The 72,089-nt window shown below is 33.0% G+C and overlaps 2 protein-coding genes across 8 annotated transcripts; one reads left to right on the forward strand and one right to left on the reverse strand.

Moving 5' to 3' along the window:
* Positions 1–298: 298 nt before the first annotated feature.
* On the forward strand, positions 299–11,844 carry LOC127735191 (amiloride-sensitive sodium channel subunit alpha-like). Its single transcript, XM_052245314.1, has 9 exons — positions 299–1,528; positions 5,273–5,337; positions 6,237–6,403; positions 7,674–7,730; positions 8,659–8,761; positions 9,080–9,152; positions 9,687–9,873; positions 10,358–10,482; positions 10,865–11,844. Exons 1-9 carry the CDS (start codon positions 738–740, stop codon positions 11,412–11,414), a joined length of 2,118 nt encoding a protein of 705 aa, XP_052101274.1. The 5' UTR covers positions 299–737; the 3' UTR covers positions 11,415–11,844.
* Positions 11,845–16,051: 4,207 nt separating this feature from the next.
* LOC127735184 (ubiquitin-associated protein 2-like) lies at positions 16,052–54,992 on the reverse strand. 7 transcript variants are annotated; one of them, XM_052245290.1, is made up of 26 exons: positions 54,940–54,992; positions 51,123–51,278; positions 50,223–50,309; positions 49,580–49,693; positions 48,718–49,060; positions 47,584–47,608; positions 46,934–47,049; positions 46,581–46,633; positions 44,072–44,098; positions 42,503–42,588; positions 41,666–41,771; positions 39,665–40,090; positions 38,673–38,827; positions 37,758–37,968; positions 35,943–36,048; positions 33,998–35,436; positions 31,122–31,287; positions 29,083–29,168; positions 26,699–26,764; positions 24,217–24,331; positions 23,793–23,971; positions 21,857–21,959; positions 21,206–21,301; positions 20,705–20,784; positions 17,972–18,154; positions 16,052–17,464 (listed from the first exon to the last, which is right to left on the reverse strand). In XM_052245290.1, exons 2-26 carry the CDS (start codon positions 51,234–51,236, stop codon positions 17,357–17,359), a joined length of 4,590 nt encoding a protein of 1,529 aa, XP_052101250.1. In that variant the 5' UTR covers positions 51,237–51,278; positions 54,940–54,992; the 3' UTR covers positions 16,052–17,356. The 7 variants fall into 7 exon arrangements, with proteins under 7 accessions (XP_052101250.1, XP_052101252.1, XP_052101249.1 ...); XM_052245292.1 differs by lacking the exon at positions 54,940–54,992 and adding an exon at positions 54,719–54,806 and having other exon boundaries at positions 21,218–21,301; XM_052245289.1 differs by lacking the exon at positions 54,940–54,992 and adding an exon at positions 54,719–54,806.
* Positions 54,993–72,089: the final 17,097 nt, after the last annotated feature.

Consider the following 72,089-nt stretch of genomic DNA (forward strand, 5'->3'; position numbering starts at 1 on the left):
ACGAACCCCACCAAAACCCGAATATTCGTAATCATTTCTTATACGTCTTTTTTTAGGGGGAGGGTTGTTAAATTGTGTTTCATTTCCAACAGAATTGCAGCAGGTGTTTGTATTTGAACCCTCGAGAAAAGAAATACTTTAAAATATGTATCGTTTCTTATTATGGCTAGTATATCAATAACATTTTGTTTTGTTTTTAACTATTCTGTTAACCATTCACAAATTATCAATAAAAATCTTCATGCATATCAACCCATTTAAATTTATGAAATGGTGTGTTGAGAAATGTAAAAATCCGTTAATGAATACTACATCCTCTTTTGTATTGATTTTAAGGTGGTGGTCCTACGTTTTAAAAGTCTAAACTTCAAATGATCTATATTAATTTGAATTCGATTTAATCGGTATGATTGCATAAAAGGATAATGTTTTAACGCACACCTTTAGGATAAAAGTCATATTAATTCCTGCGGCCATGTCCAGTTATCTTTTTTAAATATTATATCATATGATTTATTAAATACATTTAAAATCAACAATCCGTGGAGTAGTAACCAGATTTATTTTTTGATATACAATGCTTCATAATTTCAAAAGCTAACAATTAATTGTGAAGTAATTCCGAGTTCAGTTGAAGTTAAAGTCTTAGACGGATTAGTGAAATCCAATATTCTTTCAGTTACAGCATATAATCCGTAATATGAGATTTCATAAAAATATACATAACTTCATAAAATATGGATGACGAAGGTAGCAATTGGCAAGAGAGATGTGAAAGATACTTTACTTCTCTAACGGATAGTGATAAACAGCGACAACGGGACAAGAAAATGAAAGAAAAAATGGATAAAGACTGTTGGAAATCTTTAGCTGAAAAGTCGGATCAAAGTAAAAGAAAAAACTCAGTTCAGTATTGGTTCCGTGCTTTAGATATTCATGGAATACATTTTGCTGGTTCTGTTCGGAACAGTTTAGAATGTGTTGTGTGGGTTTTGTTAACAGTAATTGCATGTGGCGCGCTTTCATTTCTTCTTTATTTGACCGTTAACAGTTATTTGGACCAGAATAATCATTTGGAGCTTAAAATGTCATCAACATCTTATAAAAAGCATCCGGCTTCAATTGTGTCTGTATGTAATTTGAATTTATTTAGAAAATCCAGTCTATCAGCAAATCGAGGCAGATTTTCAAAACTTCTAAATGTTAGTTCAGGGGTTTTTAACCCTCAGCCCGTATCGTCCACGGAGCAGCTTATGAAAAACTCCGATATTTGGTCTATAATGAAAAACTCGTTAGGGTCTGGAGTCCTTGCATATACATCACAGTTGGACCAAGATTTTCTTCCATTCTCAGGAATGATGACATCCGATGACTGGGGAAGTTTATATGGAGCTAGTATGAAATATGGTTTTGGAGTATGGGCAGAAGCTGTAAGACCCACGTTGTCGGAATTTAAACTTATAGGACACAAACCATCTGATATGATAGTAGAATGTTTTACAGGCACCGGTGGACTTTGTCAACTGAGGTAATTACATCTAAAAAATTATGTACACTAATTTCTGCAACACTTAATTTAATCATCGGGACATTTACAGAAAATAAGCCATGGATACATTTTCCTACTCGAACTAGACCCATCGTTTACCTAACATAAGTCCCTAAACTAACCATTAATATAGAAATAACAAGATGTGGTATGATTGCCAATGAGCCAACTTCCCACCAGAGACCAAATGATGTAGAAGTTAAAGCAACTATAGATCAACGTACGGCATTCAACAGTGAGCAAAACCCGGCCTTACTGCACAACGAGCTGTAAAAGACTAGCATAATTCATGTACTTCACAATCAACCAAGGCACATGTGTTCCGAAGTTTTAGAAATTTAAAGTCGTAATGAAACTTGGTAAATTTGGTCACTTGGCGAGTATGGGTGAAGTCGTGGACATATCTCATTGCTGAGTTAGCAAACATCTTCTTAGTCCATGTCTTGGTAATCATTACATGTATTTTAAATTTACGAGCATTGGTTAAATTTTATAATATGTCATTGCTTTATTTGTCTATCAAGACAATAAAATCCGAGAAACAGTTGTTCTGTATGTAACTATTCATTATTTCTTTTCCCGTATGTTTTAAGTTTCCCGTATGTTATTATTGAAATGAATAAATACGCAATTTGTTAAAAGTTGTTTTTAATTTGTGACAGGAATAATCGAATAATATTTTTCTAGACATGTTTACTGAACATCAATCACCTTTCTTACCGGTGTCAAAGCAACAGCTATTAAGAGATGCTTCGGATATTGATTTCCTACTGAAAATCCAATTACTTTTTTATTTCGTAATTAAATTTTAAGTCATATTTTATGAAGTTTTCATTGAAAAACATTAAATTTTATCGTCTTTTGTTTTACGAGAGCGTTACCTCCAGCTGCGATTATAGTACCTTTAACAAATTTCTTGTGTGCTTACAAATGATTCATTATAAAGTTCATCCATATTCTATTTGAAATGTCTACGTCTCCTGGAATCAGCTCAGATCAAGACTTCCGATCGCTGTTGGGCAATAAATTATAATACATTGTTAGGTAATATTTTAACATCTGAAAATTACCTTGGGGATCAAAGGATTAACATTTTAAAAAAATGTAATATTCATTACAGATATATTACATTTATCATATCTTGATCATGACTTGTTTGTTTTTGCCGATGGGTATTCATTGTTCTTAAAGAAAAACTAATTTAAAAACAAGAATTATACTCTCCTTTTGTAAACAAAATTGGCATTTCAACGAAGAATATATATGTCAACCGCAATTGTTTTAAAGCAACCATTAAGTTTGATATGGATGATCAAAATTGGTATAGTCTGTGTTTTGACCTACATTACTCGGTTCACTATCTTCACTTCCAGCTCATTGTTGAAATGGGTACTTTCAAAATTGGTATGGAGAAATGAACTGAGTATATTTTGTAAATGTTTCATCATTTTTCACTCATGTTAGTATAATAGTCCCAGATTTTCTGGCACAATAATAATATTACAATCATATCAAAACTCGCTGATATACATACCTAATAATTAAAGCAAAAAAGGGCGTGTTGAATGGATACCCTTTTTCAATTACTACGCATGCAAGAGAACGTTTAGATTTTAAAGTTCCCACGAATTCTTCAAAGTTTATACGGATAAATAGCATACAATTTAAGAAAGACACGAGCAACAGCATTAAGTGATTTCTTTGTATGCAAATACAATAAAGTTAATTCTATTTAATGTTTACTTAAGAGCAGCTCTTTTATTGAAGAATTTGCATTTCTAGTCTAAAGTTTTAATGTAGATAAAGTCTGGAATCGTAATTTGATTACTATTGCAAACTATGTTTAATTCAACCATCTATATTTTTTAATGGCAGTACTTCCATGATTTGATTTTAAAAACGTAATAAATCTATCGAATTGTGGCCACTACTGTGAATTTTGGCGCTTCGATGGTCGCTAATAAATTATTGAGTTTACTGGCGACAGAATCTTACTGAACACCTCAAAACAGGCATTCAAATGAGTTAAAAGGGTATTTAATCACATACATACTCATCCAAACAATGTAGAAGTAGATGAAAAAAATTATGACAATATAAGAGGAGCATTAAGTCCTCTTGCGCTTAAAATCCCCCATGGAGATTTTGAAAAGTTGGCAGGTATGTTAAACTCGAATAATTCAGTGGTTATAATCCGCTAATCTAATCTACGATTGTTGCATTAACGAGTAGGAGAGAAGATCACGGGGAGGGGCTGGATTATTCGGGTTACGCTGAATCATCATAAATTGTGAAACAGTGAGACAGTCTGCGCTTGCAAGCACAAACGAATTTAATGGTATACGATTTCCTAATTATTCTAACGCCTTCCCATATACCCTTGTAATACATTACAAAGCAGAATGTTCAAGACAAGTGTCCATTGTACTGTTGATTGAAAGGGTGAAATAAAAATCACGATTGTGTTCAAAATAATAAAATATTAAATTTAAAGTACAACATGCACTTTTGTATTCAGTAATTTAAGATATGTAATATTTTTAATTGCCAACCGTTTATATATGATTATTATAAAACGGTTTAAAGTTATTCTGGTATCGCCTTGACGAATTTCTATTCAAAACGTACAGTTATTAGGACCTGAGATTTCACAACCATTCAATGAAATATTAAATTATCTGCATATTGCATTTTTTTATCAAAAAGGTTGAGTTACATCAATTTAACAATAATGGTTTGTTCTGCGAATTTATCTATTAAAATCAATCAATGTTAACATTAATTTTCAATTATGCACAATCATTGTTCAAAGTGCATTTACTTTTTTTTTTAAATATATTGTCATTTAAATATGAAATCTAGCGAACAATCTTCAGTTCAGTGCTTTTCTTGTCTTCAGAAAGTTATTCCATAATCAGAATGGTGAAAAAGTGAACACAAAATCTCATCGCACGCACTTTACATGTTTGTTAAACAATCACCTAAAAGGATTTAATTACACCAAGTAATTAATATTCGAATACTTTCGTGAAAATATCAATGAGATCAATGTTTTATCATATTTTTTTTTTGAAACATTAAGCACTTCGTTTAATTTTTATTTGATATTATCGAATTGCGATCTGACTGAAACAGCCTTGAAAAACGAAAAAAAAACAAAACATCATTATTCTAACTAAGCAACATTAATGATCATTAACGCCATGAATTTCATTGCTTAAGCGTCAAAACTGGTCTCAGTGAAAATGTCATTTATGACAACATTTCATAAAAGAGGGTGTTGATGGGGTTAACAGAATAGGGAATGATGGGTCAAATCTACAGAAAAATGGGCCAAAAAAAATCGAGAGAATTAGGCAAAAAATAAAGAACGGAGACTCACGGGGTGCTAGAAAAAAAGAACAGAATAATGGCCAAAAAGTAAAAAGAAAAGAGAAAATGACATAAAAATTTTAAAATACAGGAATGAAGGACCCCCACAATCCAGACCCTCATAAAATATAGACACATACAAGGTAATCTAAGTACAGTTATTGTTTTCTTTCTTTCCCTATTTGCATCTTAAAGGTTTCTTATGTTAAACCTCACGGAAGTATTGTTTGAATTTCATGGCTCAAAGAGTAAGCGATATCAGAAATGTTATACTGTTACGTTACATCTACCGCATGCTTCGCCAAAAACATTTTTATTCTTCTTGACCATTGAACTTTTGTTTACTTTCAGTGTAACAGAGGACACTCGAACAAACCTTGGGAACTGCGCTACCTTTAATGTTTCTGATAACATAGGTATGAACAATGTGTATTCCTTGGAAACAATCTCTTATATTACTTCAATATTTATAAGAAACCTTTTATTGCTATTGATTATTTTGAATGCTTAATGGATATTTATAATGATGAAAGAACAAAATTAAAACTAGTGCATTTAGATATAAGGAACGCCTAACAATTAGATTTGACCATGAATCGGTGTAAAATAAGAATGTTTGGAGTACCCATAATATTCATTTTCAGATTGCAGATAAGAATGTGTTTAAATTGATATCACATTTTAGCATGTCTGATTTGAATTTAACTAGAATACAATAATGTTCAATTTGTCGTAGCCAAAATGCTGTCATCCTTTTTTTTTCATGACTTATTATCACTGGAGTTTTACTTCTCGTGTTGCATGACGGGATCGGGTGCAAATATAGGAGCAAGAACGGTATAAATTTCAAATCTGTATTTTAATTGTTCAGTTTATTGTTGCTCAACTTTAAGCGTGCTATGTAGTGCTATGTGGACATTGTATGGAAGCGTATTAGCACAAAATTATTTTTTTCTTATCTTTGCTTTGTTTCGCAAACTTTTCGTAATTTGACATTTCGCGTTATTATATTTTCTTTTTTCCACAACTCATCATCAAACTGGTTATATCTAGATGAAAAACCGCCACATTCATCTGATTTTAATGACCCCGTTCAAACTTTGCCCTTCTATTCAAAATTTAGCCGCGTGTTTAGCTATTTCAAATCCCCACACAAAAAAACTTAGAAATCGGTAAACCTATTCGATGGTATTGTTAGACAAATTGGTCATAGGATGCATGGGCAGCCGGGGCAATAAGATGTAAGAACATGGGAGATATAGACTCACCAGTTTCATGTACAAATAAATATCAAAATATTTATATTCATTTACAGATACATTATCATTGATTTTGAACTCAGAACCATCCGAGTCGATACCAGTTCTCACTGCTAATCATGGCCTCAGTGTACAAGTATATTCTAGGGATTCATATTCTCCTCGTAAAAACAAACAACATATTGTTTCTCCTGGAAAACATCTGACAATTGAAAACAAGAAGGTTGGTATTTGAATTGTTCTTCACAGTTATTAAAAAAAAACAGCGACAAGAATATTTAAAAATCTTAAATTAATTATTTCAATGGTATGGAAGACATTCTTGTGTTGGTAAATGTACAAAACTGTTCACTTACACAAGTAGCATCAATCCGCTGCTTTACTCTTGCTTTGGATAATATGCATACATACACAGAATGATCCAGCTTTTCTCTAAAATAAACTACATTTCGAGCAATAGGATTGGAAAGTTTTATTACCTACAATTATTCTAAGAGAAGAATAAACTACACCATATTTCATCTCCATGCTTGTAATAGTATTTAAGCAATCACAGTGAAATGATGTTTAGATTGAAACAAGAGTATCCACGCTAAGGTGTCTCCTCGCCTGCTTTCCTGATCATAATTCACTTATGCTGAAAGTCTTTCAAGATAAATAAGAGTTTCACTATAAGTATCACATAAACTTAACATTATCAATGATCCATTGAAATGAGGTCGAGGTCAAACGGACCCGGCTAGACAGACAACAGATATGTTCATTATCAATATAGCTGACCTGCTGCATATCGTATCAAAGAGACAGACCAAACCACGAAAACTTAAACATTGACCAATGAATCATAAAACATGAGCTCAATTAAAGGTCGAATAAAACCTGCAGGACAGATATCTACACCTTACAATCATTCCATGCACCAAATGCAGTTCACAAATTGTTTATAGTAACCAAGAAACAGACTTAACCTGGAAATGAGATAATGGTCAGATGATAACTGACAGCCAGACATGTTCACCTTACAAAATTCCTTGAACCAAATATAGTTAACCTATTGCTTATTACATCTGAGAAACAGACCAAAACAAACAAACTTACTGCTTGGGTATTTTAGAAATAGACATAATCGCATAGATCTAACCTTGATCACTGATCCATGAAATGAGGTTGAGGTCAAGTAAACCCTGTCTGCCGGACAATTTGACCTTGAAAAGATATACCCATATACCAACAATTATTATTCTTTTACTCATAGTAAGTGAGAAATTCACAATTCAAAAAGCTATACAGCATTTTTAAGTAGTCCCTGACCCATGAAAATGAGGTCAGGGACAATGGACACATAAGGCATATTTATACAAAGCATGAAGTATCCAGGTCTACTAACTTCTACAATACTATGCTTTATATGAATAGTTTACTCCACTGCCGCCGAATTAGCATATATCGTCGCAGGCGAGACAAAAAATAAATATTTTTAATTCTCTTTACAGATAACTTCAATTACAAGAAAAAAAGACTGTGTCGAGTCGACAGGCAGCTCTGATCAGGTAAGATTTGTATTCAACCTGACAGTATAACCTGCTAGACAAGAATGTACGTTATACATCTTTCATTCAGTTACCATTTCAAACGTCATACACGGTTTCAGTCTTTTTGTATTCTGTTGTATGCTCAAAGTCTGTAGGAACTCTAGCCATTTTTTTAAAGATACCACGTAAAATGTGATTTTCAATTGCTTTGATCTCTTGTCTTTCCTAAACGGTAAGAGTCCCCAAAATTTTATTAAACCTCGGTAGCAGATTCACATAAGAAGAAAGATTATCGAATTTGAACTAAAAATTGAAATGATTAACCCTTATTGTACATACAACACTGACTATACAATGCAAACTTGATAAAAAGAGATACGAACACGAGATTCAAACTTTCGTTTAAATTTAAGCCACTGTCGCCAGTCAGGGGGTGGGGGAACAGCAGTGCTGAGATGTTCACTTTTAACCTTCTAACAAATATATATATATATATCTTCATTCAAGTTCAAATAATTATCTAGACCTTACACATTTACATTAAATTCATGATGGACAGACCATGTTGACCATTGGATATCGAATGAAACTGTATTAAAAAAAACCTCATCAAAGTTATCTGGTTTCTAATCTTGCACGCCAGAGCACGTGTCGTCTACAAAAGATTCATCATTGACGCTCGAATCAAAAAAGTTTAAATGTCAGAAAAAGTACGAAGTTGAAGAGCACTGAGAACCCAAATTTCCGAAAGGTTTTGCCAAATACAGCTTAAGTAATATATTCCTTTGACGCTCCTAAACTAAAAGAGTTCCCCAAAATTTGATTAAACCTCAGTAAGAGATTCACATAAGAACGCAGGATTATCGAATTTGAAATAAAAAAAAAAGGAGCGAACCATTACATTTCAAAATGATGTCAAATAATTTAAGAACATTTTTTTCTGTAGCAATGTGGAGAGAATTGTAAGAATATCTTGACCTTGAAGTACTGTCAATGTCATACAGATGGTACCCAGAACACACAGTGTCGTGTCAATGATAAATTTGAATGTAAGTAGTTATATTGAAGGAAACACTTCTCTGAAAAGAAAAAGGCGTCAGTTTACTCCCAATTTACTGTTTCAATTTACGATTTTGCATTTAAAAATCTGTTTGTGTGTCAAACAATTCGAGACATTTAGAGTTACAAGTTTCCAATCAAACTATATTTATTCGACAGCGTTATTTGTGATTTTAAACATCTCAAAAACATCTTCAATTCTGTATTAATATTAGGATCTATGGTACTAACAGAGACAAATACAACATTCATATGCCTCTGGTAATACCTAGGTAATTTGTGATAAAATACTATTTCTTTTATTATAGATGTTTGTTCCCGGGTAGTGGAAAAGCTCTTCAACATGGAGTTATTGGATTGCAAATGCAAGCCAGGATGCAGGTACATTATGGTGTTTATGACTTCTCTGTTAATATAAACCAATTTAAAATCAAGTTGCATATCGATTTTAAAGAATATTAAAATGATTGATCATGGAAGGATTTCCCATTTTACTGACAAAATAACGATTGTACCACTTATTTTATAGCCTTAACATATTTAATTCAGTGAAAAGTAAAATAACAAAAATACCGAACTCCAAGGAAAATTAAAAATGGAAAGTCCTTTATCAAATGGCAAAATCAAAAGCTCAAACACATCAAACGAATGGAAAACAACTGTCATATTCCTGACTTGGTACAGGCATTTCCTTATATATGTAGAACATTTATGTAGAAAATGGTGGATCAAACCTGGTTTTACAGCTAGCTAAACCTCTCACTTGTATGACAGTCGAATAGAATTCCATCATATTGACAACAATATGTGAGCAAAACAAACAAAATGAGATATGAAACTTTGGTCAGCCAGGTTTTCCTTCATTTGCTAACAAAAATGACGATTTGGCCACTTATTCTTACATGTTTATTTCAGCGAAATAAGATATGAAACTGTAAGCTCAACAATACCTTGGCCATCCAGTCAACATTTAGAACATTTGGAATCACTTCTTCAACACAAGAATTTTAACAAATCGACCATTACTTCATCTTTATCTTATGTAACAATTAATCTGGAACCTGAAGTATTTGACGAATTAAAGGAGGAACAGGTCATAACGGTAAGTCGTTGTACTAAATGAAATAATTCTGCCAGGTTGAAAATATCATCGGTATAGAATCCGCAATTTTGAAAAAGAAGGCCCAATTGAAAGTAACCTAAAACAAGCATTTAGTAAAATTGGTAACATAGACTTTAAAATTAGTAGTTGCTGCTTCTCTGCAAAGACGGAGCATTTAAGAGTACTAGTAATAACAAAGACTGGTAAACCCGAAGCCAGAATATGTCATGGTAGGGTAACATCTCCAACGCACTCGAAAACCAGACATAATATGAACATAAACCTCAGGAAGAAGGATGCATTGCAGTGTATCCAAAAGGAACAACCATCATAATGAACATATATTAAGGATTTGAAAGCATTCCTTCCGAGGTTGATACATTGCTGTTGGTATGATCACTCCGAGATTGATACAATACAGTGATTTTCTATGTAGCAACAATTTATCCACCATTTTAGTTGACCATGTGTCCTTATTTTTCAGTTGTTAGACCTGTTGGCCAGAGTTGGTGGTTTATCAGCCTTTGTTGTTGGTATTTCTATCCTTTCCATATTCCAGTGTTTTTGGCTACTTATAAAGCTTTGTTTCCATGCAGTTATATCAAGCAGGTATAAATCAGACTAGTCATAAGATATATTTTCTATTGAAGAAAAAAGAATTGTAGTGAAAAGATAGTTCTTTTACGATGATGTACATTTGTGCAAATTGACTTTTAATTGACGCACTTGCATAAACCTTTCACTATTGTAGAAGACATTTGATTACAAGTCTTTAACACAACTTACGATATTATACTGAGTATGTTTGGATGCATTTGATGATAGAGTGGGGGACATAGAACCATATTTTTCAACACTTGTTTTTAATTACTTTTGACAGTTAGACAATTTCACTGTAATGAAGTTGAGTTTTCCCCAAAAAGTTATCTATCAATATGATGGTCACCAACTGCAATCATTTTTAAAAATCATATATTCTCCTGTTTTATAGGTCAGATTCAGGAGGAGAGATAGAAAATCTTGCTAACTCAGATATAACATCAATAACATGGCAAGCTTATAAAGATAAGAATAACCAACAACAGAGACCGCAAAGATTTGCATTCCAGCAAGACTTGGGAAATTGTCTCCAAAGAAATGGTAGTCGACGGTCTTATTTAGAGCCCATTGAAGAGGAAAAAAAACGTGACTATACAGGTGCCGATCTAAATCATGATCATGTGATGGAAGATCAGTTATTTTCACATCCTTGGGAAAGGACAGGTCACCGTAGGCCTTATAGCACTGTCATAAATTCAAACAAGACTACAGGAGGGGAATTCCCGTTATTTAACTATGTGGACAATAGGTCAAATAGTCCCCTGCCAAGATGTTCCACACCTGACAATTCAGACTATCGTAGTACTGCCAGACTTGTACCAGCTGATGGAGATGTTACTCTCTATCCTCCAAAACATAGAATGTCACCCGGCGATGCCATAAAATCATTTGGGTCATCCTCAGCATCAAAATATCAGTATAGTGGACCATTCTATTTGTAAATATCATTTGTGCGACTTGTATTGTATATGATATACTACATGTTGCTGGCATTATACAAATGTGGTATTGGGTAATGTAATATTTTAAAACCAATGTGTCATTGTGTTCTTTTTTTAACTACATTTAATTATGATGAACTGTTCCACTTAAATATGCATTGTACACTTAGTCTTGGCAGTCAGTTTGACTAGATATCTGCCAATAAAAGCAATTGTAATACCTGACAGTTCTTAACTGAAGGGTATTTTTAACACATATCTATAGTTTCAAAATTACCTGAATGGTATTTTTAATAATATCTATAGTTTTAAAATGCCTCCAATAGTTGGCTGGTATGTTTTTTAAAGGAACACCTAATATAATTTTATGCCATTGAAGATGTTTGAATATTGGTATCACTAAAACAATAAAGATGATAAGATGTTTTCAGATATGCGTTATTATTATCTCTTCAACTTCAGTTTGTCAATTTCTACAGAATTCCAAAACTAATTCTTTAGGACCAGATGGAAATTCAACTAGTTTATGACCTGCAGTTTTTTTTTTTTCATTTTGTTGAGGAACAAGTCAGTATTCTTTGGTCTTCTATTACTGATAAAAATGTTAAGGTAACTTTGATCAATAAACCATGAAAAAGATGTTTTCAGATATCCCCACCATCAGACTGACATGTATTCATTACAATCATTGTGTAAAGTTAAACCAAGCATAGCTTACCAACTAATACGATCACCTCATAAAAATGGGGAATGTGTCCATGGGACACAGATGATGCCCCCACTTGCATATCATATAAAGTTATAAACAGACATAACTGAAGAATGGTAAAAGTGACGCTACCCAAATTTGTTCTTGATCTAAGTTTTGTAGTAATAAGTATTGTGTAAGTTTCTTAACATTAGGTTGAGGCAAACTTAAGTTAGAGAACTGAAACGAAAAATTTAGCAATTTTTCCTTTTGTAAAGGGGCATAACTCTAAAACGGTTTAAGTGACACCACCAAAATTCAAACTTGGTCTGTATTTTGTGGTAATAAGCATTGTGTATAAGTTTCATAACATTTGGTTGAGGATAACTCAAGTTTGACAACAGACAACGAAAAATTAAGCAACTGTTCCATCTGTAAAGGGGCATAACTCTAGAATGGTTAAAGTGACACCACCAAAATTCAAACTTGATCTGTATTTTGTGGTAATAAGCATTGTGTATATGCTCCGCATGGGTGCAGCTTGATGCGACCGCAGAGGTCAAACCCTGAAGTTGGGGCAAGTATGGACAACATTCAAGCTGTGATTAAATATTTGACACAGCATAGGTTTCTGACACAGAATGAATGTGGTCTAAGAACTTAAAAATTTTGAATTTACCTATTCAAACCATATCATTATTATTTGCTTTTATATATAAATCAGAAATAACCAATTTAAAATGGAAAATTTTAAAGAAAAAAAAAGAAAAAAAAATCCCTCCCCCAATTTTTTTGAACCCCCTTATGATTCATCACCCCCAAACTCAATCCCAGCCTTCCCTTTGTGGTATGGTACCTTGCAGTACAATTTCAGAGAGATCCATACACTTGAACACAAGTTATTGTCTGGAAACTAGAAAAATGCTTATTTTTGGCCCCTTTTTCCTTAACGTTTTGGGCAATTACCCCCAAACTCAATTCCAGCTTTCCCTTTGTGATATGGGACCTTGTAGTACAATTTCAGAAAGATCCATACACTTACACACAAGTTATTGTCATGAAACTAGAAAAATGCTGAGGCAATTACCCCCAAAATCAATCCCAGCATTCCCTTTGTGATATGGAACCTTGTGGTATAATGTCAGAGAGATCCATACATTAACACACAAGTTATGTCTGGAAGTTACAAAAATGCTTATTTTTGGCCCCTAATTCCTCAACTGTTGGTACCATAACCCCCAAAATCAATCCCAACCTTCCTTTTGTGGTATTGAACCTTATGGTAAAATTTCATAGAGATCCATTTACTTAAACTAAAGTTAGAGTGCGAAAACCAATGTGTCTTTGGACGACGACGCCAACGTCATACCAATATATGACTGCAAAATTTTTTTGCGGTCATATAAAAATTTGGTTATGGCAAACTCAAGTTAGAGAACGGAAACGAAAAATAAAGCAATTTTGCCATTTATAAAGGGGCATAACTCTAGAACTGTTTTAGTGATGCCATCAAAATTCAAACTTGATATGTGTTTTGTAGTAATAAGCATTGTGTATAAGTTTCAAAACATTTGGTTGAGGCAAACTAAAGTTGGAGAACGGAAACCAACTATGGGACGGACGTACAGACGGACAAGGGTAAAACTTAATGCCCCCTCCGCTATGGCGGGGGCATAAAATCTTAACAGTGATCAATGAACCATGGAAAAAAGAGTTCAAGGTTAGGTGTCTTCTGCAAGAAAATTTGTACGCCTGTACCAACAAGGGGGTATTGCAACCCACAAACAGGATGCATTCAAAATGCCAGCAAATAAGTTTTTTTTTGTTTATTAGTGTCACTTTTAAATCATTTAAGGGTCACATCAGTGGAAATAGTCAAAATCAATAACTACCTCTATTTTGTCCTCAGATACAACATACTTGAATTTGATAAGAATTGAATGGTTCTCAAGTTATGGCATAAACACAACTTGAAGAACCATTTATCTATGAAGGACAATAACTCCTGCAATGCAAGAGAAAATTGTCTATTCAAACTTTACTTCCATTGTCATGAGAAAATTCAGGATTCGGTTGGTTGGTTATAAAGTTTTCCTGAAGAAAGGGGTTGGCTTAACCTTCATGTGTCATGAGAAAATTCAGGATTGGTTGGATGGCTATAAAGTTGTCATGTAGAAAGGGTTTGGCTTATTGTAACCTCCATGTGTCATGAGAAAATTCAGGATTGGTTGGATGGTTACAAAAGTTGTCATGAAGAAAGGGTTTGAAGCAGCATGCCAACTGTACAACCCCTGAAATTAACCTGTTTTTTTTTCATTTAAAATAACTATTTAAAAAAACATACATTTAGGTCCAACCTATGTAATTTAGAATTAAATCAATACAACTCAGTGGGGTCAGTCAGGAGACACATATAAACAAACTTCTACACATGAAAAACACACCTCATATGACAGACATGTTTCATACAGCAAGTGTCAGAAAAAAAATAGCCCATCACAAAACAGCTCAAAGAATTAACCATAATGTCAAAATTCAGGTGAACCTTGTCAGATGGGCTTGTTCATTTTTCAATGCTTTAGTTAACCAAATCTAGTTGGTCTATCATATACTGTAAATAAAAACTGACATAATCAAGAAAACATATTACCTAGGTAATCAGTCTTTTACTCATTGCAATGTTGTTGTTGGTCTTTCTAAGACTTCTGGTTTATGATTGCTCCCTTGATATATGCAGTTTTATTAAAAGCTTCTTTAGAAAATGCTATTTTGTTTAAGAGATGAAGCCTGAACAATCCAGCTGTCATCTATGAACTAAATGTGTGACAATTTAGAAACAATTGACAAATTTTGTTCTCAGTATGCTGTGTAATTGCAAAGATACATTGGTGTTTAAAACTTACAAACTAGGTTGGTTAGTAAGTGGGGTTCATAGGATAATTTTGAAGAATCATCATTAAGATAAGTTTAATATCAATTAGCCCGACAGTTTAAGTGCAGATTGCAAATTTAATGTAATTCCTGTTCTATGTGAAACATGATATAATAGTGGTACATGTAGGTACTGGTGGCATCCATGGAATTCATTTGAGATTATTAAGTTCATTTCAAATAAACCCATTATTTGAACCTTTCCAAAATCTGTTCAGAACAACAGCAGAAATAAATGAAGAATGGGTCTGAGGATACGAATGCCCTCGCTTATGCTTGCTTATAATACGTGAAAATACTTTTTGAGAGCATTTCACTGATAGTTTTTTATAGAGTTCTATTGTTTTTCAATCTCCGTTTCAAACTCTAGAACGATAAGAGATTCACTGCTGAAATTCAAACTCTGTCTGGAAGTTTTGGTTTTTAGTATTGTGTATTAATTTCATAAAAGTTGCACTAGGCAAACTTAACTTGGCGTGTGGAAATGAAAAAATTTTGAACTTTCCCAGGTTATAAAGGGGCATAACTCTAGAACAGTAATTGACTCACTGCTCAAATTCAAACTCTGCGCGCTTTGGTTCTTAGCATTGTGTATGACTTTTATTACATTTGCAAGCCGCAAACATAAGTTAGCATGCGGAAACAAACAAAAATTTAGCAATTTTTCGAAGTTATAAAGGGCATAACTCTAGAAGGGTAGGTGACTCACTGCCCAAATTCAAACTCGGTGAGTTTTGAGTCATAGCATTGTGTACGAGTTTCATAAAATTTAGGATGAGGAAAACTTTAGAGTGCAAAAATGAAAATACGACGGAAGGACAGACTGTCAATGGTAACATTTAATGCCCCCTTTCGCCTAGCGGCAGGAGCATAAAAACCTTGTTGAAAACCTTAAACAATACAAAATATGATGATAAATCGTACAAGGTCAGTTCTCTACTGAATGGTACTCTTTACTATGTTATGAACTTTGAACACTTATAATATCCAGGTGTAGTGACAAATAAGCAAAATCAGATTTCAATTATTTTTTCTTTATTATGAGCACAATAGGAAATGTACGTTACGCAATGCTCCAATTTAAAAGGCAAAAATTTGTTGTTTAACATACTTGATCATATATATTTATATATTTACAAAAAATTTCTCCTACAATATAACTGTTAGCCAATGACAATATAGATGATTTTTTTCTATGTATTACAATGAAATTTATATACATGCACACTAGTTTAATAAGGTATACATCGAACATCAAATAAGTAATCTGCACACGAATAACAAAGGAAAACTATATCTGCTGTTCATTCAAATATTTTGTACCTTTTTAACTGTTCTTAGAATGCCTTTAACTACTATTATACAAATATATTTCAGCAAATCTTTTAACGCAAGCTAAGTTATATAAAATAGATTATCTTTTTATCATTTCATTTACGATTTCAAATATAAAATTTAACATAAAACTGTACAATACAGATACAAAATAAATCAATAAACAGCAGCAAGGAAAAATTGACTCCAAAAATATGAAACAGTAATCAAGCTAACTTCTCCTCTGATATTCTCTCAGAAATGTCATGTGACACTGTGTATTAATGATTTTTCAAACTTACAAAAATATTTACAAACAAATGAAATCTGTCATGAGTGAAGGGGGCATATATCACCAGAAACGTGACAATAAAATTCATCAACAAAGTGCAACCTTTTTCACTAAATACAACCCTGAATCTAACTACAGTCTTTGGAAAACATAGGGTTCTGCCTTGCTTTTTATCCTGCACCAATGGAAAATAAAAGGGTTCTGCCTTGCTTATTTATCCTCTTGCTTCAATGGAAATTACAGGGTTCTACCTTGCTTCTCTATCCTCCTGCTCCAATCAATGCAATTCTCCATTCAAACCAAAAAGGTGACACATCTGTTAATCTGACAAATCTGAGAGAAATCTTTAAAACCATTCACCACAGGGATTCATAAGGCACCCACAATATACAATGTGAACAATAGCACACACACTAGCTTGATCTCTATGGAATAATACTATACAATGATGTTACACATCAAATGAAGACCATTTCCAATATTAAATAACAATATTAATAAGCAAAAAATTCTCATAACTACAATTAATTCACAGCATCTTCAAGACTTACGAAAATCTACTAAACGACCAATTAAAGGGGGGAACTTCTCACAGAAACCATTTAATATTAAACCCCAGCAGTGTGACACAGAACACCAACAATAAATTTTAAAATACAACAAAATTTAAGAGGCCAATTCATCAATTCTGTCCTCAGTTGTCATCTGTTCCCATGTTTAACTGGTTCCCCAATATGTATTTGTGTATCCTTTGGGGGTAACAGTCTTGGCCTGTGAACTAGTCTGTTGGGAGTGAATGCGTGCACTGGATCCAGTACTTGTATCCTACAATGAACAAAAAAAAATGCTGTTTATAGCAACTTATGAATATGCATACTAGAAAATTGCAATATAGAGTAAAATAAAGAATGGTTTAAGCTTGATCACTATCTAATAATCAAATCTATCACTGCATGGAGTGGGAAACAGAAGTAATTTAAAGATGATGTATAGTATAACATTGTTTTTCTGTTATTAATTTTACAACTGTTCAATATCCAAATGCCCATAATTAGAATTGACTATTGTCATCTGTATAGCTTTTACTATGTTATTCTTTTCAAGTGATCTGCAAAATTGTTTTTTTTAGTGTCCTTTAATATGTCATTACTGTCATTTTCAATAAAATGATAATACAGCAGCAAAACACTTATATCTAAGTTTGAATGAAAGATCAAACCATACAATGGTTGTTTTTTATATACATGTAAATAGGTTATTTCATTGAATAATACAAGATAAACAAACAACAAAGCACTTGACAACAAATATTTTCCTAATAACATTATTTACCTGCTGCAAGCCCTGCATATGGAGCTGGGATGGAGGCTGATGGGTCATCAATGGAATAAACTGAGCAGCTGCATATGGATTTGTTGGTGCACCAATATGACTTCCTGCTTGGCTTCCAGTGGCAAATGGCTGTAAATTAAATGGAGGAGGAGTTCCAGCATGAATACCTTGTTTATCAAATCCCTGTACAAACAATAAACTGTTTTTCAATACACTGAATCCCTGTCCCAATCATGAAGTTGGAACAGGCATATCTTATTGATAACTAGCATTTGTTTTATTGTCATTAAGGAGATTAAGTAATAATTTTTCAGTTTTTGTTAGAACTACAAATATCTCTTCAACTAGATACAATGCAATTTTATATCTTAAATTTGTACCTGTGACATTAATTCTCTAGTGCTCAATTAACTCACAATTTGCATCTTGTACCATTTATGCAAGTTATTATAAAAAAGTTTTCTATTATGTGTCTAGAAATATATATTATATTTAAATAAATGGGGAATGTGTCCATGTGACACAGACCATGGACACAGATGATGCCCCTGCTTGTATATAACGTTATAAAGGGACATAACTCAAGAACTGTAAAATTGACGCTACCCAAATTTGTACTTGATCTGAGTTTTGTGGTAATAAGTATTGTTTATAGGTTTCATAACATTCAGTTGAGGCAAACTTAAGTTAGAGAATGGAAACGAAAATTTCTTCAATTTTTCTATTTGTAAAGGGGCATAACTATAGAACGGTAAAAGTGACGCCACCAAAATCCAAACATGATCTGTGTTTTGTGGTAATTGGCATTGTGCATAAGTTTCATAACATTGGGTAGAGGCAAACTAAAGTTAGAGAACAGAAACGAATATTTCAGCAATTTTTCCATTTGTAAAGGGCATAACTCTAGAACGGTAAAAGTGACGCCACCAAAATTCAAACTTGATCTGTGTTTTGTGGTAATAAGCATTGTGTATAAGTTTCATAACATTTGATTGAGGTAAACTAAAGTTAGAGAATGGAAACGTAAAATTCAGCAATTTTTCAATTTGTAAAGGGGCATAACTTTAAAACGGTAAAAGTGACGCCACCAAAATACAAACTTGATCTGTGTTTTCTGGTAATAAGCATTGTGTAATAGTTTCAAAACATTTGGTTGAGGCAAACTAAAGTTAGAGAACGGAAACCAATTTTGGGACGTACGGGCGGACATACAGACGGACAAGGGGAACTTAATGCCCCCTCTGCTACGACGGGCATAAAAATACTGTTCACTGAACAAGGCCAGATCTAACAAAAATGTTTTCCATTTTAAGTGGTACATAACACTACAGTGAGATAACTCTGTAAAAATCAGCTAAAAGTTTTAATCACGTTCTATTGTTAAATGAATATTAACCTTCTCAATGATCAAAATTAGTGTTTGTCAAACTGCTATATATCCAATGAAATTTTTCCGATAGTGTGTGGTTCAAGTTTTTTGAAATTTTTATATTAAAGTAAATATTTTTGTCAAAATTTTATGAAAATTAAAAAGAGCCAAATTAATTTTAGTCAAGGCGTTTGGTGCCACCTAAAGTACAAGACAAGAACATCTGTAACGTATTAAACAATAAACTGCTTCACTGAGCGCAGCGAGATACGCCCGCAGAGGTCCAACCCTGAACAGTTGGGGAAAAAATGGACACAATATTCAAGCTTGATTCAGGTCTGAATTTGGATTGTAATTAAATATTTGACATACATTTATTATAGGTTTCTGAATAAATGTAGTCAAAGAACTTGAAATTGGTTATATGAATTGAATTTATATTCAATTAAAGATTTCTTGCTGTTGTGCAATACTTAGTAAATCTGTTGTCAGACTATAAACAAATAAAGTTTAATTAATTCTCAATATCATATTAGAAATTTATGAAAATAAAAAGGGAGCTTACATCAATAGATATAAACAATTCACCAAAGTTTCATGAGAATTGGTGACAGCATTTTTGAGTTATTGTCCGAAAACTGGAAAATCATACCTTTTTTTAATGAATAAAACCCCATAACTCAGAAATGCAAAATGTAAAATTTATAAAATTCTTAAGGGAGCTTACATCAATACATACAAAAAATTCACCAAAGTTTCATAAGAATTGCTGAAAGCATTTTTGAGTTTTTGTCCGAAAACTGGAAAATCCCCCCTTTTTTTATGAATAAAACCCTGTAACTCGGAAACGTAAAATCTAAAATTTATAAAAATCAAAAGGGAGCTCATGTCAATAGATATAAACAATTCACCACAATTTTTTGCAAGTTAGTGAAAGAATTCTTGACTTATTGTCCGAAAACTGGAAAATCCCCCTTTTTTTAATGAATAAAACCCCATAACTCGGAAACGTAAAATCTAAATTTTATAAAAAAGGAAAGGGAGCTCACGTCAATAGATATAAACAATTCACCAAAGTTTCATGCAAATTGGTTAAAGCATTTTTGAGTTAATGTCCGACATGTTGACGACGGACAGACAGACGGACGGACGGACAACGGTATACCATAATACGTCCCGTAAACGGGCGTATAAAAATACTGTAACAAACTTAACCTGCAACTCTTTAATGTGATGTAACAAAACATCAAGATTCACAGTAACTTTCCTCTTTGGAGGTAACACAAACATTGGAACAAAGAGTTAAGTATTAAAATTCTACCCCATATTTATCAGTATATTTTGTATCCATTATTTAAATTTACCTGTGAATGTGTTTTGCCATATCCTGACACACCTGGCAGTCCTGTTCCTGCCAAATCAGCTGTTACTGTGGTAGCAGATCCTATAAATAATAAGAAATCCATTATTCCAAAAGTAACACACTCAATGGTAATTTTAAGTTTTTGATGTTTATTCTTAGTAGTGAAATTTGAAGTTTTTATGAAGAAAAATATAGAAATTTCAACATTTTACAAAGATAGAAGTGTCAATGAAGTCAATAAAGTAAAAGCTGAGTTATAAATCGGCACAATTCTTTCTTTGTAAAATTAAATGAAAGACTCTCTGATGTGCCACCCTATGAAGGTCACTTCTATATGGGTGTAAAAATTTATCAAATAAAGCTGAGGTTTTAAAAGCTGTCTTAAGATTCCAAATAAATTTCAGTAAAACATTTACAAAAAGAACTTAGTATTTAGGCTTCTAAACTATGTTAGTATAATACATAATATACTTAGTATACACATACTACACATGATGCTAACCGTTTAACAAACCTGAAACTCCTGTAACTTTGTTCTGGGACTGATTGATGTAGGTCGACTTGGTAAAGTCAGTAACCTGTGCCAAGTCCTCATAAGCTGCAATACATTTAAATATATACTGTATATCAACTTGGAATTATAAATTGTGTGTGACACAAAGTATGGAAGATAATTACAAATAAATTAATAAACTAGGTTCACTTTTCAAATTTACTCTATCTAAATTTTGTTCTGAATAATTTGATAGTTAATATAGATTAGAGAAGTTTAGACCATCTCTGGGGCTCAGAAGAGTGTGTCATTAATAATGTGACAGAAATGGCCATGAACCCAGTTCTATATTGAAACTACAGAACAACACATATTCTTGAATGCTATCAAATCACTGCGGCATGTATATTAATTGACCAACCTGTGTCAGACGAAAATTTAATGGATCAAGGAGAAGTTTCTATTTCATAAGGTGAAAAAATTATATAAATTTCTCTCTAAGTGACATCTCATTCTGAGTGAAACCAGTGTCCACTGAACAACTTCAACATACAAACTGAGAAGATTATCTTAATGCTGCCAAATAAATTGCCTTAAGTGTCACTCATATCATTTGAATTTGAAGTCTTATCCTGATTCACATTAATTATGTGACCTTACCTTTATTACTACCATAAGTGTGAGATCCATAAGTCTGTTTCTGGAACTGTGCATTTGCTGTGGTACCAGCATGGGGAGCTCCTGTGTTAGTCACTGGTGGCACCTATAAAAAGATCCTCATGTTTAGATTTGACATACATATACCTTTCTTTTTTAATTCTTAATCTTAAATTATCTTGGTAAACTAAACCTATTTATGTCTCATCATCATGTATAAGAACAGCTTTTATTTTTTAAACAGTAATTTTGGTACAAGAAAAATTTCATGGTTTAAAAATGCTTCTGGACATCTCAAATCAATTCCTATTACTTATACTGAAGTTGTGTGTAAAATAAATTGTAATATACCATTACAGATTACAAAGTATATTATGTATTGACGTCAACGAGTACTCAAGTATTCGAGTATCGCTCGGTAGTACCGAGTATTGAATACCAAAACAATACTCAACTAATAGGTTTCCTGTTAGAATATTCCTGTTTTCTTTATATAAAATTGATCTTCTTGAGATCCTCTTCCGGAAAATTAAATAGGCATCACTGATAAATCATAAAAGTAAATAAAATACATTTTGTTTCGAATGCTTGTGCTAAATTGTCATTTAAAATGCCTCTGAAAATATGGGCTACACCTAGGCTAACACAAAATGTTTCCAAATAAAATTAATTTGTTGCATCCTCTGATGGCCCTCAGTGAATAGTTAAACTTCTAATCATTACGCCTTTGTAAACATTAAATGTGTTTTATTAACGATTACCAAATACTATTGTTTGATATGGTTTTTCCTAGTTTTTAAATAGGTGTTCATTAAATTATGTTGATTTGATTATTGTTTTTACTTAATTAGTACTTGTAGGTAATGAGCTATTAATTATGGTTTGTAATTCCTTGTCCAGATACTTATGTAGATGGTTTTTCGTCCATTGAACAACAAACCATAGAATATGAAGTACGTATTTTTGTGTTTCCGTGTTGTAGATATATTCCCGAGCAAGTACTCGAGTATTGCTCGATAAAACCAACGAATACTCGATTAGTAATTGTTCACCGAGTTGACATCCCTAATATTATGCATCACTGTAATATTAACTGAAGACTGAATAAACTGTCATCACAGAGATATGGCTCGCCTTTTTGTAATTTTGATAATGCAAAATATTGAAATTAAAATCACATAAGTTATGCAAATATTCAAAGTCGATGAACCATGACTGAAGGTACATGGCTAAACAATCTCCATGAAAATGAGATGTGCCAATGCTAATACAACTGCATACCAAATACCATTGACTTATTATAAGTTGTTCCCTTTAAACAAACCTAAAGACAAACATTAACTTGTTAACTATGTAAAAGTTTCAAAGTTAATGAACCATGATGAGGGGGTGGGGCTATATAATCTCCATGGAAACGATACTTGCAAATGCCAAAATATTTGCATACCAAATATCATTGACTTAAGTCAATAGACCATGACTAAGGGGGCAGAGCCAAATAATCTCCATGGAAATGAGATATGCCAATGCTTATACAACTGCATACCAAATATCATTGACCTACCATTAGTGGTTCCCCATAAACTGACTTAATCACAAACTAATACATGTAAACTAAGCAAAAGTTTCAAAGTCAATAGACCATGACTGAGGGGGCAGGGCCAAGTAATCTATAATCACCATAAACTAGACCTAATCACAAACTAATAAATTGTTGACGCCGGAAACAGCATACCTAGGTCTCGCTTTTTGACTCCAGTCAAGGCGAGACAAAAAATGGCTTTCAGATGTGGAAATGTGTGTTTTTCAGAAGTTTTTAGAATGTATGAATGCATAAATTCTTTGTGAGATGGCAGTGAAAAAAAACACTTACTATTTAACATGTAATTATTCCTTAAGACATTTTACATTATTGTATTGACTACATATGAAAACTTACTGGAAACATTTGAGGTGGGTACTGGAACCCCATGGCAGTGGGAGCACCTGGCAATACAGTTCCTGGGTAACAGTATCCATATGGTAAGTTAATAAAATGCTGCTGATGCGATTGTGTTGACTGTTGCTGGGTAGAGGGAATTGGTGACTGTGCTTCAACTCTATTCAACTTTTCCGTACCTGAAAAGTCAAAAATCTAAATCAATATTATTCACTCCTCTCAATTTTGCATCCTTCCAATATTTCCTAATTTCTATAAATTGTAAACCATTTATAATTGATCTTTATATTCTCATTGTCCACTCCAAAATTATAAATACAACATGAAAGAAATTAATTTGTGCTTAACATTTATATTAATACTGATGCTATAGAGAATTTACATTCCAATTTTCAACTGTTATCTGTAAAATTAATATTCAAACCTGAATAAGGTACATTTCCAGCCAAGGATGTCTGTTCTCTTCCAGTATTTAGTGTTGTGGGTACATTACCAAATGCAGTCATATCATAGTTATAATTCTGCAAGTTTTGTAAATTCTGAAATACAACAAAAGTTATGCAATTAAAAAATATAACAAGAGTGCATACACTGAAATATCTCACCTGTTTTACTGACCATTGATTTTATGTTGAAAGTCTTTAAGATAAAGGTTTTATAACAAGTATTACATAAACTTCAACATTTTAAAGGTCCATGACAATGAGGTCAAGGTCAGATAAATCCTGTAAGACAAACATGTTCACTTACAATCATTGGATACACCAAATAAAGTTGACCTACTGATTATAGTATTTCAAATAAATGTGGAATGTGACCCTACCCAAATTTGAACTTGATCTGAGTTTTGTGGTAATAAGTATTGTGTATAAGTTTCATAAAATTTGGTTGAGGTAAACTTAAGTTAGAGAACGGAAACGAAAAATTCATCAATTTTTCCTTTTGTAAAGGGGCATAACTCTAGAACAGTAAAAGTGACGCCACCAAAATCCAAACTTGATATTTTGTGGTAATAAGCATTGTGTATAAGTTTCATAGCATTTGGTTGAGGCAAACTAAAGTTAGAGAACGGAAACCAAAAATTCAGCAATTTGTAAAGGGGCATAACTCTAGAACGGTTAAAGTGACATCACCATTATTCATACTTAATCTGTATTTTGTGGTAATAGGCATTGTGTATGAGTTTCATAACATTTGGTTGAGGCAAACTAAAGTTAGAGAACGGAAACCAAAAATTCAGCAATTTTTCCATTTGTGAAGGGACATAACTCTAGAATGGTTAAAGTGACGCCACCAAAATTCAAAATTGATCTGTGTTTTGTGGTAATAAGCATTGTGTATAAGTTTCATAACATTTGGTTGGGGCAAACTAAAGTTAGAGAATGGAAACCAATTTTGGGACGTACGTACAGATGGACAAGGGTAAAACTTAATGCCCCCTCCGCTACGGCGGGGGCATAAAAACAGACCAAAACACTAATATTAAACATTGACAAAGGAACCATGAAAATGAGTTCAAGGTCAGATTATACCTGGCAGACAGACATGTTCACCTTACAATCATTCCATACACCAAATATAGTTGACCTACTGCTTATAGTATTTGAAAAACTGACCAAAACACAAAAAACTTAACATTGACCAATGAACCATGAAAATGAGGTCAAGGTCAGATGAAACCTGCCAGACTGACATGTGCACCTTCCAATCATTCCATACACCACATATAACAACAATCTGCGACTGCAACATTTCTCACAAATAGACAATTTATGTATACTATCAAATGAAGAACAGTTTCAATATTTACTATGTCAACATCCAAGAAAAACTGCGAAATACCTATTGCAGGCTTTAAGTAAGAGAAAAAACTTTATATATGAAAATTTTTGATAAAATTTATTTATTTTGTTGTCGTACCATTGATATTAATGTTTAAAGTGACTTATAGACCCAAAGGGTCGGGTGTTCTAATTATTGTTTTTTATTTCACTATATTATATTTTGTGAAAAACACATGTCACTATAATAAATAATTTACTTACTTACTTACTTACATATATTTGACCTACTGCTTATAGTATCTGAGAAACAGACCTAATCACATAACTTTTAATCTTGATCACTGATCCATATAATCAGGTCAAGGTCATGTAAACTCTGTCTAATGGATATGTAGACGTTGCAAGGAACCCATATACCAAATATAGTTATCCTATTATTCACTATAAGAGAGAAATTCACATGACAAAAAACTTTTTTTTTTGAAGTAGTCGCTGAACCATGAAAATGAGGTCAAGGACAATGGACATATGACAGACAGAAACTTCGTAACATAAGGTATCTGCATACAAGTTATGAAGCATCCAGGTCTTCTACCTTCTGAAATATATACAGCTTCATACAAATAGTTTTCATCGCCGCCACCAGATAGTCAATCCTATGTCTTGCATACAGCGACTTCCATCGCAGGCGAGACAAAATACAATGCAGTTAAAATATAAGACAATATAAAACTTGACAAAGGTCTTAAACTCTCAATATTATCCAAAATAAAATTTGTAGAGAGAAGTAGGTGAAGGAGATAATTGGTTTGATCATTCATGTATGAAGCTTCGTTTTACATCTTAGTAGTGATTTCTAAAGCTGAAGAATTATAAAATGGGGATACAGTGATTCTTGACACTGAAAAATTATAACATGGGGAACTTAAACAAGACAAAATTCTTAGCGACTAGTTATTATACCAGGATAATGAGTATATCCACCTCATGGAAAAAAACAAAATCCATAAACTAGTAGACAGATCACAGCGACACCATAATTTCGTCCGGAAAATCTTGACAACTATGGAAATAAAGTAATGGTTGGCATCTATAGTACATGTTCTATATGACATTACTTACCATTGGGGGCAATCTCTGTTGAAGCAACTGAATATCCTCATAACCATACAAAGGCTGTTGTAATCCCTAAAGGTAAAAAATATATGACATTTTCTTAACATTCATTCAATTAATTGCAGTTTTCCTTTACCATGTTTACTTAGTGCTTTTCCTGTATACCTCAACTCAGATTGAAAACAATTGTCTGCAGCAGCCTTGACTACCATGTTTTTATATATTATACTTTTACTCTTTATGTTTTAATGCATTGTAATTTCATCAAAAGCTCAAATACCGTAAAATTCTAATCAGAATTGAATAATTTTAAAATAACTGGTACTACAAGCAGATTTTATCAATTTCAAACCCCCTTCCTAAGTTCCTCAAAAACTAATGTTCTATTTATAGTAAATGTGGCCATTTTACTTTGTATTCTAGAACATCATCATAAGGATGATAGTTGTAATGTTTAAAAGTACTGTTTCCATCCAATGATATATATTATTCCACTGTTTAAACATATTGATAGTTTAATCAATTTTTGATTGGTTGAGACTATCCCACGTGTCATTGAACAAATCTTCATATTCCATTCTGAGGATCATATTCCCCTCTGAAATGTCGGGATTACTTCGTGCGACGTTACGCGCGGTTAATGTACATAACGTTTTGAACTTCTTATTCTTCTTAAAATAGCGATAGCAAAAATCATTATCATGTTCAAATTTATTTCAGACGATAAAACAAAAAGACTTATAATTAAATGTTGATCCTTACTGTTTATCAATGGGTATGTCGTGTTTAGTTTGACTTACAAAAACAAGAGGATAAAAAAAAAAATGTATGCAAAATAATATTAAATGTATTGATAGTAAACAAAGCATAGGCAGTGGAATAAAACATTCATTTCCCTTTGCCTCTGGAGATATGAAGATTTGCTCACCCTCGAAAAATCATATTTCCCTCAGGCAGAGCCCTCGTGAAATATGAATATTCTTGGGTGAACAAATCTTCATATCTCCCTCCGGCATGGGAAATAAATGTATAAGATGCCACATAAAACTATATTTTATTTGAACTGAGGTGTCTATTTATTTATCACAATACAGTAGACTCCGGCAAATCAGATACCCAAAATGTCAGCAAAAAATATCCCATTACCCGATATATTCAATTAGACGATAAATGTATATTCATGGAATATTCTGCAATATCCTAAGATGTTACTAGCCCTGACCACTGCTATATATATAAAAGGGCTGGAGTGATTTTTATCAGATACATCACCACAATGTTTGTGTAAAAAATTATCAGCTGGTTATGTAATGCTCATATTTGTTTTCAGTTTCTAATCCTATATTTATTAAAATAAATAAAATGTCCTGAAATATTTAAGTGAATAAATATCTATCATCCATAGTTTGTGTCTTTAATTGTTTTGTAAACAAATTAATATCCATATTTACATTTATCACAGGTAAGCTAATTGGGCTATAAATAGATCACAGCATGTCCTGTGTACAGTCTCTAAACTGAAATTGTATTTGTTATTTATTTTATTTTTTTAAATAATCAAATTTATTTGAATATCAATGAAGATAATCATGATTGATAAAATATTATTGCATCAAGTTTAAATTTTCTGAAGACTGTTAATGTTTAGGTTCTCTAGGCTTCTTCACATTATGTAAACAAAACAAAATGGCATCCATGACATGTGGTCATGCACATGTTACAAAATTATATCTGACAAAAGTCAGATTTCTCTTGTCAAAAGGGATTTATATGTTTATTGCAATAAATCATTCAGAAGGAGATACATTCAGTTTAAATTATATATCTGATTCTGTGAGCACTTAAGAGTTTTATTAAAATTCTCCCAACGTACTACTCTAAGACTTGTATATATTTTATAAATAAATTCAAACCATTTGAATCTAAAGGGCATCTATTTCACATTAGAAAGGAAGACAAATAATAAAGACAACAATTTATTAAGAAATAGTTCCTTTTATTAAGTAAAAACAAAATTTTTTTGTCTGCAAGATTGTAATTGTGTAAGTTCTACGTCCTTTCCTGTCAGAAAAACATTGAAAAAATCCGATTGCGCATGGTTTTGAAAAAAATTTCCTGAATATTCTTATCCTATTTGCCGATATATTCTTATATCAAATATTCGATTACACGATAAAATTAACATTAAACATATAGGGAAGGGTTTAGTGTTTTGAAATATTATTACAATAGCCGATATATTCGTTTAGCTGATATCCGATTAGGTGGAGTCTACTGTATATACATTTGAAGTCATCTATCACTATCTCAGTGTCTAAATCAATTCAGATAGACTTTAAAATCAATCTATTTTTAGTGCAAAGTCACAAATCTAAATATTCCTGACTTACAGCAAAGTATGGCAAATTCTGTCCCATAATATACTGATGGCTCAGTAATGGTACACCTGGTGGCAAATTTGGTGGTGCTTTACTTGCTGTAAAAAAAAAGCATACATAATGTTTTCTGTGAAAAGTATAAAAAAACCTATAATATGTAAGAATAAAACATTTTAAAGGGTAGACATCAATGGGACCAAGCAAAACAATACTCTGATACCAACAACTTTGCAATTGATGAGATGTCTTGCATGCTTCACTGATTATGATTGAATTTTATAAGATCATGGTCTTGGCACCGCTATCAGTATCACAAACAAGAGGCTCTCAAGAGTCTGAATCACTCACCTGTAATTTTTTGCTTAAATCTTTCATCAATGATTATTTTTAAATTTCAATATATATTAATGAGTGGCTTAAAAATGCCATTTAAATGTCCTTTGTATCTGTCATATTTTCTTCAAAAGCAAAAAAATGCATTTTACCTCTATGTTCCATTTTAGCGATAGTGGCTATGTTTCTTGATGTACAAGGAAATCAAATACAAAATTTATACTAGATACTCTGAAACTCATTCAGCAGTTTCAAATGAGAAGATTTTTTAAAGTAAGCAAACTAGATGAACAAATTGTGAAAAATTGTCTTTAAAGGGCAATAACTCCTTAAGGGGTCAATTGACAATTTTGGTTTTGACCCAGTCTTACTTTGCTGAACATTTTTGCTGTGTACAGTTTATCTTTGTCTATAAAAATATTCAAGATAACCAAAAACTGCAAAATTTCCTTAAAATTAACAATTTAGTAGCAGCAACCCAACAATGGGTTATTAGATTCATCTGAAAATTTCAGGGCTGATAGAATTTCACCTAATGAACACCTTATCCCCATGTCAGATTTGCTCTAAATGCTTTAGTTTTTGAGATATATAAGCCAAAAACTGCATTTTACCCCTATGTACTATTTTCAGCCATGGCGGCCATGTTTTTTTGACGAAACAGAAAATAAAACACAAATTTTATTCTAGATACTCTAAGGATCATTCAGCTTAAGTTTGGTTGGAATTGATTCAGTAGTTTCAAATGAGAAGATGTTTGAAATAGTTTACACCGGACGGACGACGACGGACGCCAAGTGATGGCAAAAGCTCACATTTCCTTCGGAAAGGTGAGCTAAAAAAAATAACATTTTCTATGACTCATGAAGGTGAGAACCCAGACAGAAGGACATATACAACTTAATAGAATCATTCTATAAACCAATTAAAGTGGACTTATCACTTATAGTATCAGAGAAACTGACCTTATGAAAACTTAAAGTTCAGGTGTTTCATTGAACAATAAAATATGACCAAGGTCTGATTCACATCAATACCTTGCACTGGGTCTTTATACAGGAGTTTCATTCCTATTTCTTTCATTCGCACCATTCATTACTGGCGAGACAAAGTTAAAACATTTTGACAGGAACATGTTCTTTATCAAGTTGATGAAAAATTACAGAATATGAATTTGATAGGTTTAGATTCAAAAAGTTTTTAGAAGTTAACAAAAAAGAATAAAGGGAAAATTGTAAACACTCAGCTGTTTAACCATCTACCATGTAATTGTTAAATATATAACTAATGTGATCTCCTAATCAGTAATATTGCCTCAAAGCAAAATAAAATAATTTGTATTTCATCACTTTACTCTTTGTAAATGTAATCAAAATATTTACAATAATCATGCAATAAGGCCTAAAAAAATATAGATATGTCTGTTTAAGGTTACATACTTGAAAAAAATAGGGTAGGTAGGTTGGTATTCCAATTTTTTTTTTGCGACATGATTTTGAGTCGTGCGGTCCGTCTTGTCGTTGTCCTAGAGTTTCCTTAAAACGACTGTCATATTCATGATTGTGAACATTGGGATGTATCAGGCAATTAATTTATTTTATTGGCACAACAGAAATAAAATGGTTAACCGTAAACACACATATATTTTTTTTTTTTGGCCTAAAGAAATATGAAAATGACCTGCCACAACAGTCAGAAGATTTTCAACATATGCTTACACTTACTGGTACCAGTCGTACTGGAAACTTTAGCTGATGTTGAATGTACTGTTGTTGTTACTGCTGATGAAGATGAAACTGATGGAGTCGTCACCGTCGATATTAGGGAAGTTGAATTTGTTGTAGATGTTAAACTTGCTGTTGTCGACGACGAAGAATTTTCGTACTGAAAAATAAAATCAGCACATATACATCTCTTGCATAAAGAGAAAGTTATCTATTTTTTTTACATGTAAATTTCAAATAATTTCATCAAAATGCAACACATGTTAAACATCAGTGGTTCCTCCATTGACCAATTGCAAATGGAAAAGTGGTAAGTATAACAATAGAAACAACTTGGTTAAAGCAAGATATTTTTTGGATTGTGGAACAAATAAAATTCTGAACTGCATACCAAACCTAAAATAATAAGGAAGGAAACCCATAACACAATGTTTTTCCTATTTGGAAATATCACCAACCCCACCCATCTCTCTTCCAAAAATAGACTACACATAGCACATGGTTGCAAGAATTCAGAGACATTTATTTTGTTTTTTACACATAACTATGCTGTGTCTTTAATTATATAATGATATAGTTTTAATTCAATCTACTAGTATGTAGCTTTAGAATTTCACTTTTTGATAAAATCTTGCTTTTAAAAAACAAATCTCAACTTTATCCAGCATGAAGAAGTTTCATCCATCAATTTAACTTGACTTTTGATCTTTAGAACTTTAATATCAAATCAGTATAAAATATGAATTGGACCTATATGAATATTTTTAAACAGGCATTGTACTAGAATGTGCCATTGCAGTCATTTTTAAATTATCCAATACTACAACATATCTCATTGCAGAAATGTTATAATCAAACAATCAAAACCGATTTAATAAATACTTTTCCATTGAATACAAGTATCTTATTAATTAATACTTTGTGAGTGCTATTCCAGAAAAAATTACAGGGTTGGCAAAAACCCGTTTTTTATGAGTATTGCCCAGCCCAGTGGGAAATACTGGGAAAACCCGGGTTTTACTGGGTAATACTTGGTAATATGATATACTGGCCTGAATTTTAAAGATACAAATGTATTTATAAAAATAAGACATAGGAATTTGATTTATAAATAAGTTTACTTGTTTGAGACTCTAGTAACACAAGTGTATAAATCTGAGAAAGTATTGTTCTAGTGTACATGAAGACAAAATTAATGGGAAATGTTTTTCTCAATAATCCACCTAAAAATCTATTATCACACCATTCTTTCTAAATTTGTCAAACTGTTAAAATAAAGCCTAAGAATTCAATTTGCATTTTTTTCAAATATATATAGCTAATACAAACATGACAAATAATTAATACATTTTTGTGTAATTATATGTAATGGAAGGAAAATTACCTTTAAACTATATCTGTTTATTGATTAAAAAGTTTACTAAGTTTCAGCATATTTATATGTACATCACTAATTAATAAGTAATTATTCAGATTAGAACACAAATTTGTTTATATAACAATAATCTGTCTTTTCTTTACTACTGTATAAGTGTTCATGACATGTCCCCTTAAGGTGTTTATTTAGCAATATGATTGTATAACAATTAAAAATTTACAATTCACTGAAACACTGCAATAAAGGTTAGATTATTGAAACAAAGCTTGGCAATTAACAAGGTATCCTAAAATGTGCAAATCTTGTATTCAGCCTACATTGAATTAGCGGAGAAAAGGAAGAAATTGAATTTTAAATCCTCTAGAACTGACTCTCAATGGTTATCTGTATGAAATGTATATATTTAGCTATACTACTATTAAACTACAACAAGTCTTAACTATTTAGTGTAAAAATAAGCTTAAAAATTTGTATTGCCCAGTATTGCCCAGCCCGGGAAATCCCGGGTTTTCCCGCACGGGTAATACTTTGCCAACCCTGAAAAATTATATGGGGGTTGGAAGGCAATTTTAATTTTTTTTGTATGGGTGGGGGGCAGGTCAGGAAGTTCAAATTCTGTGGTTAATGTATGCAAAGTAAAATGCAATTGTATGGGTGATGGACATAAAAAATAAATGGAGAATGTGTCTATGGGCCACAGATGCCCCTACTTGTAAATATGCATGAATCAATATCCACATACAGATGCAGGATTCACATAGTTAAGATCATTTTGTGATTATAAGAATTGTGTACAAGTTTCATAACATTTGGTTGAGGCAAACTCAAGTTAGAGAACAGCAATTTTTATGTTTATAAAGGGGAATAACTCATGAGCGGTAAAAGTGACGCCACCCAATTTCAAACTTGATCTGTGTTTTGTGGAAATGAGCATTGTGTATAAGTTTTACAACATTTGGTTGAGGCAAACTAAAGTTAGAGAACGGAAACCAATTTTGGGGACGTATGGAAGGGACTGACAAGGGTAACGCTTAAAGCCCCCTTCGATACGGCAGGGCATAAAAAAGTGTCTTCCAACCCCCTAACCCATATTGTTTTTTCTGGAATAGCCCATAAGAAACTAGGTCATTAAAATGTTCATAAATATTTACATAATAAGGAATTGTTTAGCAAAATGGAAACACATGGCAATTACCGATCTACAACAGAACGTTTTTTTTATAACAATACATCCTGATAGTACAAAATTATATATACCTAAATATAACACCATCTCTTCAGCATAAATTACATCATCCTTTTTTTACATTAAAATGTTTTGTTTTCTGTTGAATGGTTTTAATGGTTATTATATGCAATTACTGTAAACCTTAAGGTTTGTTTTCAAATCCCACATCATTTAAACTGTTTTACTAGTTCTCAAAACTGTTATTGACCATTCTTTTACCATCATTTTAAAAGACATATCCCCATAAATAAAAATAAAATATACCTGTGATGGAGATTGTCTCGAATCTATGTTAGTATCCTTCACTGTCATTTTAGATAATGTTTCACCGAGTTTATTAGCAGAAAGAGCAGAGGTCTGCAGGTTGGATTGTAGGCTGTTTTGGTGGGCATTCCCTCCAAATGTTTGTGATGTATATGATGACTGAGTCCCTGAAGAGCTACCATCACGCTGGTAGCTGCTACTTGACTGAGAAACATTTGTTGAGAATGATCCTGACTGAGAATCTCTACCATAACTAGTTGAAACTTGTGGCTGATAAGAAGATGTCACCTGTGGAGAGCCACCCTGATGATAAATAGAACCAGACTGACTTTGTCCTGGATAGGCGTTTGACACAGCTGCTTGATACAAGGAGCTCTGTCCACTTTGGTTAGCACTATAATTCTGTGCAGCCTGTGTTACACTACTAAATGAACTACCACCTGTATATGAACTGGGTTGGTTCTGGCGATCTGAATATGATCCAGCTTGATTTGTTCTTTCAGATCCATAAGAACCTGCTGACTGACTTTGTCTGTCACTAAAAGAATTAGACTGACTGGGTCTGTCTGAGTAAGAACCACTCTGAGTTTGTCTATCATTGTATGACCCTCTTTGACTTGATGGGTCACTATAAGAACCACCTTGGCTTTTCATTTCATTGTATGCACTTCCTTGATTTTGATTTCCAGTCAAATTAAATGATTCTGATGTTGTTTGTGATCCTGGATATGCACCAGGGGGATTCTGACTTCCAGATATTGAGTTAGCATTCTGGCTACCAGGGAATGAACTGGGTTGACTTTGGCCACTTGTAAATGAACTTCCCCTACTACCAGAAAATGAGCCAGTTTGACTTTGTGTACTTGGATAAGAACTAGGACCATTCTGATTATTCTGATAGCTTGCAGTATGATTCTGATTCCCTGAAAAAGAACCTGGTTGGCTTTGGAATGTTGACCCAGACTGTCCATAGTTTTGATACTGGTTCTGGGATGAACCATATTGTGACTGTCCACTATGAAACTGGTTTTGACCAGCAGGAAATTGGTTCTGTCCAGTTTGAAACTGGTTTTGACTAGACTGATACTGGTTTCCTCCAGATTGATATTGAGTTTGGTAAGAACTTTGCGGAGAAGACGAATTGTACTCAGATTTATTTGGTAACCCAGCTGAATTTGAAATTCTATTGGTAGCACTAGTCAGATCTGAAGAATTTGAAAGCCCTCTTGCATTTGAAAGTCCAGAAGAACTTTGTAGTCCTGAAGAGTTTGATAATCCTGCCGAATTAGACAGTCCAGAAGAGTTAGACAGACCAGCTGTTCCACTCATTCCTGCAGTATTTGACATTGCTGACTTCTGTGACTGGTACGGACTTGTTCCATAACCACCTTGTGAAAAAGAACCCAAATTTGATTCTGGATTGCTTGTAGACAGTGAATCTACAAAATAACAATGCTATTTAGTGTAGTGAAACAAGATTTACGTGTACTTAATAACAGTTCAAACTACATGTAAAATTGTTTTTCCCTTTTGAATAATAATTACAAAACAAAATAATGAATGGATTTTAACATCCAGTTGCAAATCAAATGCATATTAAGAATTAAGAATGAGAAAATCTTACTTTGATCAAAATATATACCCAACTTTCTACTAGACTAAACTAAGTCAGATTTTTAACATGCTAGTTCACTTAGTACCAGTCCACAAGAAGACATATCACCCTGCCTGGACACATTATTTGGACTCAGTCGACCAGCCTTGGCTCTCACACCTAAATGTGGACTGCTTAGCTGATAAGCAGCAAATATCAACTTTCAAGCCTTTGTAAAACAAAATCAAGACTTGTGACCTAAATGGAAACTATATTTAATTTACAGGATTCAAATTTAACTTCAACTCTTACAAAGGTAAGTATTGTAATTATGGTGTATATAATTCTTACTCTGTGATAACCCTGGTGTTGATCCTGGTCTCTGAGGGGCCATCATTGGACTAGATTTTCTGTCTGTTTGAGAGGTTGGAAATGGTATGGGCTCTGGAGGACTCATCTGAAATATGAAAAGCACCGTTCTACAATCTCGATACTGGTCAAAATGTTAGTGCTTATGACTTAAACATTAATTGTTAAAAAGAATGTGTGTCCATTGGACACCATGCTACCACACTCACACTGTAACATTTCCATATTTAGTGAACCATGAAATATGGATTAAAACTCCTAATTTGGAATATATATTAAACATTTCACTTTATAATGATCATGTGTAGTAATGTGTTCTAAGTTTCAAGTTGATGGGACCACAAAATACCATGAAATTTAACCTGAATTAATCTAAAAGTAAGATGGTTGGACTGTTGCACAGAACAGAAAACATAATCCTTCACTATTGTAGGTGAGGTTTGTAAATAAAGGCCTATCCATGTGTTAAAGAAATTTCAATAAATTCTAATAAACTGCTTTGCTGAGTGCAGTTGGATACGACTGCAGAGGTCCAACCCTGAACAGTTGGGGCAAAAATGGACACAATATTCAAGCTTGATACAGGTCTGAATTTGGATTGTAATTAAATATTTGACACATTATAGGTTTCTGACACAGAATAAATGTAGTCAAAGAACTTGAAATTGGTTATATGATATGAATTTATATTCAATTGAAGATTTCATGCTTTGTGCAATACACTGTGCTGTTGCGCAATACTTAGTAAATCTGTTTTCAGACTATATCCACCTCAAAAGCTAACCAAACCTTTAAACAGACTTATTCGGAAAGGATATAGCTATGATACTGTTGTCAAGTCATTAAGGATTGCATATTTTGGTATTAATATTGATTCACTCGTAGGGTCTTTGCATCGGAAATAAACACATTTATTTTAAAACCAGTTGTTGGCATGATACGGGTTATGTTCTTCTCATATATTTTATGATGGTATGATACTAAACCCCTAACTGGAGGGATTGTACTTGATTTTCATATGATGAAGACATATCTTTCAATCAGTTTAATTGAGGTCTGGAGCTGGCATGTCAGTAACTGCTAGTAGTCCTTTGTTCATTTATGTATCATTGTCATTTTGCTTAGTTTCTTTTGTTACCTATTCTGACATCGGACTCAGACTTCTTTTAAACTGAGTTTTACTGTGCGTATTGCGATGTGTTTCTTTATTCTACATTGGCTAGAGGTATAGGGGGATGGTTGAGATCTCACAAAACATGTTTAACTCCGTCGCATTTTTGCGCCTGTCCCAAGTCAGGAGCCTCTGGCCTTTGTTAGTCTTGTCTGTTTTTTAATTTTAGTTCATTTATATGTTATGGAGTTTAGTGTGACATCCATTTTCACTGAACTAGTACACAATTTTATTTAGGGGCCAGCTGAGGACCACCTCCGGGTGCAGGATTTTTTTGCTGCGTTGAAGACCCATGGGTGGCCTTCGGCTGTTGTCTGCTCTTTAGTCGGATTGTTGTCTCTTTGACATATTCCCCATTTCCATTCTCAATTTCATATACAAAGAATTAGTAAAATAAATTGTGACCCCCCCATTTTTTGGGGGAAAATTGATAATTTCTTAATTCTTGAGGGAAAAAAATTGAGCCATCAGTCATAATTGCAGAAAAATGAAAAACTAGGGAATAATGTTTGTTTTCCTAGTTTTTATTATCTTTCAGTTTTGCTAGCATTCATCCAAGGGGAGAAATCAATAAAATAAAACTCAAGAATTCCTGTTTACACAACTAAAATAATAATGAAGCTTACACTACTGACTTGATTCTGCGACAGTGAATCTTTCTTTGTTGGAGTGGTATATGGAGAGTTATGAAACATAGCGTTCCTTGGTGACTCCTGACCAGATATCACAGACGTTCCAGCACTGGGTGGTGGTGTCATCATTGATGACGTTATCACAGACTCATTTTGTTGCTGACTCACTTTTGGTAAATGATTGCTTAAAACAGATTGCTGTGTACTGAAAAAAAAAAAACAGAATATTAAATTACTTACAAAATCATTTAATTCATAAAAAATTTGATGGTTCCATAATAATTAATACTAAAGCTGTCATTCACATCAGAAAATAACAATATAATGATCAAGTCATAATTTAGCAGTTTTATCTTGAACTATGAACTTGTTTCTCAGGTTTTCATTTGAAAATGCCTGAAAGTTAATTATGTTGCCAACAACCTTGTCCTTTGAAATATGTAACTATTAGGTACAGTTAATTCAGCCCTAAAAGTCATATTTCTTTTTTCAACTAATGTCTATTGTGTTGGCAATGGACAAAGTAAAGACACAACTTTTTGAGGCAAAAGCCTCCTTCCGATAAAGAAATTGTAACATAAAACTGATAAGCGTATGACTAACAAAAAAGCAAGAAAATAATTTGATGAAGGAAAAAATCTCCCCATGATCATTGATATCAAAAATAGAATGAATTGTTATCATTCCTTAAATTTGGTGACCAAAATGCAACTTTTGAAGAAGGCTACAGTACATGTAGTTGTAGTAAAGTGGATAGCTTAAAAAACACATGACATGTCCATAAGCCACCAGAAATCTGCTCTGATTTCAGAAGCGAGATTAAAACCAAGTACCTGAATCTTGGTAGAAAGTAATCTCAAGCATGAAAGGTATATATGTATCTTACAGGATATAACACTTGTTCCTTACCTGTTATTGGCAGAACTTGTCAGATTGGATACTACAGTCTCTCCATTCCCAAATCCAAACATTGATGAAGCATCCATACTACCAATACTACCAAACTGAACATCTACTTTATTTGTGTTACGATGTCCTGGCATCTCTACAGCAGAAGCTGGTATCTGTAAAATATAAAAAAGACATTGCAACTGTTGTTGTAACTAAGCATATACACTCTTGTAATACAGCAGCAGAAAACAGGAAGGTGTCTTACAGATCCAAAAATCATCTTTATAAAGTATTTAACAGTTTTGAAGAAATTTGGTTATTTTGAAATACAATATATTGAAAACAAATAGGTTACTTTGACCTAAGAATATTTACTATCTTTGAAATAACAAGTGAAACTGCGAGCTACTGATGATACCCCCACCCAAATACTTGACGGTAAACAGGAAGTTGTTGAGTGATGAATCTGAAAACACATGACATGGTATAGCTGACTCATATAAACCCTGAAACCAAATTTCAGAAATCTTTGTAATGTAGTTCCTGAGAAAAATGGACGAAAATTTTCAACTTGGATGTCATGTGTAAAATGATGCAAGTGTTCGGTAAACAGGAAGTTATTGAGTGATGAATCTGAAAATGCATCACACGGTATAGTTGACTCATATGAACACTGAAACCAAATTTCAGAAATCCTTGTAATGTAGTTCCTAAGAAAGATGCGACGAAAAACATTCATGGGACGGACGGACAGACCGACAGAGGTAAAACAGTATACCCTCACTTTTTTAAAGCGGAGGTATGAATTAGTAACATCAACCTATGAAGAAGTTTTAACAAATGAAGGACTCTGTAATTAAAAATCTTAGTTTTATTTACTATCTTTCAAGGAAGTAGTGAAATGTTGGCCCTTATTAACGTTTGTTTAAATTAAGGTGTAAATTTTAAGTTTGGAGTATTCATTAACCTTCAAAGAGGTTGTTACCCATTACAATTAAGGAATCTATTACCTTTGATGGAGGTGGCAACTTTGATCTTTGAGGTTTAGGCCTCTGCTGTGATGAAGATATAGAATCTGTCTGTGAATTCATTGACATTGGAACACTTTGCCGACTTTGAGATAAGGAATTCAAATCCAGTGGCATATTCTGTCGACTTTGTGACAGTGAAGTCAAGTCAATATTGGCCCTACTTGAATTCTGTGTTAATGCTGTCAAATCAATTCCTCCATCTACCGCTGTATTTAAATTGGAATTCTGAGTAAAAGACGACACCAATGCATCAACTGCCGCTGAAGATGCAGACGAAACAGACATGGAATTAGATAAGGATGAAGAGACCATCTGATGGCCTCCTAATGGTCCTGATGATAGATGATTGGTTAAAGAAGATGCACCCATCTGACTGGATAAGGATTGTCTGGATGCTGAACCAATCTAAAAACAAAAGTGAATATATCAATGAAACCTGAAACTAATAAGTCTTATCAGACTGCTAGAATGTACTATCATTCTGTAAATTTTCATAAAAGTCATTCACATATTTAGAATTAAGAACCAAATCATGGATACTGTATTTACCATAACGGGCATAACTCTAAAACTGTTAAAATGACACTACCAAAATTCAAACTTGATCGGACTATTGTGGTGATAAGCATTGTGTATAAGTTTCAATATATTCAGTTGAGGCAAACTAAAGCTAGAGAACGGAAACGAAAAATTCAGCAATTTTTCCATTGGTAAAGGAGCACAACTCTAGAACGGTTAAAGTGACGCCACCAAAATTCAAACTTGATCTGTGTTTTGTGGTAATAAACATTGTGTATAAGTTTCATAACATTTGGTTGAGGCAAACTAAAGTTAGAAAAAGGAAACCAACTTTGGGACGTACGAACGGACAAGGGTAAAACTTAATGCCACCTCCACTATGGCTGGGGCATAATAAAAACAGAAAAACAGAACATGTCAATAGGTGGAAGATTTCCCTGCCTGTAAATGTAGATCTTCTAGAGTTCATCTTTCATTCACATTTTGTTGTTGTGTAGAAGAGAATTAAAAGTAAATGGGGAATGTGTCCATGGGACACAGATAATGCCCCCGCTTGCATATAACATTATAAAGCGACATAACTCAAGAACTGTAGAAGTGACGCTACCTTAATTTGTACATATTTTAGCGGCGATCGATGTCTTTCAAAATTACTGCACTTTTCTAGTATTCCTTTTGCTTTCGACTGGAGAACCGTTGTACACAAGCATCGCACAAGTTGGCACTCCGAGGCAAATGGGGAGCAAGAAAGTAAACTGTGGTTTATTTTTATCAATAGTACTGCTTAAGACAATGCTAGGGGCTGTCTTGACCTTGTTGTAGGGTATGACTGATTGGTTCATTGTTGAAGACCCTACATCAACTGTCAAGATGAAGAACAGGAATAAAAGCCCTGTTCATTGATAATTTTCCATGTTTTTTATGTATTGTGTGCGATTTTGTCCCATGTACATTTACTCCATATCCTTTCATTTTCTATTGATCAGAGTTTTGTGGTAATAAGCATTTCGTAAGTTTCATAACATTTGGTTGTGGCAAACTTTGGAATTTTGGGTCCTCAATGCTCTTCAACTTTGTACTTGTTTGGCTTTATAACTATTTTGATCTGAGCGTCACTGATGAGTCTTATGTAGACAAAACGCGTGTCTGGCGTATTAAATTATAATCCTGGTACCTTTGATAACTAATTAAGAGAACAGAAACAAAAAATTCAGCAAGGGTAAAACTTAATGCCCCCTCCGCTACGGCAGTGGCATAAAAATAACCTTTGTTTCAGCATGTCAGTTTTTAATATTAAAACAATACATTTCTCTATCCAGATTTCACCTTGCTAAGCTCCTCAGAAAACCATGTACAACATATATAATTTTGAACACATATGACACAACTGTGCTTTCTTTCTTTTCTTTTTTTAATTTAAACGCAGTCAAACAACTCAAAAATATAAATATAAATATTCACCCCAATTGTATTTTTTATGGACTCTGTTGCTTGCTGATTATACTGGGTCAAATATGACTCTGGAGATTCATTTGTGGTCTTCTGAAGAAGTACTCCAATGTCTATCCTGTAAAAAAAAAACACAAATTGGAATTAGTTTTTAATATTAAGCTAAATTTGTACATGTAAAATATAGCGAAATTACTGAACGAAAGAATTGCTTGAACAATTAAAGTTTATCAGGAAAATTTGGTGGCAGTTATATATGAACTATCTAATATAAATATTCATGCTGATTTTAAATTTTAATAATAGTTTCTGCAATTTGGAGGTCAAAACTAGATTTCTTAAAATGGACAGCTAAGTTTTAAACATGCATCACTTTGACTTGTAAGAGTTTAAAACTTCCTTGATAATTTATATCTGCAACAACACTAAATGATAAAGTCTAAGAATTTCTAAAAATATTCAAACAAGTACATTTATTATTCAAAATTTCATCATTTCACTGGACAGCAAGTCCATTATTATTCGTGGGATACAAATTTTCTATAGGTTTGTATGCAGAATTTTGCAAAAGCATGATATCAAATATCCATACAAATATTATTTTCCTCAATCAACGAAAATTTGTACCTACGAAAAAAATAAATGATTTCACAGTATATATAAATGGAAGGTCCTAAAGGTTTATAGCAGGCCTTCAGTTTATGCAAGTTTATACCAAACATACATTAATATATAGCTGCAGATAAATAAAGAGTTCCCCTTTAAAGATGTCTCAAGACACTGTATAAAGGAATATGGAACTCTTCTTTAAACATTTGAAATTTTTTTAGACTGCTTGAATGTTAATACCTTTGTCCTAATGTGTTTGATGAGTCAGACATTGGCTCTGGCTCTCGATTCTGTATTGAGGATTCAAACACCTTTGTTTCTGTCAACTGAAAAGAACATAACATTTTTACAGTATACCAAAATATATAATTAACACCCCAAAAGTTGTAATGAATAATTTTATAAAGTGAAAAGGGATATATTTTACCCATCTTTTAACAAATATCACATTTCCGTTTTTTTTTTTTTAAATTTGAATATACTGCAAATAGTGAACACTAGATGTACAATATTTCAATACTATTGTCTACAGGAGCTTACTGTTTTGACAATTAAGCCTGTGTAATATTAATTTAAATACTTCCCTCTACCACATTTAAAATGGTGGAGAAGTCTGCAAGAAAGGAGCTTTTTATCATTATTCCTAAATTTTTAGGCCAAGTCTAATTGTAGTTTTCTCCATATATTCTTTTATCGGATCAGTACAAAAATGTTAAGCACTTGACAAAATTAAATACTTAAATTACAGTGCAGTGTTGCTTTTCAATCTATACATGTACATTTCAACATATATATTACACGCACCAACATCAATATAGTAAGTGTATATGACATTATTTAGTATAAAGACAACAACTACCCCCTCTCTAAGTAATTCTTATATGTTGCCAGAATGCAATGAATTTTGATACAGATTTTTGTGTTTGTATGTGATATATTAGTAAATCTAATAAGACCCAGATTTTACTTGTTACCCTTTACTGACATGTCAAGGAAAGCAATTGGCCAGTACAATTTTAAAATTCCATATTGATTTTTGATAATGTTTTGTTCATTTCCATTTTTTTAATAGCATACTGTTCCTGATTTCTTTTTTGTTTCCAATTTTTTTTAAGCAGGAAATGTTTCCACATAAAAAGACATATTCTGAAAATTCCTATGAAAAGAAGCTGATTCAAACACTCATTTTAATAAACAAATCAATGGCTCTCCAACTGGATAAATTTTACATTAAAAACTGCTTATAGGTCTCCTGAAAATGAATCCTTATTGGTTTGATTGATTGAGTATTGGTGTTTAACACTACTTTCAGCATTCTTTTTAGTTTTTAGTATTACATAAAATACATTTATAAAATACCCTTAAGATTCATATCAGTATTTTTTTTCAAAATAGGATTTCTGAAGATATGTAAATAATCAAACAATATGCAGAGAATACCAAAATGATGTGATTAAAAAAAAAATTCATACACTGTGAATACTTGCGATATATTTTGTATTCTACTGTACATGCAGTAAATGACAAAATTAAAAGTGAAAACCAAGGCAACAAAAAATACTTAAATGATGGATCTAAAAACAATCACTTATTGTAGTAATACATGCCTATCAAGAGTAATGTGTACAAAATACCAATAAAGAAATATTTCAATAATTCAAATTATATGTATTGGAGGCAAGGAAAAGATATAAAACTTTCAAACATAAGATACAAAAGAAAGCTAGGACTGGCTAATAAAAGCAGGCTCCCCACCATAACCTTCACATAAGCTCCATTTAAATGTTTATACAAACTGTGTAATCCTACCTTTATTTGATTCGGGGATTTCTGTGTCTGAAATTATTAATATCATGTTTACATATTTCATGTAGACAAGGGACTGACATGCAAACATTTATTACTGAACATATTAAAAATAACGTTTAGAATTTGGTCACAGTTATTACATATTTAAAAGATAAAAGTAAGATGAATTCAGAGTCCTTGCCTCCATACAGATACCACAATAGAAGTTTCAAAAGCAATTTTTTGTATGAATAGATTAAAATACCAATTTATTTTTGTACTTTGAAACATATATGTAGTCTTATAACATTCACAAATCATCAGTAAATTTGAAAGTATTGATATTATGAAACATACTAAATTTACTTGTACCAATGATTTAACACAGGTATTGATATTATGAAACATGAAATTTACTATTACCAATGATTATACGCAGGTATTGATATTATGAAACATACTAAATTTACTTATACTAATGATTTAACACAGGTATTAATATTATGAAACATACTAAATTTACTTGTACCAATGATTTAATGCAGGTATAACAGCACAATGACTTGAGTGTGTAGGTAAAGGTAATTTCTTTGGTAAGCTTGCTTGCTAGCTGAACCATGAAATCATTATTAGCTAAGTTACTACCTTCCTATGGGTGGAGTAAATTATTATAGTTAAGTAGAGAACTAATCAAAAGTAAGGATAGTGCATAAACATTGTGAAACCAGTTTAGAAATATTTTTTCAATCTAAATTCAAAATATAGTGTCAATAAGCATTCTGTGAGTATTGCCTGGCAATACAAAGTCCCCTACCATTGTACTGGAACAAATGTTAACTTGATCTATAACTTGTCATGGTGTAAAGTATATAATAAATATCAAGTCAATATCTTCAAGCATAACGAAAAAAATGTGGAAAATTGATTATTTGAGTGAATTTTCTAAATCCATAACTCTGCACGAAATCATCAGAACCGAAACAAAATTTGAATTTGATGTGTAATTTGTCATGATAAAACTATATACCAATTATCAAATCAATATCTTCAAGCATGACGAAAAAAAGTTGAAGAAAACTGATTATTTGAGTGAATTTTCTTAGTCCCAAGGACAATAACTCTGCACAAAATCATTAGACCGGAACAAAATCAAACTTGATCTGTAACTTGTTATGATAAAACTATATACCAATCATCAATCCAATATCTTCAAGCATGACAAAAAAAAGTGTGGAAAACTGGTTATTTGAGGACCACAACTCTGTACAAAATCGTCAGACCGATACAAAATTTGAACTTGATCAGTAACTTGTCATGATAAAACAATGTGACAGACAGACAGAGTGCAAACCTAAAGTCCCCTTCGACTTCGTCAGTAGGGGACTAATTATAAGCTAATTCCCAAGCATATTGTAGGTGTGTATGAATTAACAATTTGATTTTAATCAAAATAATACAATACCATTTTTACAATAGCATGGTGAGAGGAACATCTCAAAGATTTGACCCGACTAAGTTTATTTTTACACCTTCTGTAGCACTCCCCAAACAAAATGCACATCAAAATCAAGGATAATGATATCCTTATTATATATATAAACATATATAACTAGGATATGAAAAGTTTATTTTTAAATTGACTAAATCATAATACTATATAGAATTACACATGTAAACAATATAGTTATAAATGAACAGGAGGTAACTGATTGAAATGAAATTGACAAATCAAACACACCTACAACCTGAAAACATATTTTTGAAATAACTTGTACTAGGGGGTGTTAAAATACCTTAACTACCCATGAGTGTCTCGCACGGTCGGTTGTCCTACTACTAGGGGTAAAGGTGTAAAGCTCGTTTCACAATATATATTGTTCCTACTTTTGATTGGTTCCCTCCTTAACTATTGACTCCGCCCAAAAGAAGACAGTAACTTTGCTAATAATGATTTCATGGTTCAGCCAGCAAGCAAGCTAACCAAAGATACTACCTCTACCTACACACTCAAGTCAATGTGCTGTAATATTATGAAACATACTAAATTTACTAATACCAATGATTTAACTCTGCAATATTTGACTTACAAATACAAAATGGGAAACTTTCTCCAGAAGTCTTTATGTAAAGTTGGATTATTGTGAATTATATCATGTTTTTTTAGTTGCCTTAATAAACATATATACAAATGTATGATTATTCTAAAACTAGTTTTTTTTCTATATATGCAAGTATATACATATATATATACAGCTCACAATTACGATTTAATTTTACCAAAACCAATAGCTGCAGTAAGCATTTTTACATGTATAGTAGTGTTGCTTTGCCTCATATTTTATATGAATTGATACTAGAGGAGTAAAACTAATAGTTTTCACCTCAAAAGGCAATGATGGCTCATATTTCGACTGAAACCCCATTGAAATACAAAAGAATACAATTAATTCTGAGCAAGCAGACAGTTAGCTAAAAGGAGGGTAAATTAAGCATCACTGCCATCCAATGAACTGTACAATTCAATACTTACATTGCCTTGCCATGTATCCTCACTCCAGTCTTCTATTCCATCTCCCCAGGGACCTTAAAATATATAAAATACATGTATGAAGTTATAGACTAAAGCTGTCTGCAGTGCTGTACAATTTCAAATCCCAATTTCAAAACCGTATCAGAAACTACCAACAATTTTCTGTTATTTGTTTCAGAAAAATATTAAATACAAAAAAAAATATATTCATTATTTGAAACCATATTTTTTTTTTGAGTTTTTGAGAGAAAACAATCCCTTTGTTATCAGGCAACAGTGTCTAAATTTTTTTTCAAATGTCTGCAATTCAATGTTCTCCATTGGAAACATCTGAACAAGTTTATCAAACTTACCAGTGGCATTTTCTTTCTCTGCATTTGCAGCTGTTTCATTGGTCCATGTGTCTATTTGTGGTCCCTTGTCAAATTTAGGTGGCTGTCTCTCTCTTGGGGGTTGTGCATTAAAACTCCTGCAAACAGACAATATTATACATACTATAACACATAGTAATCCTGACCATTTATAGGAACTATTTATGAGAACCAACTATAAATCTATAATTTTATTGAAAACCCTGAAAACAAGAATACAGCGTATAAACTGCAAAATTTTACCATGTAGTATGTTTCTGAGAAAGCCAGTAGTATTGTTTTCAAGATAATAGACAAAAACAAAAGCAATTGGTATAACTAGTCAATTAGGGACGATAACTCCTTTCAGACATCGACTGATGATTTCTGCCATAAAAATATTATTCGTGATCTTGTCTTGTTTTGCTACTTATAAAGTTACTGTTTGTCTAGTACTGATTTCAAGATTTCGTATGCTATATATACACAGAAACTTTTGTGTCTATTTTCAAGGGTAAAAGAGGGGGTGCATGTCATATCAACAGATTATATAGTCACCAAAATGTGGTATTTTTTTCCCTTCAAAATCATTCACCCCTTGTTCTTAAAACTAATTAAGAGTATGACAATTATCATAAATCAAAAAATTATACCTTCCTCTTCCTCTTCTTGAACCACCTACAAAAGAAAACTTTCTATAGACTGATTGATTGAAAGTCCCTTCAACATCATGCAGAAAATACTGTATGCATATCCAGGTTCATTACATATTAATGTGACATATTAATAAAGTATATGTAGTTTTTTACTTGACTGGAGAGTTTAAAAACAATTATATTTATGGACACAACATGTAGAACACAAAATAATATTTTTTGATCTGACAAGGAAAATCTTTACAGTTTACAAGTCATTATCTCAGATACATGACTTTGTTTTAATCAAAGTGCTTGTGAGCAATGAAGGGTAAAGATTGCTTACATTTTGCAATTTTGTGAATTTTTAAATAAAACATTGAATTGTATTTTGCTAGGCAAATTAAAATTTTGAGTTTGGAGTTATCTTCCTTTGTTCATGATTGTACATTTGTAGGTGAACCTATTTTCATAACAGATTCATACACCATGCATTACTTATGTAATTTTTAATAAAAAAATGTTTTCTTGACAAGTATGGTATTTCTAATACACATCATATTGTAACTTAAATATCAAAATTGCATGACATTGACTGGATAGGATTTAAATAATGATCACCTCACTGCACTTTTTTATTTGAACTATCAAAGGTAGTGATAAACTCTGGAAGATATAGATATCAAGTCAGTACCATAGAGTTTTGATTGCATTTCATGCAATCTTTACCCAAAAACTTATTTTAAGTTGACTCTATTTTGAAAGAACTGGAAACAATTGAAAACCAACAAGTCTTTCAAGGAATTTTTATCTGAAGGTGATTGACAGTGATTTGAGGCATACATTCCTATAGCAGATGTACTGCCTTTGACCATTGTCGAATCAACCATTTATTGACAACAGGGAAATTAACATCAGGTAAATTAACATAACATACAGTTGGTGGTTTTTTTTAACCAATAGGCTGGCCTTTAGATGTCTATTTTTTTAAACCAGTATTGTTGGTTAGCTGTATCAGTTTTGTTTAGCCATCTCTTTTATTCTTAGTAGGTAGTTGGTTTTTTTTAACTTTAATGCAAAATACAACTATCTAATTTTTTTCATTGAATAGTTAACAATATAACAAGTAATTAATTCATAAATTGTAATTACCTCTCCCACCTCTACCTCTGCCACGTCCTCTACTGTCAAACCCTTTGTCTTGCCCAAATGTACCACCAAATTCACCAGCATCATTGTCATTGTTTTCTCTGTTTGGTCTGTCTCTCCCTCTTCCTCTGGCTGCTAAACGTGGTGGTCTGCTATCATATCTGTTGTCAAACCGCCTTCCTCTTCGGGAAATATTCTCTGATCGATCTTTGTCTGGGACTTTCTCTCGCTCTGGAGTCTGTTCAGGTTCTTCTGTTTTTTCATCCACATGATTTGTTGTAGGTTCTGTTTTAGCAGGAGCAGGTGTGGGCTTCTTCTTTTTCTTTCCAGGTTCTTTCCATTCTCCCTTTTCAATTATATATTCTTTTATTAAGAATAAATCCAGCATAAGTGGCTTATCAATAAGTAACGATAAGCTTAACACAGCGCTCAAACTCTTTGTAGTTTGGATATCACCCTTTTAACACACACCAATCATGAATTTGGCGTGTAAATTAACTTCCTCTTGTCTATCCTTACATAAAGAGGCTGTTTTTTCTTTACTTAAAACTGAAAATTTTATTTAAAATAATTGTTCCTAAACTTCAAATCTATTATGTATAATCCTCACTTTTCTTTATCACCTGGTTTTCTACAAATGGAAGCAACTTGATGTAGGTTCCATTTTCCTCCAAGTAACCAGGAAAGAAAACAACAGCTTAGCATATTTTTGGTAGGAAAATATATAAACCTATGACAAAAATCTTCAGCAAGATTTACATATTTTCAAAGTATTTTTACGAAATCAGAAAACAAAATCTTATCAGACAGTGTTTCAGTCCTTATATACCTTGCATATTTTAATACATAATAATGAGTAAATTACCTGTACTGTGTTGCCCTCTAACAACATATTAATGGCTCTCTCTGTATCATTGCCACAATCTTGTAAAGCTATTTCTACTTCTGTTTGATCTGTAATACCTGTTACATCGATCACCTGTAAAATGGAGATCACATATCAAAATTCACTTTCACCTTTATGACATAAAAGTTGTGATCAGTTCACCTCCAGATGAAAATTTATTGCTTTTTCATGGTTCCTTTACAAATCACACAGCATGTGATAAAACAAGACCAATCAATGTGACAACCTATCATATCAGAAAACCACTAATTTAGATCTAAAAGATGCAAATTTTTATAAACAAGACTTTTTTTCTGTCTATCTTTTACTTTGAGTGGAATAAACTGACCTTTTACCTTTTATCAACAATTGATAACTTTTTTTGAGGATATTGTACCAACAAAGATAGGAAAAAAGACCATTTGAGTTATAAAAGATTATAAGTGATAACTTTTCACATGTAGACATTATTTTCAGACTTAAAATCTCTAACTACTATCAAACTAAAACATCAATCCTTACAATTTTCTTGTCCCTTTGCAATATTCTGCAAGTACTTTTCATATACTCTTTAAAAAGAAAACTTTTTGAAACTATGGCTAACAAATAATATAAAACATACCTGTTTCACCTTCTGTCTAAATGCTGATTCATCTAATGAATTTGCATCATTTGTCAACTGAGCCAGTCTTATCTGTTCAGGAGTAGCCTAAATTGTTATGAAAATATAAACATTATCAACAAAATGTTATGTACAATGCATTGTTGTATATTTTTATGTAAAGGACTATTTACACTCAAGTGGTAAATATATACATATTAAAGGTCATACCAGGACATGAATCAACTCTTCATTGTACTAGACCAATAACCAGAGTCTAATTTTTAATGTAAGCCCACAAACCAAATGCAAGTCTGTAGGTAATTATGTTACCAAACCAAGGTACCATGTGTGTTATTCCATCTGACCCGTCTTTGCTCATATACGTAAATTCTCTGTTTGGTTGATAAGCAGCCATAATGTCACATTGACCTAAAACACGACCTTCCAAAGTAAAACCATGCTACTAGGAGACCATGCAGGCTGCTTTAAATATTTGATGGCAGATGGGTCATTGATAAAAGAACAAGACAACATATGACCTCCTGAACATCGAAGGGTGACACATACTTTGTTTTGATGCCTTTATAAAGCAATGATCTGGAATCCTCACGCAAGCTGTGTGGAGGGAAAACTAAATCATAACTTTTTAAGACTGAATAAATAGAGGTAATGATTTAAAAATTAAAAAAATTTAACTTTTCTGAAACCAAAAGCTTTTGAGATTCAAATGTCATCATATTTCACTGCAATTAATGATCACTGCAATCTATATTTTCTTGTTGTGACTTGCATGTACTACAATAAATGGTAAAACAGAATCAATATCCTTTATTAAAGTAACAAAAGCTATTAAATTTAAAGAAAATGTGTTCATGTATTTTTCATGTGACCTTAATCCTTATCGGGAGAAACACTTGCCTGTACTTTCTGAGGAGGTCCTTCTGATTTTGTTTGTGTCTGTGGGGTTGATTTTCCATGTTTTTCTTTCATGGGTCTTGTGTTCCCACGCGATGAAGCCACCGCAGCACTCATCCTGTACACTTATTTACACAACACTATATACAAATTTAGATACTGAAAATAAATAAACATAAATTAAAGATTGGCTACTTTATGTACAAAACTATACCTCTATGGCATATCTTCAGCCAATCAGGAAAATGTTAACATGTGTATAATAGAATAAAACATAAAGATAAAAATAGCCCCTCATTAGCTAACACGAATAATTCAGTCGTCATATTCCGCTGATCTACGATTACTTCATTAACGCCTGAATGCATAGACAATGAAAATTCTTCAATCAATCATTCGGAATTAGCTCGGGATTTACCTATCTCGATAAAATTCAGCCGATTGCTGATTGGTCACCTCTTCTACAGGGAAACAATCAAAATCCAGGATTTGTGAAGAGTTTTTATCGTGTTAGGAATTCAGGCCCTCGCAGGTAGGAGAGATTGATTACGGGGAGGGACTGATTTTTTTCGGGTTACTTATTAGCTGACCTCTATGATAAGCATAGTGCATATAATTGTACCAAAAGAAAATCTTGGAAAATTCCTAAAATTGGACAAATGTAATTTCTTCAAAAACTTCTTCGACCCTATGCTTATGAAATAAGAGACTTAAGTCTGCACCATTAGCCAATAGTCCGATGCCCCTGACTAGTAAGTATTTGCAAAATTTTTTCAGACACATAAGAAAAATATCTGAATATTGGTCTTCGGACTAGAAGTTGAAAAAGATTTTGGTGCAGACTGAGACTTCAATCATAGAATCAAACATTATATTTTTTATCCTGTCCTACATTATTATTATTAGTATAAACTATTAACTAAGAAAAAAAATATGCTGTTGGTCAGTTAATATTTTTAGTGTAAAGATTCAATGAATGTCCTGCAAAGTTAGATTTAGGATTATTTTTACTCAGACTGGAGTTTTAGGACACCCTTAATTGAGATGTAAACTATGTTATGGTAAGAGATTTATATTTAATACTAAAAACATAAGTTTACCTGTAACATATTAATTATATCTCAGGAAAGGTGTTTCATTGTCGTCCTAATTTAGCAATAGGTCAGAAAATAACAATCTGACAGCTCATTATGCTTTGTTGAAACTACCTCTATCAACTGTTCTCAATTTTTATATGACCAAAATTAAGGTATTAACAGAAGGAAAGCTGTTGTAAGACTATTCTCGACCAACTGAATAGTCATATGCAGAGATGCAGCTAATTGTCTACCCTGTTGGACCTAGGGGGCAGAATTTTAGAGGGTCCGGTAAATGACGTCTTTGTGTCAGACCTAATGACCAGCAAATATTTCTACTGTTTGGGGCTGTCAAAATTAAAATTTCTGTTGCTCCTGGTTACCTTGGATTCCAAATCAATTATGTAGTTAAAAAAACATTGAAAACCAAAAGATCTAATGACACATTTATTACCAGTAATAGGTAAACATGCTAATGTAAACAGATTTCAATCTTCTCTGCGTTTATCCAATTAGCGTAAGTCATTTTTCGTATTTCTCTGGATTTATCATTACACATAGCAATGAATGAAAACGAAAGTAAATTTCCAGTAAAAATGTTGAATAGAAGCATGTTTTCAGCTTCTTTTTGATAGCTGAGGGATAATAATGATGATAACAAGGCTCAGCTAGTGTTATCAAGACCATCCCACAGACGCACAGGTTCATGCAATGACGCGTCCAGACAGAAAACCATGCGTTCCATTCGCACCTTAACGAAACTTTTTCTTACGACAAACACAGGTTTCGTCTCCATATTCAGTTGGAACAATGAAAGGCCAATTCAATTATGTAGTTGAAAAGCATTGGAAACCAAAAGTTCTAATAAGGGAAAACTAATGACCAGATTTACGTAAATAAAATTAAACAAAATCATTCAAGTATTATTTTAGTTTTAAAAAGATTTTTTTTTCATTTTAGTTGAGTGAACACATATATTCGTTTTGAAGTAAATGTAGCTTGCCACTTTCTTTGTTTTTTATCTAATTTTTCTAAGGCCAATAAGACAACTATCCATAAAGTTAATGGATAGTTGTCTTGTTGGCAAGTGTAGTACAACATTATCATTTAATTTATTTGATGTTGCAGGATAATTTAAATCGAATGTGGTCTCATTCATTAAACCACCCCATTGTCATATCTTTTACCTGGTCGTTCAAGTCAAGGTTTTAAGGCATATCTTAATCCAACTAGAACTATTTAGTTGGTTTTTTTAAAAGTAGGTTTGGCAAACCGTTGACAGGACCTGCAAAACTGTCTTACATGCAGGACCCAATGTCGGACAGAATTTTTTTTTATCTTCATCTCTGCATACGCTGTAGTCGTACAATCATCTTTTAATTTAATACTAAATGATTTTGTATTTTACGTTTTAGTGTCTATTAAATCTATAAGAATACGTTCACGCATGCGCAGTACATGATAAAGAAAGCACCTGTCTGTCTTGTGAAAATATTTTTGAACGTTTGGAATAAAGTTTTATCTTGATAATCCAAAATTGTCGAAAGATTTTGATGAAAAGTTATATAAAATGTGACAAAAATACGTCATATGACTAAACTACATCAAACGAGGTGCAAATAGTGATCATTTGAGAAATTATGAAATTAAAATTAGAACTGTTCGGGGGAAAACAATTTTGTTCAATTGGCGAAACTACAAAAACATCCATGGATACAATAAAGGCATGGACTTGCGAAAAAGGGCAGGGCATCTTAAAAAGGTCACAGGGCGTCAGTCGGGAAAGGGCTGCAGACCGCCCTGTGAAAACGATCAAGCTGGAACACTGATCAACAGTATTTTTATATTTCAATTTGGTTGCTTCAAAAATGATGCGACATACCAGGATGTTACAGTTCAATTATGAAATAGTTTGCTGTTTGTATTGTTTTACGATAAAATGTTTTTGTTTGTCATGTTTATTAGGGGTGTAGCATATTCAAATGAAACTATTACTGTATATTTTAATAAATTATCTGTGATCAATTCAAGGTTGACAGATCCAAACCCGACCGTAATGTACAGAGTGCAGCATGATTTTCAAACAGAAATATATTTGTTAATAACAATAATTTATAGCTTTAAAATAAAGCAACTATCGTACATGACAATGATGCATTGTTCAGAGTGAAATAGTATTCTGGGAATTCCAAATAAAAAAGGCATTTAACAAAATGATAGAAATCCAAAAGTTAAGACAAAAATTGAAGTCAACAGTTAATAAATGCTTTATCTTTGCTATCTAATGTTTCTAAATTTCACATTCAACAGTTTTAATAGGCAACAAGTCTTTAAACTGTACGATTCTGAAGCGATCGTCTGGTCGCGTATAGTCTAGTTCGTGTTGACATCCGAAACGGGAAGTATTTTCAATGTCATTTAAACAAGAAATAAAATATATTTTCAATAAACATAATAGAATCTGAGGGGGGAAATGTCATTTAATGATCCCAAGATTAAATGTTCCGTTAATAAAAGATTTACCAGTAGATTTGATTAGTAACCAAAGAGGAAACCATGTGACGCCATGCTGGATTTCCTTCGTCATTCGCACACGCAAAATAAATTAGACAATGAAAAATCGAACAAATGTCATTCCCTAGGATAAAAGACTTAGCGATACAGTGTCATGTGAATTGATATATGTTCTTAGTTGTCAAAGAAACGACAAAAGGGTCAGTTTTTATCGGGAGCCCCAATTTTACCTGGAAATGGTCTCACAATATCATTTGATCACGTGACTTAAATAGAATTCGCGCCGCCATATATAAAAATTTCCGTGGATACGTCATGTAGGGATTCCCCGCTCTGCATTACATTATATGTTGAGATTTTTTGGTACATTATCGTTTAATATGATCAAAACACTCTTTTGAAAGCCGATTAAATGCATTTTGTAGATGATAACCCTTTCAAAATGTAAAAGAACACGGAATTCCCAATTATTTCCGGTCAGTAGTACGGAAAAGAACGAACATTCTCCACTAAGGGCACATAACTCCGGAGCAAGTGCGAGCATGTTTTTTCTCTAATTATTCATTTTTTAAGAAAGAAAAAAAAATTGTAACATATTTCATTTTCCGCAGAAACAAGATAATACATGATTCCATACTTGTCTAATCATTCAAATATAGTTATTGTCCATTTAAAAGAAAGTTTTTATAACTTGAACTAAAAGCATATTTTTCACCTATATATATTCGGGACGTTAAGTTAATATTTTAATTAAAATATTTAATATTTTAAAAAGTAGATGCATTCAATTTCATAATAATCATATTATAAAAATTATTGATTTTTCTCATTTGATCTACTTTTTCAGCAACCAGTATTAAACTGAAGAAAAATATATTACCATAAGTTAATATTAAAAAAAAAGTATTTATAAAAGATTATTAATCCGACAACTCATAATATTATGTAACCTTTGAATATATTGAGAAGTCTTCGGTGTAAAATATATCCAAATAATTGGATCAATTTGACACTTAACATACAATTAATTGGTTGACGGCAAAGACATTGGAATATTTAACCACAGACTTTGTCCGTCTCTCTCTCTCTCTTTTGTTGTTGGTGAAAACGACGTGGATGCACGTGCTGTGATGCCTCCGGGTAATTACGCCCCTGTTGAGACCACGAACGTACGTCGTTCGTGCGATTCACTATAGTCTGTTTGACTTTTTATTATTTTCCAAAAAAAAACAAAAAAACTTTAAGATAATAAAAAGAGATGTTGGATAAACGTCAGTAAGACAATAACCCAACAACACAAAAAAAATCTACATGCGGCCTAAAAGATGGAGATGGACATTTGCCTCGATTCTAGTTAGGTTGTGGAGTAATTACATTTTTGGGGAAATGCTTTTCATCATTTTTTTCTTTTTTTCTTTTTCAATTGTTTTGAATTAAGGATTAGTGATGTGGTGTATATTATGTATCTCGTTGTGTTGTTGTGCATAGGTGAGTTTGGATTTCCGTCTATCTTTTCTTCTATAATGGAAAGAAAACGTAAGAGACCCAATGGGACAATGAAGTATGGATAACAACCGATAAGGAAACCTGAGACATAGATACTTGAATACACTATTTTTATGTAAATCTTGACAAAATCCCTCACTATACAAAGCCTTTAATTCCCACCCGATTACAATACCGAAGTACTTTGTTGGTATTAACGTCGGAAAAGCATTATCATATGCTCTCCTAGACTTTTATATCAATAAATACAAATTGGCGTGAAAAAAACTGGCAAAAAAAAATCAGTAAATGGATATAAGATTTGCACAGTGCCCTTTTCAAGTTAGCCGTAGTAATGTCATAGAGTTAAAAGAAAAATCAAATTGTCCACAGTGCTTTGAATATCATGCCGCTTAAAAAAAAAAGATTCAAGTAGCCGTTAATTTTATTTTATAATAGTACAATTGAAAATATTTCCCTCATTCAGTATGGTGTTTTGAGCATTACTATAATTAAAAACATTAACATTGACATGCATTTATATTCATTCACACTAAAGAAATTTGAAAGTAACTCTATAGTGTTTCTCTTTTTTATATAGATTATAGAGCGTTGGTTTTCCCGTTTGAATGGTTTTACACTAGTAATTTTTTGGGGCCCTTTATAGGTTGCTGTTCGGTGTGAGCCAAGGCTCCGTGTTGAAGACCATACTTTGACCTATAATGGTTTACTTTTATAAATTTTGACTTGGATGGAGAGTTGTCTCATTGGCACTCATACCACATATTCTTATACCTACTTATTTATAAAAGTAGATTTTAAAGATTTAAGTGCTATATATGCCAAGATAACTGAAAAATCATTATTCTCTGTTCTTTTTCTTTTTCTTTTTTTATGACAAAAAAGATACTTTATTTTACACTACGCATCTGATCGTTTGGATGTTTCTATACTGGCCAAACACCCGATTATCCAAGATATCATTAATATGTAGACTAAATAACATCTGACCCAGGACAGGTACCTCAGAATTAACGCCTGGTGGACCAGTTTTATTTTGTCCAATTTACCACGACTCTTTGCTTGCGGTAGCATAGGAATGAGTCAATGCAACATAGTGTTAAAATAGTGTTTTACCAGGGCGTGTTTTATTGGTCGGTCTCTTCTGTACATCTCCAGAATGTCTTCTGGTGAAGAGAACAAAAAAATGAATCTGGACCTCTTCTGGAGATATTTTGTAGAAGAAGCAATAAAACAAAAATTCAATTTGCCGTCGAGTATAGCACTTTTTTTTTTATGTTGGATGACATAAATGAAATTTATTAGAAAATTAAGTTACATCAGTTCCGATTCTGTAAACATGACTGTAATGGTGTGCTCTGTTTTGGCATTGATGTAATCATATAATAAGTGTAAAAACAAAGAAAATTGTTTGGAAGAAATCGCTGTGTTCGTGACATTTTTTCGTTACCGTTTCGTTACCGTTATCGTTGCGGCTTTCCTAACTAAATTTTGCTAAACAAATCCGACTTAAAGCCCCGACCATTTGAATTTCAGGAATAATCTTAAACTGTACACGACTCTGTCAATGTTTGTCTGGTATATGATCGAAAAGAACATCTTGTCTATCAAATTTTTTTAAGTAACCAAACTGGATTATTTTTGTATATGGCAAAGATATCGCCGAGTTCTCAAAATCTTTTTTTCTGGTTGTCCTTGAGGAAAATCTGCTGGTCCTAACAATTATTTCTATTGCAAAATTTCGATGGTCAAAACCTTCGGACCACCACAAGGTAAACACAGTTCACGGCGTTTCTCAGACTGTTAATGACTAAATCCGTTGGTTGTGTACTGATTGATATTTTAGTCTGTGAGAACAAGATTTATTTCAGTGTTACTTGTAATTAGCTTTGAACAAACTTACAGTAACTGCAAATACTCCTATTTCGGTGCTTTGTGTCTAATGTCTTAATGTTAGCTGTTTTTGGTGTCTTGTACCGATCTTTTGAGTTAATCTAATTGCAACTGATTTTTACAGTTTGTTCTTATGTTGTACTGTTAGTGTAAATGATATTTTATTTTGAAAATAATAACGTAAACATTACAATATGACAGTTTTATTAGGATTGGAAAACAAGTGAGTTTTCACTTTTACAAATTCCTCTCCCATATGATATAATAATTGATGGATGGCGTCAAAAATATTTTTTTAACTGAAATAAGTATTTGTTGACCAAATCCACTACTGATCTACAGTGCTACCAAACTACACAGGTAATATCAATATAAATTAACGACAATTTAATTTATACATAATTATATATCTCAATGTATGTATATGAAATTCACACGAATCTCTTTGTTTTAAGAATAAAATCTTGAATAATAAGAAAGTTATCAGTATTCTCAATGTCGGATATCAAAGGATTAGCATACAGTAAGTTATGTATATTAGGCTTACATGACAAGTTACTTAGCATAAACTCTCTAAGTAATTGATATTGCGGACAACGCAATAAAAAGTGTTTAGATGTTTCAATCTGTCTACATTTACAAAAAGGATCAGTAACTAAATTTTTCCTATACAAATGTTTATTCAGACCACTGCTCTCAGTTCTAATTCTAGTATGCAAAATTTGTCCTAGTCTACTACCACTGTAAAAACATTTTGGGACAACCCAAGTTTTCTTCAAATACTTCTTAAAAATATATAAGGAAGAATTTCTAATGTTAATCGGAATCTCGTTCCAAAGACGGACAGTAGAAGGGAAAAAAACTGTTATGATAATAATTCGTTCGTGCAGGTATGTGAGGCACGTTTCCTGCGTTACGTGTACCATACGGATGTGATTGGCCAAAGTTGGTAGGGACTAAATTTGAAAGATAGGCTAGAGAGTTATTGTTAACCATCTGATGAAACAAAATAAGCTTGTGATTTTTTTCGCCTTTCCCTGAGAGTTTCCCACCCGGTCTCTTTTAGAAGAATTTGTAGACTTGTTAACTTATAGTAGACCCAGTAACTATACGTGCTACCTCATAATCAATTTTTTCCAGTCGATCTTTCAAATATTCTGGACAATTATCCCAGATTACATCGGCATACTCTAAAATAGGTCGAACATATGAAAAATACATGACTTCAAGCGTTTTCCTGTCCGCTTTGAACTTAAGCCCTCTTAACATATTCATATTGTTCTACTGTAACACCACTGTCCCAGTTTAGGGGAGGGTTGAGCGCTCACAAACATGTTTAACCCTGCCATATTCTTTATGTGCCTGTCCCAAGTCAGGAACCTGAAGTCAGTGGTTGTCTGTCGACTCATATTTGATTTTTTGTAAATTGTTTTGTTATATAGAATGAGGCATTTAGTTTTCTTGTTTGAATTGTTTCACATTTTTCATGTCAGGGCCTTTTATAGCCGACTATACGGTATGGGTTTTTTGTCATTGTTGAAGGCCGCACGGTTGCCTATAATTGCTTACATCCACTTCATTTGAACTTGGGTGGATAGTTGCCCCATTGGCAATCATACTACATCTCCTTATTTTTATAATATATACTTGACTTTTAAACTCGTGTTTTCCTGAACATGCATGAAATATTTGTCACTGGACGTTAAAAATAAGCAACCAACAATCAATCAATTAAAAATTGTGTTAAATAAGGAGAAAACCCATTTGATATTTTTTTGGGGGTGGGATGGGGGACAAGAGGATTTTAAATATGAAAAAGGTGGTCAGGTAAGAGCTTATAAAAGGGCATGATTAGTGACAGATTAAAATGAATAATAAATCCGCAAAATATCCTCCTGCCCTCTCCCCCTCCACAGAATATCAAGTAATAGTCGCCCCCTTACTGTTATTGTCCGTGTAGTTCTCATATTTATCCAGCTTTTCGTTCCTACAGGAATGTCCTACTAAGGCTGTCATACCATAAAAACGTTGATCACACAGCTCAAGCTCACATTCTATTATATCTGAATTCATAGATTTATTAATGTCATTTCGACTAAAGCGACGCCATGTTTGTTATGTGCCTCTGTCGTCTAAACTACATATTTAAAAGGAAGAGGTAGAAGAGAGCCAGAAGATCTTCCCAATGCAAAAAAACAGATATGGACCTCTTCTGGCTCAATACCGAAGAACAAAAAAAAAACATGCCCCAGATATCCCGTAACTGTTTAATTTCGATTTAAGTAGTTCATGCGGGGTTGTGTCGAAGGCTTTTTCAAAATATAATATAAAATCTGAGACTACTATAACACTGTGTTATAGTAGTCTCAGTATAAATATATCTGTTTGGTGTCCTTTATCGATGTTTTTGGCCCAATCATTGATGACAGAACATAGTCTTAACTGCGATATTTACGAAAAGCATGTTGTTTTTTATTCATGATCTTATAATGATCTAGATTACACAATGTTAGAGCATACTGTTCGAACATCTTGCAGAGAATGCACATTAACAAGTTGCTTTCTTAAAAAAAGAAATGCAATCGTGAACCTAAATGACTGTTTGGCATGAACGATCAGATAATTGATACATAAAGAAGCATAATTTTACCTTATTGTTTTAATATAAAATGTAGAAAAACTGCATGATATGGATTCGCTGCTGTTCTATGTGGGGTATAATTTTCTTGTTAAAGAAATAATTTCTCTCTCTTCCGATAGATAACATTACAACATGCAATCTGATTAAAATTCAGATCTATCTTAACTCGTGTGCTCGTGCATATAAGCATCTTAGCGGTATCGAATGGTCAGATCAGCCTTCTTGAAAATTGTGTACAAATGTCTGCTGTTGTCCATTCATTGGGTATTGAGCTGGTATTGGTGGATTGTTGAAAAAGGTGACTAATGATAGCTAGGTGCTAATTAAGTCTCCCAAACCAAGTTTGGGAGGACTTATTGTTTTTGCTCAGTTCTTCTTATTATTATTATTATTCTTCCTCTTCCGCCGCTTTTAAATTTGAACTTGTCCGCACCCGTTCTCCAAAACCGCTTGTCAGATTAACTTAGGGTTTCACAATATGTTAGACTAACCTGTCTAGTGGTGCAATCAGGGTTTTGTTTGTGCAATGGGGTTTATAAAGGGGTACTTTGAGGGGCAAAAAGAAAAGAGGGTTTTACTATAGAACCCTATGGGATTTTATTTTTTTAAATTTTCAAATGATTATAATTTGAAAACCGTTTGTGATAGACACAATCTTTTTAATTGAAAATGTTCTAAATGACAAAACCCATTAAATGAAATACAGGGTTAGTCCCCAGGGGTCACCCCCACCCCCTGCCATTTAAGAAAGTTCTAATACCTTGTAAGTGGTCAAGATCCCCACCCCTAAACCATATATATTCTGGTTTGTCATGCTAAGATGGTTTGAATGATATACAGGGTTAGTCCCCAGGGGTCATCCCGACCCCCTGCCATTTGAGAAAGTTCTAATATCTTGTAAATGGTCGAGATCCCCACCCTTAAACCATATATATTCTGGTTTGTCATGCTAAGATGGTTTGAATGATATACAGGGTTAGTCCCCAGGGGTCATCCCGACCCCCTGCCATTTGAAAAAGTTCTAATATCTTGTAAATGGTCGAGATCCCCACCCCTAAACCATATATTTTCTGGTTTGTCATGATAAAGCAAATCAAATGAAATACAGGGTTAGTCCCCAGGGGTCACCCCCACCCCATGCCATTTAAGAAAGTTCTAATATCTTGTAAATGGTCGAGATCCCCACCCTTAAACCATATATATTCTGGTTTGTCATGCTAAGATGGTTTGAATGATATACAGGGTTAGTCCCCAGGGGTCATCCCGACCCCCTGCCATTTGAGAAAGTTCTGATATCTTGTAAATGGTCGAGATCCCCACCCTAAACCATATATATTCTGGTTTGTCATGATAAAGCACATCAAATGAAATACAAGGTTAGTCCCTAGGGGTCACCCCCACCCCATGCCATTGAAGAAAGTTCTAATATCTTGTAAGTGGTCAAGATCCCCACCCCTAAACCATATATATTCTGGTTTGTCATGTGAAGATGGTTTGAATGATATACAGGGTTAGTCCCCAGGGGTCATCTCGACCCCCTGCCATTTGAGAAAGTTCTAATATCTTGTAAATGGTCGAGATCCCCACCCCTAAACCATATATATATTCCTGTTCGTCATGTCTCGAACATTTGAATGAGGTTTGTCATGCCAAGATGATTTGAATGATATACAGGGTTAGTCCCCAAGCATCACTAATGCATATAACTTTACTGGACCAAACCAATTTTCACTGGACTTTGCCCAATGTCAGGCGACCCTGGGAATTACGAATTATGGGAGCTTCGTTTGGGAGACTTCGTAACAGCATCCTGTTGCAATCATTTCTTGTTCATTTAGTATCTTTTAAGTATTCTAGGGCTTTAATTATTTCGTCTGGCCCTCATGCTATTGATGTATCGAGTAGATGTTCTAATTTTTTTCTCTCGCCCCTACTTAAGTTATTTCTATGTCTTTAAATTGTGGATATAATGGTTTCCTTACTGGTACATATTCAGTTGATGACTTCATACATATCTTCGTAGTAGATACAATTGTTCATTCAATGCTTCTGCTCTGTCATGGTCATTTTCTGCTAGTAGACCTGCCTTAGTCTTTAGTGGTGGTATACTTTAAGAGTTCTTTTTAGCTTGTCTGGCCCAACGGGCCAAGTGAGCTTTTCTCATCACTTGGCGTCCTTCGTCCTTCTTTGTCGTTGTTAACTGTAACCCTGAAATTACTGGGCCAAGTTTTACCGAATACATGTCCTATAGTCCTATATAAGTCGTCTGGCAGTTTAAGTTAAACTTGGCCACAATTATCATTGGTGTATCTAGTTTAAACAATGTGTTTGATAATCCTGCTTGCTAACCAAGATGGCCGACATGGCTAAAAATAGAACATAGAGATAAAATGCAAGTGTTGTCTATTATCTTGGAAACCGCTATGAATAGAGAAATTCTGACGGGGCAGAAATGTTCAGAAGGTTGAGCTCTACCTAATGTCCATTCTCATCAAAACTGTCAGACGATTTCTCATAGGAGTTATCGCCCTTACATGACAAAATTTACCATTTTTTCATGTTATATTGAAATATATCATAGATAGAAAGAAACTTTTAATAGCAAAAATGAGCAGCAAGACAAGATCTACAAAGAGGTCCAAATGGTCAAAATGGTTAGTCGACTCGTTACTGGAGTTTTTCTTTTTTAATGATTTATCAATTTTAGGTGTGTTTAGATATAGGAAGATGTGGTATGAGTGCCAATGAGACAACTCTCCATCCAAGTTACAATTTATAAAAGTAAACCATTATAGGTCAAGGTACGATCTTCAACACGGAGCATTGGCTCACACCGAACAGCAAGCTATAAAGGGCCCCAAAAAATTACTAGTGTAAAACCATTCAAATGGAAAAACCAACGGTCTAATCTATATAAAAACGAGAAACGAGAAACACGTATGAACTACATAAACAGACGACAACTACTGTTATCAGATTCCTGACTTAGGACAGGTGCAAACATTTGAAGCGGGATTAAACGTTGTAATGGTACCAAACCTTCTCCCTTTTCTGAAACAATAGTATAACATCACAACATAGAAAAACACACTATAAAATATCAATTGGAAGGCTTAACTCAATTAAAAAACGTAAATAAACACACAATGAACGAATAAATTTGACCTGTGACACCTGAATGCAAATACACAGTTAATAAAAAATAACACGGGATAAATAATTAAAGTCAAAAGTAAATAAACAGGTTTACTTAAACAAAGTTAAAGTATGATATCACTGTGAAATATCAAATAATTTTTAGAAAATCATCAATTTTGGAAGAAACCTGCATCATATTATACACAGGTAAATGAAAATAATTTTGTTGTTAAGTATACTTCTTTTTCTGTGTGTATAAAATCTTCCGTTTAGGAATACCAAGAAATTTCTTTAATATCAATAAAACTAATCTAACACTTGGTACATATGGGGTGAATATCAACAATAAAACTATACAATTAGTGCTAGATAAAACTTCCTGTACAAGTCCAAGAACAGCATCTAAGGAAAAATGAAATAATTTTGATGTTCATAGTACGAAGAAGTGAAAATTTGTAGTGATACCAAATAATCAAAGCTGGTATATAGACAAGATCCATGTTAACATTTAATAACAAAAAAGCATTACAAATAGTATCAACAGGTCAAATTAAAAAGAAGGTACGATTTGAGAGTACTCGCAGTTACTGACAGCTAGTTAAAAGCCAAAACAATTAATAACAAAAAATCATGCATCAGAGACTAAAATCAACTAAAATACATCCCAGGGATTTAGTATTTTAACGTCATGAACAGTCAAAGAAGACATGTTTGCCTATTATCTTGAAAATTATAAAAAAGATAGAAACTTTAAAAAACAAAAATGATCAGCGAATCAAGATCTACAAACAACTTAGATTTTGCCGAAATAATAAGTAGACTGTTTATAGGAGTAATTGCCCTTAAATGATGATTTTTTTACCCTCTTTTGTGTTTTGGGTAAAAACTAAAGAAAATACAGAAAAGCTGTAAACAGAACATGGTCAGCAATTAAAGATCAACAAAAAAGAGATTCGTCATGCATCTATTCAAGTCTACAATGTTGGAGAGTTCCCATTGTTGAAGATGCAAATAAACCTAGATGAGTGACACATACAATATGACATGCTTGAAAAGACTAATGGAGAGAGTTCACAGCAATCTGAATATAACTAGCCTAAAAAGACTAAATGAGAACTTTCACCATCAATCTCAATAAAATTCCCTGAAAAAGATTGAATGAGAACCTAAACAGTTATATGTGCATTTACTAGTTCAGTTCATGGAAAGATAAGAAAAATACTCATATTCAAAGAAATACTCAGGAGTATCAGACTATCAGCACTTGGCATAATTCCAAAATAGACTGTACAGAAGCTGCTGCTTAATTTGATAAAAAGCTACAACCCTATCTAGTCACTGAGAAGTGCTACATGTTAACATATAAGCAGCACATAAACAGTAAAAAGAAAGGCTGTTAACCTGTGAAATTTTAGACAGCAGTAATTTCAATATTTAAAGTTGTCAGATTAATAAAGAAAACAGAAACTATATGACAGAAAACTGCACTTCCATTAGACCAGTACATCCTGCCCTTACTATGCATATCATATTCTCTCGCACCTTCTCTCCCTATCAAACATATACCCCCACCTCACTCAGTTTGTACCAGTAGTAGAGGATACTTGATACATATTGTAGGGGACGTTACTATACCTAAAAGGGAGGTATAGCATCTGTGAAACCTAAACACAGAGAGCGGCTTAACTTCCCATAGGTATGAATAGTATCCAACTACTTCTTGTACTTGACTTTTTAGTCATAAAAAGTAATCTCTGTATCTTGTGTAGCCTATCATGTCATGTTTATCTAATGAAGCTTTCATTTGTTCTAAGTTTCTCTGATAAATTAAACTGTTGCTGCTGTGTATATGGTCTTACTACTGATTTTCATTACTTCTAGATTTAACACTTAGGTTTTCTTCTTGTTATAGAAAACCACCAACGTACTGATGTCTACTTTCCAGCAAAAAATAGTATAAATGTTTTGTACTGTTAACCTTTGTGTCTTAATTCTTTAGAACATTTCCATTATGGATGTTTTTCATTGTTTTCTCATTGATGCATCTCACAACTTTTAATCAGTTTTCCCGGCTTCCTCCACCAAAAACAAGAAGCTCTCAAGAGCCTGAATCGCTCACCTGTATTTCAGAGAAGATTTTTAAATGTTAGCAAATGTTGATGAACAAATTGTGTAAAATTGTCTATAAAGGGTAATAACTCCTTCAGGGGTCAATTGACAATTATGGTCATATTAACTGTTTTGTAGATCTTACTTTGCTGAACATTATTTCTGCTTACAGTTTATATATATCTATAATAATATTCAAAATAATAACAAAAAACTGCAAAATTTTGTTAAAACTACCAATTTGGGAGCAGCAACCCAACAATGGGTTGTTCGATTGGTCTGAAAATTTCAGGGCCGATAGATCTTGACCAATTAAACAATTTTACCCAATGTCACATTTGCTCTAAAAGATTTAGTTTTTGAGATATAATCCAAAAACTGCATTTGACCCTTATGTTCTATTTTTAGCCATGGCGGCATGTTTGTCGATGGATACAAACTTCGGATACAATTTATAAACAAGATACCCTAAGGAACATTTAGTTAAAGTTTGAAGGTAATTGGCCCAGTAGTTTCAGAGGAGAAGATTTTTAAATGTTAGCAAACTTGATGAACAAATTGTGTAAAATTGTCTTTAAAGGGCAATAACTCCTTAAGGGGTCAATTGACAATTATGGTCATATTAACTTTTTTGTAGATCTTACTTTGCTGAACATTATTGCTGCTTACAGTTTATATATATCTATAATAATATTCCAAATACATTTTAATAACAAAAAACTGCAAAATTTTGTTAAAACTACCAATTCGGTGGCAGCAACCCAACAATGGGTTGTTCGATTCGTCTGAAAATTTCAGAGCTGATAGATCTTGACCAATTGACCAATTTTACCCCATGTCAGATTTGCTCTAAAAGCTTTAGTTTTTGAGATATAAGCCAAAAACTGCATTTGACCCCTATGTTCTATTATAAGCCATGGTGGCCATGTTTGTCGATGGATCAAAACTTCGGATACAATTTATAAACTAGATACCCTAAGGAACATTTATTTAAAGTTTGAAGGTATTTGGCCCAGTGGTTTCAGAGGAGAAGATTTTTGAAATAGTTTACGAGGACGCCAGATGACGAAGCCGGACGCCAAGTGATGGCATAAGCTCACATGGGGCCCTTCGGGCCCCGGTGAACTAAAAAATGACCGCCACGAAATAGTACAATAGTGCTGAAAATGGCATTAAACACCAATCAATCAATCAATTTCATCAGTTTTATCTTAAGCCAAAAATGTCCAAAAAAAGACCATGAGATTTGTTTTTTTTTTTAAAGAAAAGCAGTATGCTGAAATTGCTGATATTGCCTTACTCTGACTTGCAGAAATGTATATCTTGCAATGATTCTCTATGCTAAATGCAGTTGTTCCATATTACTGACTTCAATGAAAGAACCTTAGTGAGCGCGCTCACATACCCCACGTCCCCACATTGTCATTGGAGAAATAAAATAAGTGTAAGAAAAAAAAATTGTATCAGAAAAAAAAATTGAATCATAATTTCCTGTCAATATGCACATCTACATAGTATGTCCTTATTATCTACACAGTTTCATGAAATTCTGTTGTGTGGTTTGAGAGGAGTTGCGATAACAAAAGGTTGCAGTAGTATATTGGGCAAATAAGTTCAACGGGGGCGTAACTCCTGGAAAAAAAATTGAATCGTAATTTCCTGTCGATATGCACATCTACGTAGTATGTCCTTATTATCTGAAAAGGTTTCATGAAATTCTGTTGTGTGGTTTGAGAGGAGTTGCGATGACAAAAGGTTGCAGTAGTATATTGGGCAAATAAGTTCAAAGGGGGCGTAACTCCTGGAAAAAAAATTGAATCGTAATTTCCTGTCGATATGCACATCTACGTAGTATGTCCTTATTATCTGAAAAGGTTTCATGAAATTCTGTTGTGTGGTTTGAGGAGAGTTGCGATGACAAAAGGTTGCAGTGGTATATTGGGCAAATAAGTTCAAAGGGGTGTAACTCCTGGAAAAAAAATTGAATCGTAATTTCCTGTCGATATGCACATCTACGTAGTATGTCCTTATTATCTGAAAAGGTTTCATGAAATTCTGTTGTGTGGTTTGAGAGGAGTTGCAATGACAAACGGTTACAGTAGTATATTGGGCAAATAAGTTCAAAGGGGCGTAACTCCTGGAAAAAAAATTGAATTGTAATTTCCTGTCGATATGCACATATACGTAGTATGTCCTTATTATCTGAAAAGGTTTCATGAAATTCTGTTGTGTGGTTTGAGAGGAGTTGCGATGACAAACTGTTGCAGTAGTACATTAAAGTAAATAAGTTCAAAGGGGCGTAACTCCTAGAAAAAGAATTGAATCGTAATTTCCTGTCGATATGCACAACTACATAGTATGTCCTTATTATCTAAAAAGGTTTCGTGAAATTCTGTTGTGTGGTTCGAGAGGAGTTGCAATGACAAGAAACAGGACTGACAGACTGACGGACAGACAGACAGACAGACGGACGGACAGATGAACGGACAGACGGACGGGTCAAAAACATTATACCCTCCGCAACTCGTTGCATGGGGTATAAAAAGCATATGATAAAATCTATTATACGTCTCTTTATGCAGTGAAAATGAAAACAAGGTCACACACAAGACATATTGCCAGACAGAAATCAAACCATGGAGCATCGTATACAAAATAAGCAGTATCAAGGTTCTCGCGATTCTAAAATACAAAGCTTTATACCGATAGATTACACTCTGTCACCAGCCCCTCTAGGATGAGCATCCCTATGTCTAGCCACTCCTGCAAAACCAAGTTATGGTTTGGGGTCTCTCAATATCTAATATAAATAAATTGCTTCGTTGAGCGCAGCTGGATACGACTGCAGAGGTCCAACCCTGAACAGTTGGGGCAAAAATGGACACAATATTCATGCTTGATACAGGTCTGAATTTGGATTCTAATTAAATATTTGACACATAATAGGTTTCTGACACAGAATAACTGTAGTCAAAGAACTAAGAATTGGTTATATGATTTGAATTTATATTCAATTTTTTGCTTTTGTGCAATACACTATGCTGTTGTGAATTGACCCCCCCCCCTTTTTTTGCCAAAAAAAAAAAAATATTTGAAGAAATTTTCTTTTTAATATCTGAAATGAGAAAAAAATTGTTCCCCCCCCCCCCCCCCCCCCCCCCCCCCTTTTTCAAAAAAAAAACTTCTTTCCCTCAAGATATGGTCATAATCTCAATTCAAATTTCCAATGGAGTTTGCAACCATAATTATCCATTTAAATACATCATAAAAGTCTTAAAATAGAAAATGGCATACATAATCATGGCTAAAATTAGCATTTTTAATAGTAACTTCTAAAAATAAATTGACAGCTAATCACCTCAAGACAATACAACATTTTTTTATACATTATTTAAAAGCAGTGTAAGGGAGGTAATCCAAACATAACATTGTACTTTTAAGTAATTGACCATTAACCAGGAAACCCTTGTTTTTTCCCCCTTTTTTGCCCCTTATTCCTAAACGGTTTGAGCCATAACCCCCAAAGCCAATCCAAACCATCCCTTTTTGTGGTATGGAAACTTGTGGTCTAATTTCAGAGAGATCCACACACCTTTCCACAAGTTATTGTCTGGAAACTAGAAAAATGCTTATTTGGGCCCCTTTTTGGCCCCTAATTCCTAAACTGTTAGGACCATAACCCCCAAAATCAATGGCAACCTTCCTTTTGTGGTTATGAATCTTGTGTTTAAATTTCATAGATTTCTATTTACATATACAATAGTTATTGTCCGGAAACCAAATGTCTTGGGACAACATGATACCAATATATGTCCACAAAAAATTTTGCGGTCGTATAAAAAAATTTGGTCCTGTGTTTCAAAGATGATAGATCAATGTTTTTTTTTTAGTCCGGTAGTTTCAGAGATGTTGGATTAGTGTTTAACATCGAGTGGGAAATATTACAAGCATATCAGTATGAGCACATGTTCATGCGACATGAATATAAACCTCATATTTATAAATTAGCAGTTTACAAAACTTTGAATTGTTCGAAAAAAAAATGAAGAATTTTCTACTTAAAGGAATAGATTATCTTAGCTGTACTTGGCAAATCCTTTCGGAATTTTTGGGTCCTAAATGCTTTTCAACTTCGTATTTGAATTGGCCTTTAAAATTCTTTTTTGAGCATCACTGATGAGTCTTTTGTAAACAAAATGTGCATCTGGCATACAAAATTATAGGCCTGGTATCTTCAAACAAACATTACAGACTCTGAGTCGACCAGTCTTTGTTCTTACTCCTAAATGGAGAATTCTTAGAAGAGAAGAAGCAAATACCAATAGTTAAATCTTTGGTTTAACTCTCCTTTAGTAAGCTGTCTTAAGAAAACTGAGGTGGTTCAGAAAGATGATGATGACTAAGTATTTTTTTGTTAATGCACAACAAACAGACAACAGAAGACAAGTGATGGCAATTATAAGCTAACAAAGACATTTCAGTGAAGACCAACAGATCCATAATTTTAGCCACAATGTACCATGTGAGCTAAATCAAATGTCAAGTTTATTGTTGTGGCAAATTTTCTGTGAACTTCCCTTTTTAACTAAATCAAGAAATATAAACCTGATGTTTAATTAGCTAGTTTTATTTAAACGAAATAAGTTTTATTTAAATTAAATAATCTCACTCGCATAGGAAAAAAATAACAACTTTAATACAATTAATTACAAATAAAAAAAAGTATGAATTTATGAAGATAAAATTATCAGATGTTCTTTAAAGCAGATACATTATAACAAATAATTATAACCCCCCCCCCCTCCTATATATTTTACACCATCCCAAATGGCCAGTTACCTAGAACTTTGTTTACAAGCTTATTTTTGTACAGAGCTCTAAATAATGACCTATTAATAAGTAAGAATACACATCTGATAATTACTCTTATGGCAATCCAACAATAAAATTATACATTTGAAGTACATATTCAAATTTTTCTTGTACAATGAGTGTTGTAATAAACTGTTAACACAGAGATATGTCTCACCTATTTGTTATTTTGACAATGCAAATGTTGAAATTAAAATAGCAATACTTTAACATGTAAGTTATGCAAATATTCAAAGTCAATGAACCATGACTGAAGGTACAGGGCTAAACAATCTCCATGGAAATGAGATGTGCCAATGCTAATACAACTGCAAACCAAATACCATTGACTCTTCATTAGTCGTTCCCTTTAAACAAACCTAAACACAAACAGTAACTAGTAAACTATGTAAAAGTTTCAAAGTCAATGAACCATAATTAGGGGGTGGGGTTATATAATCTCCATGGAAATGAAACTTGCAAATGCCAATACATTTGCATACTGAATATCATTGACTTAATATAAGTGGTTCATCTTAAACTGACCTAATCACAAACTAATACATGTGAACTAAGCAAAAGTTTAAAAGTCAATAAACCATGACTGAGTGGTAAGGACCAAATATTCTCCATGGAAATGAGATGTGCTAATGCTTATGCAACTGCATACCAATTATCATTGACCTACCACTAACAGTTCCCCTTAAACTGACCTAATCACAAACTAATACATGAAAACTAAGCAAAAGTTTCAAAGTCAATAGACCTTGACTGAGGGGGCAGGGCAAAATAATCTCCATGGTAATGAGATGTGCCAATGCTTATACAACTGCATACCAAATATCACTGACCTACCACTAGTGGTTCACAATAAACTGACCTAATCACAAACTAATACATGTAAACTAAGCAAAGTTTCAAAGTCAATAGACCTTGACTGAGGGGGCGGGGCCAAATAATCTCCATGGTAATGAGATGTGCTAATGCTAATACAACTGCATACCAAATATCATTGACCTACCACTAGTGGTTCACCATGAACTAGACCTAATCACAAACTAATACATTATTGAAACCGCCGCCGCCGCTGACTCCGGAAACAGCATACCTATGTCTCGCTTTTTGACTCCGTCAAGGCGAGACAAAAAATTCTAAATATTGGCAAACAGGGAGTTGCTAAATGGTAGATGAAAAAATTACCTACTCCCTACAATTTAACCCTATCAAGCTGCAGACCAAATA

This window comes from Mytilus californianus, unplaced genomic scaffold (assembly GCF_021869535.1).
Source record: "Mytilus californianus isolate M0D057914Y unplaced genomic scaffold, xbMytCali1.0.p SCAF_3, whole genome shotgun sequence".
In the NCBI taxonomy this organism is placed as follows: Eukaryota; Metazoa; Mollusca; class Bivalvia; order Mytilida; family Mytilidae; genus Mytilus; species Mytilus californianus.

Excerpts from the sequence above, each read along its gene's own strand:
- LOC127735191 (XM_052245314.1), top strand. The coding sequence starts at position 738 with ATGGATGACGAAGGTAGCAATTGGCAAGAGAGATGTGAAAGATACTTT. Across the intron at positions 1,529-5,272 it reads GGTGGACTTTGTCAACTGAG|TGTAACAGAGGACACTCGAA; the intron begins GTAATTACATCT and ends GTTTACTTTCAG. Across the intron at positions 8,762-9,079 it reads TGTCAATGATAAATTTGAAT|ATGTTTGTTCCCGGGTAGTG; the intron begins GTAAGTAGTTAT and ends CTTTTATTATAG.
- LOC127735184 (XM_052245290.1), bottom strand. The coding sequence starts at position 51,236 with ATGAGTGCTGCGGTGGCTTCATCGCGTGGGAACACAAGACCCATGAAA. Across the intron at positions 49,061-49,579 it reads TAGAGGGCAACACAGTACAG|GGAGAATGGAAAGAACCTGG; the intron begins GTAATTTACTCA and ends ATAATTGAAAAG. Across the intron at positions 20,785-21,205 it reads AGTTTCAGGTTTGTTAAACG|GATCTGCTACCACAGTAACA; the intron begins GTTAGCATCATG and ends TATTATTTATAG.